The 72,089-nt window shown below is 33.5% G+C and overlaps 3 protein-coding genes across 4 annotated transcripts; all 3 read left to right on the plus strand.

Annotated features, from left to right (window-relative positions):
• The first annotated feature begins 4,558 nt into the window (after positions 1 to 4,558).
• LOC133172668 (protein fantom-like) lies at positions 4,559 to 18,908 on the plus strand. Its single transcript, XM_061307614.1, has 36 exons — positions 4,559 to 4,637; positions 4,957 to 5,085; positions 6,075 to 6,216; positions 6,434 to 6,498; positions 6,582 to 6,679; positions 6,788 to 6,868; positions 6,986 to 7,068; positions 7,169 to 7,258; positions 7,425 to 7,497; positions 7,604 to 7,674; positions 7,973 to 8,078; positions 8,201 to 8,347; positions 8,436 to 8,649; positions 8,818 to 8,924; positions 9,065 to 9,182; positions 9,353 to 9,471; positions 9,837 to 9,938; positions 10,088 to 10,159; positions 10,580 to 10,657; positions 10,911 to 11,096; positions 11,619 to 11,748; positions 11,896 to 11,990; positions 12,109 to 12,268; positions 12,731 to 12,885; positions 13,034 to 13,249; positions 13,382 to 13,582; positions 13,679 to 13,814; positions 13,917 to 13,979; positions 14,557 to 14,679; positions 16,484 to 16,512; positions 16,633 to 16,678; positions 16,967 to 17,151; positions 17,263 to 17,452; positions 17,573 to 17,657; positions 17,898 to 18,031; positions 18,348 to 18,908. The coding sequence occupies exons 2-36, from the start codon at positions 5,031 to 5,033 to the stop codon at positions 18,458 to 18,460; spliced, it is 4,068 nt and encodes a 1,355-aa protein (XP_061163598.1). The 5' UTR covers positions 4,559 to 4,637; positions 4,957 to 5,030; the 3' UTR covers positions 18,461 to 18,908.
• A 630-nt stretch (positions 18,909 to 19,538) lies between these two features.
• LOC133205607 (ceramide kinase-like) lies at positions 19,539 to 36,147 on the plus strand. Of its 2 annotated transcripts, none has more exons than XM_061341446.1 (12): positions 19,539 to 19,623; positions 22,402 to 22,614; positions 22,847 to 22,975; positions 23,133 to 23,196; positions 24,705 to 24,850; positions 25,324 to 25,398; positions 25,584 to 25,733; positions 25,912 to 25,981; positions 27,311 to 27,387; positions 27,467 to 27,657; positions 30,799 to 30,962; positions 31,967 to 36,147. In XM_061341446.1, exons 1-12 carry the CDS (start codon positions 19,545 to 19,547, stop codon positions 32,004 to 32,006), a joined length of 1,398 nt encoding a protein of 465 aa, XP_061197430.1. In that variant the 5' UTR covers positions 19,539 to 19,544; the 3' UTR covers positions 32,007 to 36,147. The 2 variants fall into 2 exon arrangements, with proteins under 2 accessions (XP_061197430.1, XP_061197429.1); XM_061341445.1 differs by lacking the exon at positions 27,467 to 27,657 and adding an exon at positions 30,205 to 30,410.
• A 17,431-nt stretch (positions 36,148 to 53,578) lies between these two features.
• LOC133172634 (uncharacterized) lies at positions 53,579 to 54,995 on the plus strand. Its single transcript, XM_061307566.1, has 2 exons — positions 53,579 to 53,713; positions 53,800 to 54,995. Exon 2 carries the CDS (start codon positions 53,807 to 53,809, stop codon positions 54,668 to 54,670), a length of 864 nt encoding a protein of 287 aa, XP_061163550.1. The 5' UTR covers positions 53,579 to 53,713; positions 53,800 to 53,806; the 3' UTR covers positions 54,671 to 54,995.
• The last annotated feature ends 17,094 nt before the right edge of the window (positions 54,996 to 72,089 follow it).

The following is a 72,089-nucleotide window of genomic DNA, read 5'->3' on the forward strand; positions in this document are numbered from 1 at the left end:
TATTGATAAGTTGATCAAAATTGGAGACGGATAATCTCATTTCAGTTTATCCATGTCTAACATATCTACCACATGTCTGACCAATGATTTACATAAATCAAGTTTATTGTGAATCGATTACATATCACAGTTATACATTTAAATGATTTTAACAACATAAAAACTCTGCAGCTGCAGTTTTTTTTTCTCTAGAATTTTAGTTTAAATATGAAGATTCGTCAGCAACAAAAATATAAAATTCATAAGATAAAAAGAAAATGCAGAAAAAATAATGATATGATAATTTTTTTTTATCGATCCGTGATAGGTATACATGTAGCTTTATGGTCATTCGTATATTGAATTAAGACTTTTTAAAAAGTTACTCTCTCTCTCTCTCTCTCTCTCTCTATTCTAGTATATTGAAATTTATTGAACATACCTTATCCTTAATTATATAAAGAATATCATCTGAGCATTAAATAGGGGTATTTGATGAAGGAAACAAAATCCCAATACATTGTACTCTTTAATTAGTAAAAACTCTACCACTCCATAACCATTATTCAAATCTTTGACCTACCCATGGTAGTTATTTATATGTATAGGTTCAGCCTTTTTAATTTTCTTTTTTAAGGACATACGCAACGTACCTTACCTACTGATAAGTTTTCAAGATATTCTTAATTTAAGATTATAGTGCCATCAGATGTTTGTAGAAAAAAAATCAGCATGCATTACCAGGGGTTTTGAAAAGATATCAATTGATGAAAATTCTTTATAATTCAAAGAATATACAAAGATTACTAGACATATACCGGTATTATAAATGTTTTGTTTATCCAAACTTGTTTTAGAAGAAGTGTACAACAGAATTTATAGACATTTAAATGTATCACACAATTTCTTTAAGTATTGGAACTCTTCAACCCCAGGGAAAAAGACAATAAAGTTCAAACTACATTGCGTATATCCTTAATTAAAGTTTTGTTTTATGCTCATGTAAATTAATAAGTAATGCAAACCTAATCTTATTTAATTAAACAAAAAGAAAAGAAAAAGCTTTTGACTGACTTTTTCGCTTTTGTCAATCTTCACATTGTCAAAGCTTTGTGATATCGTTCCTCTACACAAAATTAGAACGATTTCTTTTTTCTAATCACAATTCAACTCTTGGCTGCCGAATATCTCCAGACAAAGCAAAGGCAAAACTGGCAATGTGGCAGCAAACCGGGTTTTCTTTTGTGTGAACAGTGCTGATATTTCTTACATAAAATTATATATGAAATCTTTCTATTCTGAAAACTGTAGGAGGTCACATCGCAACAATATTTAAGTATCATGCACATCTCTGATACAAGTATAATTGATCTGCAAAGAACTTCCCGTATCTTAAAAACTGTATGAGGGGCATGGCAGTAGGAACCGGGGGGGGGCACGCGTGGGGGGGGGAGGCGTGCCCCCCCCCCCCCAATAATTTTGCCGATATTTTAAACACTATAGAAAATACAGCTACTGTATGCTTGTGCCTCCTCAATAAAAACGTCTCATAACCTTTTTTTTGCTTGTCAAGAAATTTTGGTAATCGATAGTGCCCCTCTCCAAACTGAAATTGTATGGCTCCCCCCCCCCCCCAACTGAAATTGCTTCCTTTATCCGACAAAAACAATATTTTACATAAAAATGACAGAGTTCAACAACTGGTATTTTTCTCATAAATTATTAAGAATCAAAATCCAAGTACATTATACATCTCTGATAAATGTACAATTGATGTACAAAATAATCACAGCTTAGTTTGAAAACATCCGGACAAATGTTTTGTTTTGTTTTAAACATATTTTATTTACTTCATCGAAAGGATTTGAAACATGTTCTTATATTATACTTTCATGCAGATTAGTTGAATCTGATTCGTCGAGAAACATTTAATGTTAATAATGAATAATGAAGCCACGCCCTTCAGTGTAGCAACAGTTAACATTGCTTGACGACGGGTGTTATTCCAAAAATAGTGACTGCGCAGAATTTATGCGCGCAAGGTTCACTATTATATGTATTTGTATAAAACATTCAGTATTATATAAATATTGCATGTAGTTGAGTGTAATATTGAAAATGTTCATCCCTTGAAAACCATTGTTAACCGAGGTGCAGCCGAGGTTGACAATGGTTTTCTTGGGGGGAAAATTGTCAATGTTTCACTCAACTAGATGCAATATTAATCATATTATATTATACTTTCATGTAATTTACTTGAATCTGATTTGTCGAGAAACATTTGTTAAAAAACATATTACCCGCTGAATAATGAAGCCAGGCCCACCAGCGTAGCAACAGTTAAAATTGCTTGACGACGGGTGTTATTCCAAAAATATTGACTGCACAGAATTCATGCGCGCAAGGTTCGCTGTAATGTGTACTTGTATAAAACATTCAGTAATAATTAATAATAGGCTGTTCCTCGGTTGCTAATGGTTTTCTTGGGGTGAAAATTATCAATGTTACACTCATCTACATGCAATATTCATATAATAACTTACTAGTCCCTCTCCTTATTTTATACAATATGTCATATATATGCAAATTCAAGTACGGAAGCCTAATTAGGACCTATCAGAAAATATACCGGGTATTTGATTTCGATATAACAAATCGTCGAATTCGTTAAAACGACTTTTATTCGTTATAACAGAATTCTGATTCTGTTGAATTCTTTATAATGAACTAAATTTGTTACAATTCGTTATAGCGAATTCAGAAATTTGTTATAACACATTAAATTCGATTTAACGAATTCTAAAATCTGTTTTAGCGAATTGAATTCGTTTAGGGCCTATAGAAAAATACTTATGAATTCGATATAAAGAAAATGTCGAATTCGTTCAAAAAATTAAAAAATCTCGGATCTCGTTGGATAAAAGGAAATGAAGTTAATCAAAAAGGAATTTGGCAACAGTTATAATCATTTGGAGACATAACAATGTAAAAGCAAGGAGACACTTTCTACTGAAATAATTTAGGTATATTATGAAAAGTCAAACGTTGCAATATTGGATCTTTTCCATTTTTATTGTATATTTAATACTTTTAATTTTTCATTTAAAGAATTTATGCATTTCACCCATCTGATCTATAGAGCCACAACACCAGTACCCCCTACCCAGGGGCCAGGAATTTAATTCACAATTTTGAAAGAAACACCCTTGCTCATCATAGCCATGCACTTAGTTTATCTGCTTAATACCCCAAAACAGAGAAGATTTTTAAATGAACACATGCATTTTCACGGTATAATCCATAGATCCTTGTCCTAACATCAGAACCCCTGACCTGGGGCTATGAAATTAGAAAATTGCAAAATTTAAGATTAAAATGCAAAAAGCGAATACGCCTTCTTATGAAAAAGTAGTTTTATAAATATTTTGTCATTAATTTATATTTGAAAGTAAATACAGTCTCATTCATGACTTTCGGATAGGATTAACAAACATGAACAAACTGTTCATCATGTTTTCAGGTTTTGAAAACTTAAATTAGATAAGATATAGACATAGATAAAAGTTGTAATACCATAGAAGGTATTCTTTTATATGTATACCATCGACTTCTGGAAGGCCTTTGAAGTAAGAGTTACAGATGCTTTTTATAACTCGTTTTTGATAAATTAATCTTGGGGTAAAACGGGGTGAAAATTTAAGCAGCTCTTTGTTCAAAATCTTCTTAATTTTGTAGCGACTGATGTTTGAAATTTAATATCATATTAGGAAAACAAAAATTACTGTTTTTAACAAGACTAGAAGAAAAAGTAAAGTTTGTTTCAATTTCAAAACAATTATATCGAATGTATACATGTATTTATATTCCAGTGAGTATCTTTCTGCATCTGAAAGTTTTAGTGTATCGCTAAATCTGAACTATTTAAAACAGCTATGAAAGGATTCTATAAATTGAAGACTTTCTCTATAAATTTAGCACCCGGAATTAAAACAAGTACTAGTATTCATCTCTTTCAATGCACAACAAAAGTAATTCTTTAATATAATTCTGAAATTTAGGGTGGACGCAAAAATCAGCTCCATTTGATTCAGACAACCTCTTCAGATCACTTTATCGTGAGAAGCTCCTTCTAATTTTTTTTTTAATTTAGTCGTTTGTGTTTAAAGAAAAACTGTGAATTTAAAATGAAATGTTATATTCTAATTCCCTGACTTAAAAAAGGCGGGATCAGATGCATACATGTCATTAGTTTTCAGATGATAACTTGTTATCCATAAAAGTCATTTAGCTTTTGTAATAAAATTACTGTGACCATATAACGGGGTTTACCCTTGGTTACAAAAGAATCAACAGAAAACGCACTTGCCAATTTCTTGCCATATTTAGAAATTACCTATGACATTAAGAGGTAAAAGGTTCAAGTGTCATCCAATCAAAGGTTAAAAAATTGAATTGATGTCATAAAATATTCATTCTGTCTTGTAAAATTGTTTATATCTCGGATTATTCGAATCGGGATCGTTATTTTAAAAAAAAATGCTGCGCATGCGTGTTTCAGTGTAAATAACATCAATGGCAACAACTGAATAACTTCAATAAGGAGACTTTGCTGATTTTCAATGTAACCTGTAATTTGAGCACCTATAGGACTAAAAATGGTGAATTTGAATGCTTAGAATACTTTTTTATTCCCGTTTTTATACAAAGTACTGCACATCTGCATTACCAAACACCCCTATTCGTCATGTTTTACTAGATACATCAAGTAGAGGTAGTTTGTCGAACCGGGTATGTCAGGACATAATTATAAATAATAGTAATTCAGCAACAACAGAAATTTTATTGATAAATCATATACTGAATATGTGTAAAAGCAAAAACAATTGGTTGCCCAAAATTAGTAACGGAATCTCAATACAGAGTTGACATGACATGTTCAAACTTGTCACTAATATTGTAAAATATTTATGTTCTTAGATGTAAACACTGAATAGGACAAGGAAACAATTGAACAGGTTCTTGGTATTGCCTGATTAGTGAATTCATCAAACATGACAGACATTGATATGGTACCAGTGAAAGACCCAGGAGGTGGAAAAAATGATGGTCAGTAAGACAAATGTAGTATCATCTTCTTCTTCCTTAAATTCGCATTTCACCTTCTGGTGTATTGTCGCAAATGACTATTTACAGAAGCCTTTGGAAACAACTCTCTATCAATCTATTTACAGTTCATAAAAACCTTTTTGGCACTATGTACAATTAATTCTGTCATTCTGTCTTATACATATTTTATTAATAACACTCTTTTGGAATGCTGAATAAGGTAATACAGACTTTGAACAATCTGAAAATTTGTAATAAAGAGCAAATTATAAACATGTATTGCATTCTTGTAGATTTATTACTTTAAAGATACCATTAATGTTTAAGTGTTTTCTGATGTTTGCAATATCTGCCAATATGTTTGTAATGAATCTACAATTTGCTGTTTGCAAATCTGTTTGAACTCCCAAGAATCCCAAAAATTAGACAATAGAGACATCCCACTAATTGATATACTGCACATACATGTGCAATTCAATGTATTGAGTAACCATGTCAGTGTGCTTTTTTCTTAAATCAACCTCATTACATTTATTTATCATGTTACACTGAATCACACCTTAGATTCTTTGGGTAAAGACTTTCAACAAGATGAAATAACTCGGTTCATTGAAATAACTATGTTATTATTGAGTTATGTTTGAAAATATTGTAGATCAGTATGCAAACTCAAATTTCTTTTAGTCAATTACATTAGTCTATATAGATATGAGCTTACCCATACTGAACTTATTGATTTGAAAACCTGCAAACATATAATACCCTGTAAGTCTTACTCTTCTAAATCTTCAACAGAAAAAAGTGTTCAAATCTATTTTCCTTCTTTATTTAAACCTTAGTCCCTTTCACTATTTTGAAAATAAATTTTGATTATATATCTGTATGTGGGCAGTATTACTAATAGATAGCAGAATAAATGAAGCTATATATCCTCTTGTTTGTGACTTTTCTGAGTACTTGGAGCATGATCATATGATTTTGCTTGACAGGGTTTGAACAGAAAGCGGCTCAGCAGAGGCGAATGGTCAGTAAATGGGACAGAGACACTCTTGAGGATAAGTACCTTAGAATGTATGAAGAAAATCTCATTCTAAAGAAACATGCTAGGAAACAGGAGGACAAGATCAAAAGGTGGGTAGACATGCAGTGAGGTAGCTATTTTGTAGCACTTGATAAACTAAGTATTGTTGAACTGCTTCTGTGTGTAAAGCTTATTAAGCATATATGATGTTGTTAATATTTTTTCTAAATTCAGATCAGAAATTCTGTAATGATGGCCATATTGTGAACTTGTTGCATGAAGATTACATTTTTTTTTCACTACAAGTAATATCTGTTCTATTTGTAGAATGGCAACAAAATTACTGAGGCTTGTGAATGACAAAAAGAAAAACTCAGAAATTGATGTTGGAGGTTAGAATATGACCATTTGTCATTCTTATTAAACTTTGATTCATTCAAATGCTGTAGATAAATTTTTGTACAATCATTTACAGTGAAGAAAGGACGGGACATTGAAATGGAAGAAAAGATGGAAGAACTCCATGACCACATTAGGGATTTAGAAAAACAAAATGTTCATTTGAAAGAAAAGGTGGGGTCTTCATTTATTCAAGTGTTTTCATTTGTTGGGAAATTGTAGACATATTTTAAAATTTTGGAGTACCGGGGTATTTTTTTTGAAAGAAAAGTTTTTTTTTAGTTGATGCTGACTAAACAACAGCTAGCAACTACGGGTAAAAGGACAACCCCCTATAACCGTGTAGGCTCCAGGATTGACACGGTAAGAAGATTGGGAAATATATTTCATCTATTAAAAGTAATCTTACCTGTAAAGAATTATGAAGCTATGCAGAATTTTGAAATTTTGCACTTATTACTTTTTTTCTGGCCATTATAGGGCATTGCTAAGACCAGTCATCCATCTGATCCCAGATTAACCAAAAACATGCGAGTAGTAGGACCACAAGATGGCTTACGGGAGTGAGTAAAAAAATATACAGACATTTTATATTTACCAATAATCAGCTTTCAGTGATGAGAAACATGATTCAACATTCTATTTGCATTTGATTTTCTACAGACAACACATTTATCAGACACAAAGCATGCCTTCTCAACAGAGAAGTAATCAAGGATTGATGGAGCACACCAGAGCAGAGCTCAGACATAAGTAAGTCACTGTGAAACATTTTATACAGTGTATTGACTAGAAGTTAGAGAAAAATGTTAGTAATTGCATGAAAAAAAGCAATGAATCTATTGACATTCTACTCTTTAAAAAAAAAAGAAATATTAAAGGAGTATAAAAGTATTCCCTGTTCATGTAAATTTTGCAGGAATGACCAAATAGCTCAGCTCCATGAACAGCTGAATATGTGTGAGATGGAGATAGAAAATCTACGACAACAGGTATACAATTCTACTATGTTATACTATCAACTTTTATATTACTTTGTTAATTTTAAATGTGATCTTGGGAAATATCATATTGACCTTTCATATTTCTCTGGCATAGATAAAAGTTAAAGAGTCTGACTATGAAGAAGACCTCCTGAAAATAAAGCAACAAATTACAGCAGAACAGAGGTAAGCAAATAAGAAGTTACTGTTCATGTTGGCTTAAAAATAAATACTTATGTATATGCTTGTCTCTAAGTCAGGAACTATTAGATTTAAAACTCAGACACTACAGTATATTATAATGGATACCTTAGAAACTGTGTGCCAAGCTTTCACTTTGACTTATTGACGAATATGAATGCTGTCCTGTAAGTCTCATAATACCTGAAATGGAGAAACAAAGCTTAGATGTAACTTTTGCTGTTACCAATGCATATTTATATACTGTAGATTGGGAAATTAATATGAGTGTTTGATTTTACAGAGCAACAGTGCAAGAAAACATAGATCTGATAAAGTTACAAAGGGAGGTGAAAGAAAAATCAACAAAGCTGTCAGCTGTTACAGAGAAATATGCCATTCTGGAAGAGGTTTATATCTACTTTCTGCTAAAATGTTAAAAAACCCTGTTTTGTTGATTAAAGTACATATATGTAAATATAATGACATTTTAAGGTATGATATTTTAAACACTTTTGCTTTTTTTTTGTAGAATCTTCACACAATGAAACGTAGTCATGACAACATGTTAATGGAAATGGAAAACTTAAATATGCAGCTTAAGGAAGAACAGAACAGAGTCTTAACTTTACAGAATGAATTGAAATTTGGCACAACCAACAATAGGAAAATCATTGAGGTAAAGATAATGAAAAAGCTAGTGTTCTCCAAACCTTTATTTATAAATTTGTGTATTTTGTTAATTTGACGTTTTTTTTTTGGCTTAGTTACAAGAGCAAGTATCTTGTTTGGAGAAAGAGAACCAGATTTTGAAGGAGGCCAATGAGAAGTTTGTCAGCAGTGCTTTTGATCTGGAACGTGAACGAGAATGGAGACAGAGAGAGAACCAGTTAAAGGTACAAATAGCACAACTAGAGGCCACACTAAAGGCAGATCTTGGGGAAAAAGGAGGGATCTTGGATAAATACGCAATTGAAAAAGGTACTCTCTCACTGTGTTAATTCTATATTGATTTGAAACTTTATTTTTCATCTGAAAAATTTAATTGTTTGGTATCTTTAATTTGAGGGATTGTTTTATCATGATATATGACACAGATGATGTAAGTAGTATTTAGTGCTTAGTTATACTGAGAATTCTTGTTTACAGAGACCCATGAGCAGCTACAGGCCCAGTTCAGGGAAATGCAGTTAGAACATTATCAGCTGAAAGAGGAGTATGATGATCTCAAAGAAAAGATGAAGTTTTTCACCAAGGTATGACTTAGCTTTCCACACTTTTCTCTCTTAATATCTGTATACATTTAGACAAAGTATTCCAAAATACAGTACAGCTTTTGTTCTATAATGGTTTATATCTGAATACAAAAACACTAACACTGTGACATTATTGGCAGGAGAGTGCTATTGATTTCACGGAGATTGAGGAAGCCCTAGTTCTGGTCAAACAGAAGAAACAGCAGTCCGTGCCTGATCCTGATTTCCTACAGAAAGTGGACAAAGAAATGTCCAAAGGTTAGTTAATGAGATCAATTATTCAAATAAGATTGAGACTTCAAGCTACACATAATGTATACATATCAAATGGATAAAGAAAGGGATAAATGTTTATCATAGCTTCTGATTGTGAAATCTTTATTTGATACTATGTACAACTTTGTGAAAGTTGATGTACATTTTAACAGATGAGCATAAGAAACTTCTAGAATTACAAGCTGAGTATGCTGAATGTATCCATGAACTGGAGAAGACACGTAACATGTTGGTCATACAACACAAGATCAACAAAGACTATCAGCAGGAGGTCAGCAATCTGTATCAGAATTCTAGTATATGTCAGTAATGTCAGCAATCTGTGATCAGAATTCTAGTTTATGTCAGTAATGTCAGAAATCTGTGATCAGAATTCTAGTTTATGTCAGTAATGTCAGCAAACTGTGATCAGAATTCTAGTTTATGTCTGTTATGTCAGCAATCTGTGATCAGAATTCTAATTTATGTATTGTCTGTAATCTGTGATCAGAATTCTAGTTTATGTCAGTAATTTGTGATCAGAATTCTAGTTTATGTCAGTAATGTCAGCAATCTGGGATCAGAATTCTTGTTAATGTCTGTTGTGTACTTTGTAGGTAAATGCACCTCATGTTAAGTTTAAATATCTGTCTTTAGGTTGATATTTCCCAATCCAAGATTGATGAAATTAAGAAGGAGTATGAAACAAAGCTGGATGAGTATGCTCGCTTGTTGGACATCAGGGCAGCCAGAATAAAGGTTTGTATTATTTTGTTGTAGGTCCACACCCTTAAAAATCTTAAATAAAAAGTAAAAGCAGTTTCATTATAAATTGCAAACATGTTTCAATTTCTTTAATATATGAATGATTTATTCCTAATTCTTATAGTACAACACTGTTTTTACAGAAATTAGAAGCCCAGCTGAGAGATGTTGCTTATGGAACAAAACAATACAAAGTGCCCCCTCCTACTGATACGGTAAGGATAAGAAAAAATAAAGGTCCCTTTCCACTGATAATAGAAAGGTAATGACAAATTACTACCCCCATACAAAGGCATTTGAAGTTTCAAATATTACTCTTCATAAATAAAAATTTTCATACTAGAAAAATAAGTATGGAATTTTTGTTATTTATGAAGAGAATTGTTTAAAATGTCAAGTGCCCGTCTCCTCTAATATGATAAGAAAAACAAGATATACTGTTCTCTCCTTCTGTCCGGCTGATTTGGTAAGGGTAATAATACAAAGTTTTTTCCTTTCTGATATTTATATTGTAATGGTAACAATTCAAAATCCACCCTCCCCTTTCATATTAATGATACACTAAGGGGTTTTTACATTGGGATGTATGTAACAATTTTAGGTCTTGATAATTGGTTATGTTTTATTATATTTAGATTGAAGACACCATCGACTTTGATGAAACTATTCATCTTGAAAGAGGACAGAACTTATTTGAAATTCATATACAAAAGGCAAGTTTTCTTCAACTATTGAAAGCAAAATAAATGTACAATGTACATTGATATTTACAAATTTCAATGTTTGCATGTTTTAGTAGGTTGTTGGTCAGTCAATCAGACTATTCATGTACTTTGATTGGTTGGCAATCTTATTATTCAAGCTAGCTTTATGCATTTTGATTGATTGATTGTTGTACAATACACAATATCTCTTCTGTGGATCAAAGATTTTCTATATCTTGATTGGTTGATTTTAATCTTTTAGGTTAGCTTATCACCTGAAGCCATTAAACTCCTTGGAGATGAGGAAGCTTTGATCTTCTGTACCTGGGAATTCTTTGAGTTTGAGATTCAGTCCACTCCGGTGCTCAAAGGTCCTCGTCCAGAGTATGACTTTACTTCTCAGTATGTGGTCAAGGTCGACGACTTCTTCCTACATTACCTTCAGCGGGTAAGTTATTCTTAGGAATTTCTAGATGTCAGACATCTTGTTGTACAATTTCTGACAGTTTATATCATTGATTTATACTTATATACATTTGGAAATGTTTGAAAAGTACTAGTTATTAATTTTCGGTGCATATTTTTAACATTATTTGTCAGGATTACCCCAACTACAGTTTTCAAGATAAGAACTTTATATTGTGCATATCAATTAAACATAAATCATAGAATTGCATGGGACTTGGAATTTGAATTTTAATAATTTATGAGAAAAAAAAATACCAGTTAATGAACTTTAGTCATTTTCATTCAAAATATGTTCCTTGGGTACATTGACATTGTTGGGATGTCACCTCTTACAGTTTTCAGGATAGAAATGTTTTATAATTTACATGTATGTGAGAAATACCAGTACTGTTCAAACAAAAGAAAACCCTGTTTGCTGTCACATTGATATTTTTGCCCTTATTCATTATTATTTACTAGCCATAGAAAAGAACATCTAAAGATAAACATTCTATTCTTTTAGGAAAGTTGTACTTTAGAGCTTCACCAGTCTCTTGGACAAGAATACAAGACTGTGGGGGCTTGTCAATTGGTCTTTAATGACATATTTGACAAACCCCATGGAAGAATTCATGGGACTGCTAACCTTACAGGTGATTCAGTTTTGTCTTTTCTTGGTAATTTTCAAATATTAACTTAGATTGAAAAAGGAGGAATTAAGAAAAACTCTGGTTGCATGCATGAGACCAGATATTTGAACTGGACAATGGTAATTGACTGTGTTGATAACTTACTGATAGGTTTGGATGGTGAAGGGGCAGGAATGGGCTTTGGTATTGTAGAATACTGGATCCGATTACGTGTCCCAATGGAACAAGCACTGAGACTCTATAAGGTCAGTCCTTTAAGTTTTCTTTGTGTTTCACAGACTGTTACAGTAAGAATTAAAAAAAAAAGAATTTTGATTGATAATGGAAGAAATAGTAAAAAGTTTGCCTATGTTTTCTAAATAGGAGCGTACCAAAGCTCTAGGATACGTTATGTCCAATCAGAAGGCAGCTACTGAGGCTCTGCAGGCCCTGGATGAGAATGCGGCAATGAGACCCAAGGATAACATCAATGAACTACATATCAAGATTGTCCGCTGTAGTGGTCTCAAGTCAAGACAGCCTAGTAAGTCATATTGTAGTTTGTAAAGGAACGTTCATTGCCATTCATTTTGAGGGGAAAAAAATAAGCTTCAAAGTTTCTGCATGTACTTGTGCATCATTTATATGAAAGAAATGACTAAGTGGGTTTGCTGGAGGAAATATATTCGTGTGTCTTAGGTGATTATCCTCAAGGAAAGATCCAACATTTTAGAAGTTTTAGGTCCTCAGTAAACTGTAATTATTAGAATTGTACACTGCTGTATTTTCTCTGCAGTTACATTCTGATAGTTTCTTTGAAAGGACAAAAATGCAGTATGAACACTGTACCAAAAATGACTCAGATACTGAAATGAAATTAAAAGGAAGTGAAAAATGTCACTTGTAAATGGACTGAAATTTTTTGTAAAGAAAGCATGAAAATAGTCCATCTTGTACATGTATGCAGCATTTGATTGTACATCTATCTTGTGCATGTATTTTGTAGATATACAGCCCTCTCCTTACTGTGTGTACCAGTTCTATGACAACAGAGACCATGATACAACAATCATTAGAAATTCTAATAATCCCGAGTTTAATGACCATAAAACATATCCTGTACCAATGACAGCAGACTTAGACCAGTTCCTCAAAACTACGGTAATGTTAAAAGTTTAGATACCAGTTTTTATTAGCCTTGATATGGAAGAAGTTTGAAGTGATAAATTTTATTTTAAATTGTAATAAAAGCATTTTGATCCACGGGTCTCTTGTTTAATGCTTTGTGTTACTGATTATTTCTTTTCAGCCATTGAAAGTCTTTGTGTTTGATGACTTGGACCCTGAGCAGGCCTCTTACATCGGCATTGCAGATGTCCCCCTGATTCCCCTGGCCCACAATAAAGCTGTGAAGGGATTGTTTGAGCTGAAGGCTGCTAGTGGGCGTGTCTCAGGGACAATAGAGATGGAGTTGAGGTGGCAGTTTACTTATGTACCTCCTAAAGGCATGCCTATCACTGAAGAGGTAAGGACTATCATCAAATTCTGATTATGAAATAATACATGGAATTTTGATTGTCTCAGGTCCTGTACACATGAGACATGGTACTTACTTATGCACTTAAAAAATGTGTCTTTAATTTCTTGATATAAAAAGCCACCAACACAAGATGTGAAACCTGAGGAACCAACTCCATTAGATGAAACTCTCCCACTTACTCCTGCACATACCAAGACCAGAATGGCTGCCAAGTTCCCAGGACCCTCTGCGACATCCACTCCCATGCCAAAGTCCAGACTAACAGATGATACCATGGAAGGATTTGTCAAGTCTATGGACATAGATACCACACCCAAGGTGAGAGAATGCCATAACAAAATCTGAAAATGTTCATGGTCAACTAAAACATGTGTTAGAGTTATATTAATTTCTTTTGAATTAACAATTTTTAAGGCTGCACCAAAGAAAAAGTTGGAAGTTCAAGAAGAATCTTCAATTCAGCCATCAGAGTCTCTTGTCCATGAGGCTGTATCAGAAGTGGTGTCTGCAAACCTTCCCAGCATGCTTTCCACCGAGTCCATGCCACAAGGCAAGTAACACACACCTGGTGATGTCATAATGTTATCATCATACACATCGTTAAAAATTGAATGGTAGAACCATTTATTTTTTCATGTATGTTGAATTTTAGTTCCCCATGTTGAGAGTCCAGTTTCCTCTAAGAAATCATCTCCCAGAGCTCCGTCAGATCAGGGTATGTGTCAAAAGTGGGAAAAAAATCTATTACATGCTGAAGGTTAAAAAATCTGTAAATCTTATAAGTGACCAATGTAAAACAAAGATGGTATACAAATGTACAGTAACATGTCAGTGTAATTGGTGAAAAGGGTACTTACTTATTAAGAGTTTGTTAACATGGCTAGTTCGGTGCTGGGAAAATTTGTGCTTTTCATTGTAAACAGGCCTTGTGTTTGTTTTGTTTGACAAATCTGGAATATTCAAGAAATTAATCATAATTCTTTTTATCAAGAAAATTTAATGGTTAATGTACAAAAAAAGATTAAAGTTTTTCATAGCAAATTAAGAATTAAAAGAGGATAGGGAATGCAGTGCAATTCCTTTTTGTGAAATCTTGGATGATTGTCCTTATGTACATTAATATTTCAACCTAGATGCATAATTGCCAGCATTATATGCATGAATTGACTATGCTTCATAATAATCTGTGGTATTTCTATATATTATATCCAAATACATTTATATCAACACATACTGGTAGATCCCTCTTGTTTAATGGCATGAAATATTAGAAGACATGCATGTGATTTTAGCTGAACAGCAAGATATACACCAGCCAGAAATAGAGGATGAATCTGATACCCTGAGTGAGGAATCCAGTCCTCAACCTGTTGGGGAGGCACTTGCTTGCCCCTCTCCTCCCCCTGAATCTGATGGTAAGACAGGTAACCCCCTCACTGCTGGTGATGGGCGTGGCTATGTAGTGGTAGATGTAGTAACCCAAACCCTGACCCTAGTCATCACATGTAGTTTTGTTTTCCCTTATCATTTTCTTTAGCTTGAAGAATATTTGAAACAGTTGTCAAAATCTGAAAAGTACCTTTATAAATTTTATTTTTGAAATATGGATAATAACAGTTGTGTAAGAAAAAAATATTTGGAATGGGTAATTTCAGGATTTTTTATGTTTGTACAAGTATTAAGAATTGGCTTAATAATACTTCAATATTGGAACAGTACAAAAATAAGAGAGAATATTTTATACAAGTATCTGTTTTCTTCTTTTGACAGCTGTTTCAGAATGTATAGATGTGTTTTCTTTATAACATAAGAGCAGCCAACTAAACTCTTTTATTATTTGAATGATTTTGAACAGCACAATTGACAACAATTCGAAGGAATTGGCAAACCTAAAAAGTTTATTTCAGGTCTTTCTGTCATGGAAATTTCAGTACAGATCTTGTATAATTTATTTCTTACTCTGTACTTCCTGTCGCAGGTAAACAAAAACCTGTCCCTAAAGCCAGGAAAACGTTGACCTTTCATCTAGGTAAATTAGCATGGTGATATAGCCCTGCATGGTTCCTTTGATGATGGTGTCTTGTCGCTGCTTATAAACACAATTGTAAATTTGTAACTGTTTCTAGTTGGTAAAGTCTTATATATGTGTAATCATTATCTTATACAAGTCATCCATATTATTATAAGTTTTTTCTTAAATACTGTAGGATAAATAAATAGGATACATGTAACATGTATAGATTCACTAACGTACAGCATGGTAATTCCTGCAACATATAGTAATCATTTTAATAAATTGATGTCAGTAAATTTATATACCCTAATGTAATAGCAATCCAGGATTAAACACTGTGACATATCATGTAATACATTATAACATGTACATATACTCTTTGACATATCGGTAATCCATCATTACATGTAAATACTCTTTAAATGTACTCAATCCACCATTACATGTAAATACTTTTTAATTGTCATCAATCCATCATGACATGAAAATACTCTGTAAATGTAATCAATCCACCATTACATGTAAATACTCTTTAAATGTAATTAATCCACCATTACATGTAAATACTTTTTAAATGTCATCAATCCATCATTACATGTAAATACTCTTTAAATGTCATCAATCCATCATTACATGTAAATACTCTTTAAATGTCATCAATCCATCATTACATGTAAATTCTCTTTAAATGTCATCAATCCATTGTTACTTGTAAATACTCTCTGACAAGTCTGAATCCATTGTTACATGTAAATTCTCTTTGACATGTCTGCTGTAGATTTCCATGACCTATTCTATAATCCACTGTTAAATACTTAAGTGACCTATGGTTATCTGTAATTCACTATTATATATTTCTGTTATCTGTCTGCATTCAGCATCCATGTCTTCCCTGTCAGACCTGTCAATATATTTGGGTGGATATTGGAATTTATCCTGTTTATGGGGCTTTCTTTGATGCACAGTATAATTTTAAAATGCATGTTTATCTGTCATGGAATTTGGTGTATAAATTGTATATCATAATGAGTCAAATTATTTTTTCATAAAAATATGTTTATATTCACTACCTAATACACTGTACTTGTAGATGTCAAATGGTATCATTATATGAATTTAATCATATGTTGATGATTTGTGAAATTTTTAGAAAGCTAGATGCATATTCAAAATTGTCAGTTGATGTTTAACCTCTTACATTTCAGATATGAAAGAGGATACTTTAACTCCTAAGGTAATGAATCAATCAGTAACAATCTCAAAGTTCATAGTTTACTGATCATTGGATCATTGAACAGCCAATTATTCACTTTCTTCATTTTTTTGCAATAAAAACAAGTGTTCACTTTTTCAGGCAGGAAGCAAGGCCTCAGACACCATGTTTGGTGATGAAGAAGAAGGTAAGTTACACAGTACAGGACAGCACGGTTATTGTAAACAAAGAATTTACTAAAATAATGGAATGGAATGTTTCTAAAAACAAAAGCACTATGAAATCTACTATATATAATAATAATGTTGATTAAAAAGAATGGTTTGTAATCTTGAGATGAGTATCATTCTAGATCATGATTAATGCATTTTTTGTAAATCTGTAGATTAGAACTCTGATTTTTCAATGAAATGATGTGAGTTTATTATATTTTTTTATTAATAAACACTAGAAACAACATTTTATGACTTTACAGAGGAAATAGAAGAGGAGATACCTGAGGAAGTGGAGGAGCACGGGGAGACATTACCCCAGCCCCAGCCCTCCACAGAAACAGAGGAGGAGGAGGGGTCAGAAAAACTACAGATGGAGACAGACAGCGAGGGCATTGTAGTGATGAATCCTAAACCCAAACGTCGCGGCAAGACAGTCAATAAAGCTGTATGTCAGATTTTAATGATAAGTTATGGTACAATAACAATGAAACTTTCATATTTCTTTAACATGAGTAGTATATTATATATGTACTAATTCTTTTCTTGTCGTTAACAGGCTAACAGTGTGACGGTCGCAATATCTCACCTGTCATTGAATGAAAATGCGACTGTGCTGGACAATGATAATGTTAAACAGCTGTTTGTAGCCTACAATTTTCTGGGCATTGATCCGCAGGAACTTGAGACACCATTCTCTCTACCTAAACCTAAAGCAAATATCCCTATTGCCTACAACTTTACAAAAAGTAAGTCATATACACTGTATGTATAATAATTAAAAATATTTTAAAATATCAGATAACATGTTGCACTGATCTTGAAATGAGAGATATTCTTATTGATTATGGACTCCATTTATTCCACAGCTTTCCAGGTGGACATGCAGAAGAATTATGAGAGGAGACAGTATTTGGCGGGCATGTTGTTACCAGATGATCCAGAACAGGGCAGGTATGGTGGTCTTACTGGTCTGAAGCTCTGGTCTCCTTGTTATGATTCATTCACATATCAGAGCTTAAACTTGCAAAGTCTATCTACTCCTAGCTGTTTGAATTACGAAATGGTTAACATACTTCATTTTAATTAAGTAAAGTGATTAATGACATGAATCCCAGAAAATATCAGCTTCAGTGCATTGTCAAAGAAGACACTTTTGCTTTGGTTGATTATCATTGGTTTTGATGTTTTCAGGATTCGTTTCACTGTGGTGAGTGAACCACCAGATGACGATATGGATGCCGAATGTGAAGACATTGGAGTGGCTTTTGTTGGTGTCAAAGAGATCCTTATGTCTAAAAAAGATGTCGAGGAGCAAAATGTTGATCGTAAGTATAGTCCTGGCAGGTAAAAATAGGCCACTCTTATTTATTTTCCTAATCATGAATAATTAAGTATTGAGAACAAGAGTAGAAATGGGAATAGAAAAGCAAGATTTGATCTAGAGTATACATGACAGTAGGATATGATGCGAATAATTGCTGATATAACCCAAACTTAGCTCTCTCTCTCACAACAACAATTGAAAACAAAACAAGAAGCAAAACCAAAATTTAAATAAACTGATTTATACTGTTGTGCAAATATATGCATCTTTATTTATGTGTAACAAAGTAACTTATGTTTTATTTGTATTTATTGCAGTCCATGATGTTAAAAATGAGAAGGAGGTTATAGGAACATTGAATGTGACAGTCAAATGTCTGGCTGCTTTAGAGGCGGTAGAGAAAGAAATGCAGATTGAAGGGACTTACTGAGCAGGAAAACTGCAAACAATGGAGAAAGATTAATTACTGTGAATGAATTTACATTACTTTGGGGAATTTTTAAATCCACTGCAAATAGTTGTTTTAATAGCTGCAGAAATACAAAAAACAATATTTTACAATAGAAAAAAATCCTCAAATGTAGGAAAGTACAGAGGAGAGAATTTGTTTATGTTTAATCATCAAATTCCTCTCAAAAGCACATTTTTTGTGGCTAGTTATAACAAGTGCTCGTACGTGTGCTTTGATGGGATTATCAGTTCGTACATTAACATCAAGTTTATGGGTCATATGAAATTTTAATTATTGGTAACCTTTTTTTTTAATGTGTAATATGTCATGAATTTTACAATTATTTTCCGTCCACTTTGAGTTGTAGTTCTGCGATAAATATTTTTAAAAAATTTAAAATTACATATTCATAGATTACTTGAAGTTATTTATTTCACTTAAAGATGACAGTACATATGTATTTTGATGTATGAAGAATGTAATGTTTTTTATGCTTGAATGTGTATGAGGTTTTTAACTTAAAAATGACTGAACTGATTTTCATTGGTTTATTTTACTGGACCTCTGACTAGAAGACTGTGATATGAAATATATTGATATTTGTACATGTAGTAAGAGATTTTAGCCAAGAATATTGAGATCTTATTTATAGAATGTTCTTCATACCAGTTCCAATAGAAATAAAATGTGGAAAAACTGAACATAGCACATGTTATGTATGTTTTATCAAACTTACCAATTATTCTGAAACATGGCTTAATCTGCGTCGAACAATAATGTGAATATGTATTCAAAGCAAAAAACAGATTTTGAAATGGATGTGCCAACTACATGTTTCATATTGTCTGTGCAACAGGTGAGGTAATCGGGTGAAGTGATCTTGAATAATCATTTAGACGTTCTATTCTCGATTATGACAGATCACAGAAAAATCATTGCAATTACTAGTATCTTTTTTCCTGTCTTAATTCGCTTTTCACTGGAAAGATTACTATTTTCGTATATTAGTAGCCCCCTATTTATTGGAGATGTAAACATTCGGTCAATAATCATATCAGGAGCCATGGTACTGAAAGTTGACGTAAAGTCGATTGTTTTAGAGGCAGATGAACTAAAAATTAGGAAAGATAAAGGCAAGCCTGGTAAGTTAAAGACTGGGCGTGAGCCCTATGTTTATATCGGCTGGCAGCGAGATAGACTAAATTGCCTTGTTCACCTGTGGCCTAAATCTTTTATTACAGTTAGCAAATTGTAAGCTGCATTTTTTATTGTTTCTTTTTTTAAGTTTTAAACTATTAATTGACATATGGAAGGCACAGATATTTGCAGTCAGGAAAAATTATGCCAAAGTGATAAATTGGGACAAGGGTTGTACTAATAAACGCTAAATCTAAAAATTCAAGAATTCCAAATCACAGCTTAACAAAGATTCTCTTTCACGAGGTTTTTTAAGCCTTGAATAAACCTTTCTTTATTGGAGTTATTGTGTTTTCTGCTAATTCTTAATTTTTTTCTTTCGAACATTTGACCATTTATTTTTTTGTAAAAGATCAAAAAAAAAAAAAAAAAAAAAAAAAAAAAAAAAAAAAAAATCTTTAACATTCTTGCCTAAAGAGAGTGTAGAATATTTATATTCACTCTGGCACTCAGAGTAATTGATACATATTCCATGTATACATTCCTATTTCCACCTTTCCCTGTCCAATGACAAAACATTGGTTTATTAGCTCTTCTGAGCCAAAGGCTCAAAGAGCTAATGCTGTGGCCATTTGTGAGGTGTGTGTAAACTTTTAGAATATGGGCCGTAACTCAAGAACCCCTTGGCCAATTATTGTCAAATTTGTCACAAGGTATCCTTGGCCCAAGGGCTCATTTTATACTAAAACTAGGGTTGTGACCCTTAAACAAGGGGAGATAATTAGGTAAATAAAACCAAAAGTACTGGTTGCTAATAAATCTTCTCAAGAACCACTGGGCAGATTATCACCAAACTTACACAAAAGGAAGAGGATATGTTGTAGATTAAAATTTGCAGGGGGAATCACCCTTGGGCAAAGGGCATGGTCTCAAGGCCACTTCAAAGTTGACCAAAAATTACATTTTATTAAAATGTTGATATTTTGCTCATTATAAGGACTAGGATCATCAAATATTGTCAGTTAATGCATCTAAGGACCTCATATCATGTTGACTCAAAAGTAGATCACACTGACCTACTTTTTAAATTTTGGGGCCATTCTTTTTCAAAATGATTTAGAGGCATATTTTGAACAATTTATGGCCTATGGTCATCAAACTTTGTCATTTGATGTATCTTGGGTCCTAGCTTGGAGTATGTCAACTAAAAAGTAGGTCACCTTGACCTACTTTTAGAATTTTATGACTAATCTTTTTCAAAACATTGAAGGTCATTAATTCGAATACTGGGAGATTTAGAATCATTAAATCTTGTAAGATGATGCATCTTGGGGCCATAAAACATATTTCTTAAAAAGTACCGTACATGTAGGTCACAGTGACCTACTTTTTGAACTTTGCAGGCATTTGATTTCAAAGCGTTTTAGAGGCATATTTTGGACATTTTAAGGGTTATGATCATAAAACTTTGTAAGTTTGTAAGTCTTGGGTCTTCAAAAAACATCAATTGAAAAGTAGGTCACTGTGACCTACTTTTGAAATTTTATGGCTATATTTAAATATTTTGGGTACTATTTGGCTGATAGTCATCAAACTTTGTTAGTTGATGTATCTTGGGTCCTCAGAGTAGGTTGACTGAAAAGTAGGTCACCATGACCTACTTTTCTCAATTTATATGACTATAATTAAATATTTCGGGTACTAATTGGCTTAGAATCAGTGACCTACTTTTGAAAATTTATGGCTTTGATTAAATATTTCAGGTTCTAATTGGCTTAAAATCATCAAACTTTGTCAGTTGATGCATCATGCATCTTGGGTCCTATGGGTACGACAACTGAAAAGTAGGTCACTGTGACCTACTTTTGAAATTTTATGGCTGTGCTTAAATATTTTCGGATACAATTTGCTTAGAATCATCAAAATTTGTCAGTTGATGCACCTTGGGACCTCGGAGTATGTCTACTGAAAAATAGGTCAGTTTTCAATTTATATGGTGATAATGAAATTATTTCGGGTACTAATTGGCTTAGATTCATCAAACTTTGTCAGTTGATGCATCTTGGGTCCTCAGAGGTAGTTGGCTAAAAAGTAGGTCACCATGACCTACTTTTGAGATTTTATTGCGTTATTTAAATAGTGTTAGGTACTAATTGGCTTAGAATCACCAAACTTTGTCAGTTGATGCATCTTGGGTCTGCAGAGTTGGTCGACTGAAAAGTATGTTACTGTGACCTATTTTTGAAATTCTATGGCTTTATTTAAATATATCAGGTACTAATTGGCTTAGAATCATCAAACTTTGTCGGTTGATGCATCTTTGGTCCTAGGAATATGTTGACTTAAGTGTAGGTCACTTTGACCTACTTTTGAAATTTTATGGCTACATTTAAATATTTTCAGGTACCTTTCCAGGTAAGTGCTTACTTTACACAAGTCTTAAATTTTTTTATGACCTAAGAATGTGCCATGACTTGACCAAGGTCATTTCAGCAAGTTTAAGGCCACAGGTAGAAAAAGTGTATAATTTGTGTATAGTACACGGACAACTTTCAAATGGAGAAGCACAGGAAGTTTATACTTGATTGCTAATGACTTAAGAGTGACTTAACCTTGATTCTAGGTTATTTGGTCAAACTCAAGGTCATATTTACAGATAATGTAAAATTTTTGTCTGGTCCATTATGTTGTAAAAGAGAAAATTGAATGCAGTTAAAAGAATTTTTTTTGGGGGGGGGGGGGGGCTCAGTCAGCTTTCTATAATTCTCCTTATGTTTTGACAGTAAACATTAAGATCTGTGATTTGATTGGCTGTCAGAGCTGTGATGAACAATCCAATTCCCTGTCCAGTCTCTTTGTAACACCCCCTAACATTGTCATCAGGTACATCGCTAAAGGTCAGAATTACAAATGGACAGCAGAGACTGTGGAGGTCATGGGGTCAAAGGAAGAGTGTGAGGCACTGAAGAATGAGATCAACAAAAAACTGGGTCAAGGTGAGAGATAGAAGAAAGGATGAATATCTTTCCACAACAAAAAATAAATAGTTAACTGAACATTCAATAAAAAAAAAAAATCAAGCATTCCCTATACATAAATTCTGCTTTTAACTTAGAAATAAGATGGATAAGTCAATCACAATCACCTTGAAATCTCCAGATATGATTTCCATTAAATGCAGATTTGAATGCAGTTTATGAACAACATGCTACTTTAATATTTATTTAGAAAAGGAAAGGCCCAAGAAATTGGCAGTCTTTATCAACCCAATTGGAGGGAGCCAGAATTCTGTGAGTGTTTACAGCAAGGTTATCACCCCTTTATTTAAAGCTGCAAACATCAGCTGTGATGTCATGGGTAAGCATGTCTTCTAATGTGTTTCAACAGCTGTTGAAATCCTTCAGTTTTTCATTTCTAATAGAAATTCCCTGTATACATGTAAATTGATTAAATACTGTACATCACAGATTTAAAAAAAAAAAAATATCATATATCTTATTTCTTCACTCTTCAGTTTCTGAGAGACCAAAGCATATGATTGATCTGGTGAGTGGTTTTGACACAGCTAGTGTAGATGGGTGAGTAATGATGTTTTCTTCTTTACTTTAGAAGGTCTACATCTATGTTTTGTAAAGAGATCCAAAATTACATAATGCTTGTGTACAGGGGAAAATTCTTCTCCAAAACAACAAGGCCATATGTTGTTTGTATTGATATTGAAGTATCTCAATGTTATGTGGATTCAACTTTGATTAAATCATAACTCTCTTAGGGCTAGATTTTTGTCCACAATATGGAGTCAAAGTTTTTATGAAATTAAACAAGGAAAGAAAAAAAAAGCTGATGAAGAAAAGCAGGGTCATAGTTATTCAGGTGAGCAATGTGGCCCATGAGACTCTAGTTTATGTAAATGACACACGTTTATTACTTTGACTCCTAAAAAGAAAACAATATTTATGGCCAGAGGGTCTGACCCCCCTTTCCCTTTTTTTTTTCACAGACAAAATGTCTTCAGGTCTCCCTAAGATGTTACTTACACAAGCATAGGGGGTGTAAATGGGGTTAAGCTGGGTTGTGAAAACTGCCTAAATGATCTTAATATGGTGCCCCCTCACCTTTCTCACAGATTTCCCTATCTGTCTATGGCAATGTGTTTATAGCTAAGATATCTGTACTTGGATGAGTGACCTTTGCATGGAACAACCCTAAAAAAAGCATAATGACTTTAGAGTTGGGTTGCTGGATTTTTTGGAAATTCTTTGTGACTCTGTGGACTTTCTGTCCAGGAGCAACCTTTATATTGGGGAAAGTTACCAAAAATGTACTGGTATATCTTCATGTTGAGATTCTGACAAGAGACAAAAGATTTTTAGAGGAAACCAATTCTTTGAGGTGAAAGGGAGAGAGGGGAGTATTGGGAACAGTAAAGAGGAAGTTCATACTATGTAGTGAGCTGTTCATACTATGTAATGAGCTGTTCATGCTATGTAATTAGCTGTTCATACTATGTAATTAGCTGTTCATGCTGTGTAGTGAGCTGTTCATACTATGTAATGAGCTGTTCATGCTATGTAGTGAGCTGTTCATACTATGTAATTAGCTGTTCATACTATGTAATGAGCTGTTCATGCTATGTAGTGAGCTGTTCATACTATGTAATTAGCTGTTCATGCTATATAGTGAGCTGTTCTTACTATGTAATTAGCTGTTCATGCTATGTAGTAAGCTGTTTATGCTGTGTAGGGAGCTGTTCATACTTTGAATTGAGCTATCTTTTCTGATGATCAGATGTGGTATAATTTACATCAGTTGAAGTTTATTACCAACAAATTTGGTACCAGGTTAGGTGACCATTCCTCATCTCATAAAAAAAAAAGGATCTGTAAGGACAATTATTTAGAGCAGAATCACCACATTCAAATGTTGAAATTCTGGATGAAACAGCTACATATATCTTCGATTGAACTTTTCTTAATTTGAAATATTCCTGCATATGAGTATGTAATGTATTTGTAAGATGGTATTTTGTGTCCTGTTTGTGTTTCTTTGCAATGAGTCATCAAACAGATGGTGGATTTTGTTTTAGATTGGTTGTTGTGGGTGGTGATGGAACACTACTTGAGATTTTAAATTGTCTCCTGACTAGAGTCCAAAAAGAGGCTGGGTTGGATTATGACCAGCCAACCTGTAAACTGAAACCACTGGAGGTGCCAATAGGAATCATCCCAACAGGTAACTATGGGGACTGAAGGAAATTTTTGAAGGTCAGGTATTTTGTTATTAACAGCTTTACACAAATAAAAAAAATGTTTCTTATCTGCATAAAATGATAGTGTATGTGTACTTAAAAAGTAGGCTTCATATTTTAGCGGCTTTATTGTAGACAACGATGCGCTAATTCATGAATACGGCTAAGATCTCATATATAAATACAACATATGGCACAGAAGTGTGTAGCGCTAATTCATGAATACACCAATAACTTTATACCCAGTGAGTGCGCTAAATTTTGAATACACCAATTTAGTACCTTTTGTAAAACCCTAGTAGTAAGTAGTGCTAAAAATAAACACACAATTTCCAGGTAACAGACACATGCAGAAGAGGTTTATCTCTCCTACATACATTGACTGAATTGCATTTTTTTTTTTTTTTACATTTGTTCACACATTATAATTCAATTCCTGGTTAACTTTGTATTACAGGAACTGGTAATGGTGCTGCTTCAGGCCTGTATGGTAATAAAGATGTTGTCACTGCTGTTCTACACATCATCAAAGGTCAGTTATGTAGTTACAAGATGTAAGGGAATATAATGTATATAGATTTTGCCTATATTGTGATTAGGAAAATGAATCATAAATGTAATGAATGCATTGCACAGCTGCTATTCCCACAAACACACATTTCTTTACTCCTTATTAATTTAAATAAAATAAAATGCTGTTTTACTTTTTTGTTTTAGGTCAAACTAATTATAATAATGCCCAGGCAATTTATAGTGGTGGCAAGCTAGTATCTTTCAGTGGTGGAGTTTGTGTAGCATATGGGTTGTTCTCTGACATTATTTACCATACAGACAGGAATAGGTGGCTGAAAAGGGCAAGATATGTTGGTAGGAATTGGCCAAAATTTCAAATGTTTTTAGATTATGAAAATATCAATGGTAGATATGGATTGCTCACTTTTAAAATATACATGTACACATGTATATGTACAGTTGTGGATTCAGGAAAAGAAAATGAAGAATTTCTGGCTGTAGTGTTTTATAATTGCATTATTTCACATTTCAGTTGTTCCTATAAATGTGCTACTCTTCAAAAGACAAAGGCAATTTACTGCAAAAGTTACTCTTTTCCCAATGTAAGTTGAACTTTTTCTGCTAAACAAGCATGTTGTATACTGCATTTGTATACAGGAATTCTTTTTCGACCAACTATGTAATTTTTTTTTTTAATTTAGCTCATCTGAGCTGAAGGTTCAAGTGTTGAGCTTTTCTCAAGAACAGCAGGATCATGTTTATATTTAAGGATCCTCAGGTTGTTCAGCTTCAAGTTTGTTCAAACCATGGCCAGTGTAGAAAGGGTAAAGCCAAAAAAAGGGGACCAATTTTATGTGGAAAAATATAGGAGTGGATCAAAAAATTCTTTTTAAGAGTATAGCAGTGTCACACTTAATCATATTAATATGTAAACTGTAACATTCCCAAATTGTGTGGATTCAAGTTTGTTAACATTTATTACACTGATGTTAGGATTGGGCTAAAATAAATTTAAGGATGAACTTACAGTTACTTAATGCATGTGTAAAGGGACTTTTGTCAAAAAAATCTTTTTCCCAGGAACAGCTAGGCCATATTGAAGCATCCCCATGGGGTAATTGAGACCAATAAATGTGAAAATTTCATGGGAATAAAGATGGAAAAAATCTTAATAAAATCTTTTTCTTCTGAAAAACACCAAAGCCAAGTTAACTAGGGTGAGCAATGTGATCCATAGACCTCTTGTTAGCTCAACTGAGGTGAAAAAATTCAAGTGAGCTTTTCTGATCATAATTTGACTGTTGTTTGTCATTATTGTTCATGTAGTCATTGTTGTCATTATAAACTTTTTACAATTTCATCTTCTTCTCCAGAACCACTGGGCCTATTTCAACCAAACTTGGCACAGGGTATCCTTGGGTAAAGTTTCGGTAAAAAGGATTTTAGTTTGTTCAGATGAAGGGCCACATCCTCTTCCAGGGGGAGATAACTTAGAAAAAAGAAATCGTCTTCTCAAGAACCACTGGGCCAGAAAAGATGAAACTTATATGAAAGTTTCCTGACATAGTGTAGATTCAAGTTTGTCCAAATCATGACACTTGGGTGTAGGGCGGGGCTACTATGGGCAATCAAAATTTTACCTGGGTATAAATAAGAAAAATCTTTAAAAATCTTCTCAAGAATAGAAAAGGCATGATAATCATACTTTTATATGGAAGCATCCTCAGGCATTGTAGATTCAAGTTTGTTCAAATCATGACCCCCTAGGGGGAAGGGTGGGGCTGTAATGGGCCAACAAAGTTTTCCATGGGTATATATAGGAAAAGTCTTATCAAGATCAGCAGAGCCATGAGCAGTATTATATATATGGAAAAATCTAAAGGTAGTATTTAAATCCCCGGGGTGAAGATATTATCCTTTTTCTCCTATAGGGAGCAGAATACAGACTCCAAAGATGGAGATACAGAAGCCGCAGGCAGGGAAGAAGCAGCAGCAACAGAAGGAATAGGTGACGAATTTATCATAGGAAATGTAATTTTCAAACAATCACAAATATCAGATTATTCATATCCAGTCAACATTTTCAGATATTGAAGGGAGATGTATAAGCATTGCCTCTTCTGGAGCAAATCAGAACTATGTTTTTCCCCCATTTGGTGCCTCTATTGTGTCATCAATAAAATACCCCTGTGAATTTATGGTAGTGCTGTATAGAGAATGCCAAAAGCTTGCTTTTCTAAGTCATTTTATGAGTTGTGCACTTGAAAAACCAGATGCAGTGAGTAACTTGCTATTATAAGCTGTCAATGAAGAGCCACATCCAAATAGCTTTCATCTCATTGATTTGTTCTCCACTTTGAACTTTTGCACACAAGCATCTGATTTTATTTATTTTTCCTTAAATAGATAAGATAAACCCCTATCTAATAAAAAGAAAATTAAAAAAGTTCAGGTACCTATGAATTTGTAGTTTTCAGAGGTGACATTTTAGAAGCATGAATACATGTGCTGAAAACCAAGTATTATTCATGACAACTTTTATTTGTGATTTTTCAGTTTAAATCTGTCCACAGGGACTAATTTTCGTGACTGAGGAATTATGCATAAATTCACAATGACATAAACAGTTAGTTGGAAAAAAATTCATGAGTAAGAGAAGGTCTTGAAACTTGCCAAAATGAATAGAAGTTGGTTTACAAGATGCATAATCTTTGATTTTGTGCATATTGTTATTGCACTTATTAAGCAAGATTGTTTTTCACTCCATTTTGAATTCATAGTTGACTGTTGTTATCAAGTTTCTTCAATAAAGTGTTACTTTCTGCACAGAAGCAGCAAAAATAAAAGTACAGTGAAAATATAGCTGCCCCGTATACATACACACTCAAGAGCAATAGTAAGTCAAACAAGTCGAAGGTTAAGCATGACATAATTTGTTGGTGAAATTAGTTGCTGTGTCTAAGTATCTGAAACAGTGTGACTCGGACATAATCAGACTCAATTTCCTAAATTAGCAGATTATGTTTCAAGCTATATTTGTACCCTGCAATTGAAGTTTGGGAGGAGGAGGTATATATGAATCATCTTGTCTGTCTATCCATACAATCTTGCCCAGGCTTTAACTTTGTAATGGAGAATTATTGGAAGGTCATACTTTGGACAAAGACTGTTTATGACCTGTGAGTGTGCCATAACCTTGACCTTGTTCAAGGTTATTCCAACAAAGTCACTGGTCTACAACCTCTTTATGGAGTAAGAATGGAAGTTTCAATTCATTCTTTATACAAAGATTGCTTATGACCTGATAGTATGTCATGACTTTGAATCAATGTCAATTGATTAACTTCAAAGTCACATATAGGAAAATGTTTCATTTCTGTCCTTTCCAGATCTTGTAATGGAGAATATTAGAGACTCATACTTATCACAAATATTGCATGATGTGAGGGTATGTATTGACCAAGCCAATGTCATTCCAGCAAGTTCAAGGCCACTGGCAAACAGTGTTTTATTTGTGTCCTGAATTATAACTTTCATATTGAGAATAATTGGAAGTTGAGACTTGACATAAAGATTGCTTATGACCTAAGGGTGTGACATGATCTAAGCCAAGGTCATTTTGGCAATTTAAGGTCACTGGCAGAAAAAGTGTTCAATTCTTGTCTGGTCTATAACTTTCTAATGGATAAACATTGGGAGTTCATACTTCACCCAAATATTTCTTGTCTTGAAGGTGTGTCATGATCTTGACCCAAGGCAATCTGACAACTTCAAGGTTATTGGCAGAAAAAGTATAAAATTTTTGTTGAAAGTTGAAACTTTATAATTATTCATGAGCTAAAAGTATGTCATAACCAATGTCAAATTTATAATTTTATAATGGAGAAAGATACTGGATTCAAAGATTACTTATGACCACAGGATATATCATTTTTTAATCCAAGGTCATTTTAGCAAGTTCAAGATCACATTTACAAAATTGGCACTTAAGAAAATTGCAGTTTGGGGGTTGGGGGGTTATTAATTTGGGAGCTTGCTCTCAGTACCTCTTGTTATCAATGGTGTTATTTTCACATTACCTTGAAAATATCCAAAATTCATATTAGGGACTTTGTGAACATACTGAATACTAGTATCTCTGAAGTTAATGTACATGTATATGCTAATGTTTGTTTGTTTGTATGTTGTTTAACGTCCCTCTCAAGAATTTTTCACTCATATGGAGACGCCACCACTTGCCGGTGGAGAGCTGCAAATTTTGTCCTATACTGGGCACTTACGGCCATTGAGCAGTGAGGGATCTTTTTTGTGCCAGCACCTACTGCAACACAGGACCTCGGTTTATATGGTCTCATCCGAAGGACCAGTCTCCACGTCCCACAGTGGGATTCGAACCCGGAACGTAAGGATCAACTCCTTACGCTGCAACTCTAGAGCAGACGCTCTAACCACTGCGCCACGCGGGTGACTATATGCTAATGTATATAAGCCAAGAGATCTAAAAAGGGATTCTTATTGTTTTTTAATTGATTAACCTCCAGTTGGCAAGTTATACTGATTATTACTTTACATTCATGTTGAAAATAGATATGTAGTCCTGAAATTCATTCTTTCTGTGTCAGTCAGGCAGGTTCTTTATATAATGGCAGATGATATAATAAGTTCAGTTGGTAGAGCAACTGCGAAGAATACAAGGGTACAAGAATTCTGGTCCATCCTTCACATTTTTCCCCATTCTGTTACACTTCAAATTGGTTTTCTTTAAGGCTTTTCCTATTGTGCTTATGGTATAAACTAATACAGAGTTAGTTAAATTATTTTGCAGAAGCAGAATTTTCAAGTAATTTAATTGGAGTGGCATCTTTTGGGATTGATTTTCTCAGTGCTGCAACTGATTCAAAGCTGGACTTTGTTAAAGCAGCACAGAGCGGCAGACAAAAAGATGGTTTCTGTCTGTTTATCAACAAACACACAAGCCGGACCAAATTCTTAACTCATTTCTTCCAGTTAATGACCTTGTCCAGGTCTGCAGTATGTATTCATTTTTTGTGCAAGTTAGTTTTTGGGATGGAAATATATTTTGATGTTTGGTGAAGCAAATTTTAATCGGTTGTTATATATTTAATTAACTGCTTAAAGTTTAACAGAAATGGGAAAAAGGGTAATTATTTTTTGATCAATCACAAACTCATCCACAACAATCTTATACATATTCTGTGTGACATTTTTTCAAAAGTAAAATTTAAACACAGTGTTTAAACTGAATTTAAAATATTTTATAAAATACTTCAAGATACTGATATGAAATTTATTTTGATGTTGCTCTTCATTGAACTATATTTTAAAAATCATAACTGACAATAGATGATCATTTGCTTACATTACTATCATATTAATTTTGATATTATTTATACTTTAGTTTGAGAAGGACTTTTTGAGTACTCACTCAGTTCATGGTTATAAAGTGAAAGTTCTGAGTCATGACGAGTCCCCACAGGCAAACTCGGAGGAAGCAGAAATCAACAAGATGCTTGATGTAGATGGAGAACTGATAGAAATTGTTGATGAAGAATATGAAGTTTGGTAAGAGTTTCCCATAAAATGTATAGTTAAGTTTTTTTTGTTCCATACTCGATCTAAGTTTTTTTGTCTTCTTGAAGTGCATGATAGAGTTAATATAAGATAGTTTAATTGATACTGTGTCCAGGAGCTACTAGTGAGTGTCTAGTAGCCACTAATTAAGTTTGTTCAGTGTTTACAGTAGGCATTTGTTAAGTATATATATAAGGCATCTGTTGAGTTGGCAGAAGGCCCATTTAAAGTCTATAGTATGCACCTGTTGAGTATAAAGCAGGCACCTGTTAAGTAAATTGGCACCTCGTTGAGTTTATAACAGGCTACTGCTGGGTTTACAGGATGCACCTGTTGCATTTAGAGTTGACCCCTAAAGTAAACAGGCACCTATTGAATCTACAAAAGGCACCTGTTAAGTAAATGGGTACCTACTGAGGCTACAGAAGACACCTATTAAATAAATAGACACTTATTGAGGCTACAGAAGACACCTATTAAATAAACAGGCACCTATTGAGTCTACAGAAGGCACCTGTTAAGTTTTTATGCACCTGCTAAGTTTAAAGTAGTCACCTGTTAAATTCACCTGTTAAATGTATAAGCACCTGTTGAGTAGACAAAAGGCACCTGTTAAGTATAAAGATGCTATCTGTTGAGCTTTCAATAGCCAATATTGTATCCAGAAGAACACATCTGAGTATCCTCATCCACTCAACTACCTGTTTCCAATCTAAATGTAAAGCTAGATAATGTCATCAATATACCTATATGTAGATAACATCACAAACCTCTATCTACTAGTCACCTAAACTGTATGTAGTGGGCAGCTGCTAGGTACCTGTTAGTGAATAAGTATTTTAAATGGACATCAGGTAGGTATCCAGCAGATGAATACGTAGGTGATGCATCATCCAGAAGACCTAAGATTTACTAAACAATCAAGTGATCAGAATTATCTTTTTTATAAGAATCACACAAAATAATGTTGAAATTTTGTCTTTACATTTCTTTAGGAACCACATGAGCATAATAAAATTCTATACATGTTGGTGAGAATGGAAAAGAAGGACTTTTAAAGTTTTGTCATCAAATGGAGCTGCAGATCATCCTCAAAACAGGAGTCAAATTGTTACTATATACAGAGAAATTTTTGTCCTGTTTTATTTTCACCCCTTAGCCCTACTCACAGGTGGGTGAATTTAAAATGGGTGAATTCAAAAAACACAGTATAATTTCTTAAACAGAATTGCAACTGGGCGAATTTAAAATGGGCAAAATTGTTTTCGTGAAAGGGTGAAAATAACATGGGGCGAAAATAACCCTTTATACTGTTATAGTATTACTTCATGTCATTGTGTGCAATGTTTCATAACCATTTTCAGAAAACTATTTTAGTCATTAATAGATAAACCAATATCAGTCCATATACTTATGCATGTATTTTTCTGTGAAGGTAAACACTTCAACCTTATATATGGTGTCATTTGTAGATGTTATTTGTTGTACATGTATCTTTAAGCTCACCTTGATGAAGTCTATGGAGCTTACCGCTATAATTTGGCTTTTTGTGTCAACATCCCAGGTTCAAGTTTCTGGAACAGATGTATTTCAAAGTAACTCTCTGCCCTTTATTGATTAGAGCTGCATGAATGAGGCATTATGTTTTTTATTACATGTGCTGTTCTGGTTTCAGATGCTGCATGTATAGCTAGGGATTTCCAGAAGAATGACCAAGTTATCTTTTTGGCGCAGGTTACAATTTTTGGAGCAGGTCTCATTCCCAAATAACTATATACCCTAAGGTGATTAATCTTGCATAGATGAAGTTTTTGGAGCAGGTCCATTCAGTTTTAAGTAACTCTTAGACTTATATGGACAAAACTTGCATGGATGACGTATCTAGAGATGCACACAACCAGAGATGGACCTTAGTTTTAATCACCTGAATCACTCAGGGACAAAGTGCATATGGAGGATTAACAAGGGTGCTTCTTTCACAGTTGAGAAATTTGTGACCCTAAGGTCAGGGGTTTTGGGTGGGTGGATGTTCTTTTAATTAAACAGTGAAAATGCATTATTTCTTTGAAAATCTTCTTCTGTGCTCCTGGGTATTTAGCAAATAAACTTAAAGCATGGTTATGATCAGCAAGGGTGCTTCTTCCACATTTGTGAAAATGTGGCACTAAGGTTGAGGGTTTTGGCTGGATGGATGTTAATTATATAGTGAAAATGCATTACTTCTTTTGAAAATCTTCTTTTCTCCTGGGTATTAAACAAACAAACTAATTGCAAAGTTATGATGAGCAAGGGTGCCTCTTCAAAAATTGTGAATTCCATGGCCATTGGGCCAGGGGTTCTGGTGATAGGGCAAGGCTTTATTAATTATGTAGTGAAAATGCATTATGTCTTTGAAAGTCTTCTCCACTCCTTTATATTTAGCAGATAAACTAAGTGTGTGATTATGATTAGCAAGGGTGCCTCTTCTAAAATTGTGCATTTCTCGGTCCCTGATCAGGGGCTCTATTGATTATATGGTGAAAATGCATTTATTCTTTGAAAATCTTTTCTGCTTCTGGTTATTTAGCAGATAAACTGACTGCATGATTATGATGAGCAAGGGTGCCTGATCCAGAATTGTTAAATTTGTGTACCTTTGGTCAGGGATTCTGGTGTTAATGATGGACTCACTTAATTATATGTAGTGAAAGTGCATAAAATCTTCTCTGCTTATGGACATCAAAGAGGAAAAAAAAACAGTACAAAGTCATAATGAGCAAGGGTAATAAGCAGATTTATGGCATTCTGGACCACTTGGTCATGTGTTCTGGTGGTGGGTAGGGCTCTGTTGATCTTAAGAAATTTCTATTCTCTTTAGAGAAGTTATTGCCCTTTCTTTTCATTTATGATGATTGATAACTGTACTAGATGATAAATAATGTAATTGTAAGATCAGTTTAATAAAAGAATTATACAAGAATTTTTATTGTATCATACAAAAAGTACTTCATAGCTTTTAATGGTCATATAGACTTATAAATAATATCTAATAGAAAATGGCTAAAAAATTCCTTATCTTTATACACTAAATGTTTTTCAAAGACCAAGAGAGATCAATGTGAGAGAAAGTGAGAGGGGTTTACTACAAATGTTTTGTTTGGTCTGCATGGTGATGGTGACAAGTGGGGGCAGGTACATGTACAGGCAAATAAAAAGGTCTACTTTATGATATGTTACTGAGTACTAGAATTAAAATTGTGTTGGGCCCCTGATCATCCTATTTCTGTTGTTTTGGGGCAACATATCTTCATCTATCAGTTTATTTTGCTTTATTGTATGGATCCTGATTAGGGCCTCGCAAGGATTTGCGGGTGCCCTATAGTAATCACTCTGTCTGTCTGTCTGTCTGTCATTCTTCTGTCCACAAATTTTCTGTTTTTTTTTCTAATAACTTTTTTTAGGGTTGACCAATTAAGTTCAAATTTGGTATGTTGGTTGAATAGGCAGTAAGACATATTTTGATGCTAAGTTTGGTTCTCTATGTCATCCGGTTTGGAGCTGGGGTGGTGGGGTAGATTCCTTAACTTTATATAAGAGTGAATAGGCAAAGAGAGATAACTGCTGAGAATGTTCCTATTGTAATCTATGAGAGGTTGCAGTGAGTCTCTTGGGATTAATTAACTTTCCTCTTGAAGAAAATCCAAAGCATTTATCTTTATCTGCCACATTGAGATTAATTAACACCTCTGTCTGCAAATGAAGTTTGTTTTGAAGTTAAGGTCAATTCTGAATGATGTTTACATTCTCTGAAATGTGGATTTAAATAATGTTCATACTTTATTTTGGTAAAATACACAATGAGTTATGATTTTATTGAATTCTAAAAACAAGATATAGATAAAGATATCGTTTTTATTATTATTTTCTTTTTTTTCTTTTTTTCTGCCATATGTAAATTCAAGAATACTAATTATTTTAACAGGTATTCAGATAATAACCTCATTCTATCATTGCTGAAAAAGTTAGAAGAAAAGGTTGAGAGAGCAGTATAATTAATCCCGTGGGTTTGATTATCTTGCTGGTTTGCAGAATATTTTAGAGGGTTATCTTTCTGTCACTTTAAGATTAATTAACACCTTTGTCTGCAACTGATATTTGTTTTGAAGTTAAGGTCAAGCCTGGGTGATATTTGCATTCACTGAGGGCTGGCATTTTAGAAAACACATGCTTCATTCATTTTTAAATATACATTTAATTGAGTTATTATAGATATGATGTTTTTTACTGCCTTATGTAAATACAAGGATACTATTTACAAATTGTTGGATAATTAGCAGTTGCTGTTGCTTATTCTTTATATATTTTGAATTTTTTTGGAATCAAGTAAAATTCTCATCCCCTAATCTGCACCCTTATATTTCTAACCCTCGGCGGGGCCCTTGCTGACTGGTCAGATTTCTAGTTTAATTACAGTGTTGTATAATACTCAGGTGACTGTTAAGGCCCTTGACCTCTTGTTATACATGTAATATAAAATACAAAAGTACTTTCATGATTTTTAATGGTGAGGTAGACTTGTATATAATAGATAAATAAAAATTAGATAAAAATACTTTTCCTTTGAACATTAAATTTTCATCAAAGACAAAGAGAGGCCAATGTCAGAGGGAATAAGATGGGTTTACTAATAGTACTGTCAAGTACTATTGTTTTGTTTGGTCAGAATGGTGAAAGTGACAAATGGGGACAAGTGAATAGATCCACTTTAAGATGCACATTAGTGGACATTTGTTTGGTTTGAGACTTTGCCCTACTTAACATTCATCAAGGTGAGCTTTTAATCTTTGATTATCTGTGTTTTAATGGAAATTAGGCCAAGATCACCCACACTTAATTCAAGTTTATAAAGTGTTACTCAAATTATTTGCTATGATGGTGCTAATAAATGATTATACAGTTGAACTTTGGTATCTTGAACACTGATATCTCAAATACCATGGATATGTTGAAGTGAAATGGAAGTTCCAACCACTTATTTTTTTAAGTATTCAACCCTTGATATCTTGAATGCTTGGATATCTCAAAGTTTTTTCTCGGTTCCATCGAGTTCAAGATAACGAGGCTTGACTGTACATAAATTCATATTTATATAAATTTTATTTGGAGATCTTTGTATAAAATAAAAATAGTTGATCTTTATTGTGATTTTTCTTGCTTTTTGTTAAAAATGTGTGAATTGAAAGCTATTGGTTGGGTATTTGAATTTAGATTTTTTTTTTTCTGTAAAGGGTATCAAAAATTGGGTATATAAATAAACTTATTAATAAGAAGATTGCTCAGCTCGGACAGTGTTTGTCTTCAATGAGTGTTCACAATTTTTAGGTCACATGAATCACTCAGTTGACCTATTGCTGTTTTTGTCCTTTTTTTGTCTCTGCTCCTGGGTACTAAGCAGACAGAACTTAGTGCATGGTTATAATGAGCAATTCTAAAATTCATGCTGATATTAGGGTGGGGCTTTATTGATCACCTAGTGAAGATTCTTTAATTCTTTGAAAATCTCCTCTACTCTTTCCAGACAAGCAGACAAACTTGGTGAATAGTTATGATGAACAAGGGTGCCTCTACCTAAAGTGTGAAATTTATGGCCCCTGGGTTAGGAGCTCTGGTGTTAAGAGTTGCACTCAATTGATCATATTACGTCACGGTAGCTCAGTCGGTAGAGCGCTCGCTCCGTGATTGGAAGGTCGTGAGTTCGAATCTCGGCCGCGACTGACCTAAGTCGATAAAAATAGGTAGCAATTTAACTGTTCCTTCGCCATGCGCTCGGCACATTGAAGTGAAAGTTGCGGGTCCTTTGGATGAGACCTTAAAAACCGAGGCCCCGTGTCACGGCAGGCGTTGGCACGATAAAGATCCTTCACTACTCAATGGCCATGAGTGCCGAGTAAAGGTCAAAATTTGAAGCCCTTCACCGGTATATGGTGACGTCTCTATATGAGTGAAAAATTCTCGAATGGGACTTAAAACAATATACAATCAGTCAATTGATCATATAGTGAAATTGCATCAATTCTTTGAAAATATTCTCTGCTTCTGGGTATTAAGCAGGCATGCTAAGTACATAGTTATGATGAGGAAAGGTGCTTCTATAAATTCATGGCCCCTGAGTAAGGGATCCTGGCCCGGGGGCCATAAAACTTAGATTAGCTTACCTGTGAGCTCATTCTCACTTTTGTGCCATAAATTCCTTTCGTAAAAGTGAGATTGAGATCAAAATTAAGTGAGCTCGTCGAAGTTTTATGGCACCGGTGCCTGGTGTTAGGGTGGGGCTATATTGATCATATAGTGAAATATATTAATTCTTTGAATTTTTATTAAACCCTTTTTCTCCTACTGAACTGAACTCATCACAATTTTACAATTGTATACAGAGATATACATAAACAATTGTGAGAAATTAAAAAAGGTTAATAGAGCAATTTTGTTTTAAGGGGGATGCACATGATTTGGTTAGTCAAATTGAAGAAAAACCGGGGTTCCTTCTTTGCTCGAATTCAGTAAAATTTGGTACACGGTTAGACTTCATAGAAATATATAATCTATTTTTCGTTTTTTTTTTTTATTATTTCATCGCTGTTGCCATAGTTACACAAAATAGAAATTTATGTGAAATTCTTTCAAAACGCTTCTCCTTGTGTTTCGGTCCGAGTTCAGTAAAACTTGATACATAAGTAAAAGTACACTTGAATACATGCACATTTTTTATCATATAGCTAACAAGTAGCATCTTATGAGACTGTAGCTCTACTGGTTTGTACCTGTAACAAAGGAAGAGAAAAGAAATACTTGCACTTGAAACTGCAACAGCAATAAATAGAATATTGGTCCTTGGTTTAGTTTAGTTTTTTGGCAACATTTCATTGCAATCAGACTGAAACTGTTGGAGGAGTAGCCTTTTGAAAGAATTTCACGGAAATTTCTATATTTAGTCATCATGGCAACATCGTTAATCAAAATAAAAAACCGATTCACAGAATTATGTATTTTAATGTAGTCTACTTGTGTGAAAAGTTAAATTGAAATCAGACGAAAACTGTAGAAGGAGTAACATTTTGAAAGAATTTCACAGAATTTCTATTTTAAGTAACCATTATAATACCATTATTCAATAACAAAAGAAAAACCCATACACAGAATTACGTATAATTATCACAGTGAAAAATTCACTGTTCAAGAAAGAACTTTATTTTGGACTTTACTTTTCAATTTTTAAGTTGCGTCATATTTTATTTCTCACGATATGTTTTGCGAATCTAATTGTTTAATTGACCAGTGACACTTTTCGGACTCTTGATCTGTTGTTACAAAGAGACAGAGTGCTATGTCTCAAGAACTAATAATCTCTAAAAACAACACTGTGTAATTATCTGTTTTTTTTTTATGTCCAAACATCAAAGCGTCATTGAGTTTATTTAATTAATCCATACCTGTGAATCTTTCACTTATTTTATTAAATGTCAACACCTGTCATTTATTTACTCATTATGTACATTCTTATAAATAGTCATGTATAATTTCAATCATTAGTCTGGAATACGAAGGCCAGTCTCGGCCACGTCCGACTCGTCAGGACTCTGAGTCCGGGGCCACTTCGGCCAGATCCGACTCGATCATTTTTAACTGTTTAATAGGTCTGTTTGTTGATTCATGTAAATTGTTGCCATCGTTGAGACTCATCTAATAAATACGGAATCCTTCATCATTTGTTTTAACTCTGGAATTGCATATTGGTGGACCTTCGGGAATACGGCACACCTATACTTTGTTTTTACCTCACGGCCACACAGCGCCTCTACCAATACCTCGTACCCTCTACGCCAACATTCCCTCACCCCGTTCGTTAATTCTGCAGACAACGGATGCAGTTCCAGACGAATTCCTAAGTGCCGTCTAAATCTACACGGTCACATATTTATCCGAGTTTGAAATCTCCTTGTGTGCCAAGGTATATTGAAATCAGACTGAAACTTTAGACGGAGTAGCGTTTTGAAAGTATTTCACAGAAATTTCTACTTTTAGTAACCATGGCAACAACACCAAAATAAAAAAAAAAACTATAAACAGAATTATGTATCTAAGAGTAGTCTACTTGTGTACCAAGTTATACGGAAATACGGCTATAACTGTAGGGAAAGTAGCATTTTGGGACTATTTCACAGAAATTTCTGTTTTTAGTTGCCATGGCAACTCAGCAAAATAAAAAAAGGCAAAAAATTATGTATCTCATTGTAGTAATTTTGTGTGCCAAGTAATATTGAAACCTGACTAAAACTGTGAGAGGAGTAGCGTTTTGAAAGTATTTCACAGAAATTTCCATTTTTAGTAACCATCGCAACACCGTTTATCAAAAACCGATGCCCAGAATTATGTATCTTAGTGTAGTCTACTTGTATTTCAAGATATATTGTAATCAGATAAAAAAAAAAACTGTAGGGTAGCATTTTGAACTTTTTTTTTACAGACAGCTAGACGGACGGACGACGGACACATTACCATCACATAAGCTCTTCTGTTTTCTGACCAACAGAGCTAAAATCTACAAAAAAGTCTAGTTAAAGAATTTTAACGTTCAATATCTTGACGTTTCATTGAACGCTGAGTTTGCAATAGCCATGTCCCGAAACAAGAGTTCAATATCGACGCCCCGTTGTAAACAAAAAAGGTCTACCGCTCAACGGCAATATTTACTATGGGTAATGACAGCCATGTAAGATGTGTCTATTTTCACACAAAATTGAAAGTAATAAATAATTTAGTACCTATAAGCCGCAATAAAAACCCCAATAAACAAATTATAACGCTTTGTAGGGTATTTGTAATGATGTGATATTGAACACTTCCAGGATAGACGCTGTTTTAATTTAAATAAAAAATTTAAATGAAAAATTCTCATTAATATTGAGTTATTTAATCATTTCAAATTATTAATATTATCAATGGTAATTTTTTTTTTAGCTATGTAATAAAGGACTTATATATTGAACTTAAATAAGTGAATACCAGTGTAAAGACGAATAATGACCCCCAGCAGAATAATGACCGGGGGTCATTTTTCAATGTCGAAAAATGACTCCCGGTCATTAGAAATCTAGTTTTTCATTTGTTAATTACTAGATGAAATCCTGCGCAAGCGCGGGTAATTGAATTTATACCACTACTGAAAGAAAATATATTGTAGTTTATACTGACAGCCTACAGGCTTATAGCAGGAAGAAATACTTTGTTCAAAATCCCGCATACATGTACGTCTCCAACCCCCCCCCCCCTTTGTAAAAACTTGAAAAAATAACAATTTCATTAAATGATGTTTATTGTGAAACCTGTTATACTATGTTATGGATATTGTACTTCAGATGCCCTTATTTCATTTCCGTCAAGGATAATTTTAAGCAGGAATATGCACATTTTACTGATAAATTGCTTGTTTTTTTTGGGGGGGTGGTGGTAAAAATTCACAGGTACTTGGGGCTTGGTTTATAAATATGTATGTACCTTATTGATATGTAAAAAATGTACTTTACCTTTTTTTTTTTTTACATATCAATAAGGTACATACATATATATATAAACCAAGACGCATGTACCTGTGTAAAAATTAGCTTTTAACGCCCTATGAATAGGTCGGATATTTGATACAAAAGGATGTATTCAGAAAAAACCCTGAAATGTATTGATTAAAGCACAATATTTTACAGCTTTAATTGTATTTGAGCAATATCTTATTCATTAATTTTCTCTTTTCATGTAAACAATTTTATTACGAAGTAGAAATTGTTCTTCGGGTTCGTTGCCACGATGCTCTCAGTGAGGAATATAAACACATTTTACCGATAAATTTATCTACATATATGTAATAGTCTTTCGATATATAAATATATTCACAACTTATAGTGTTATCAATGATTTACCATTATCTCAATGACCATTCACACATAAGCATTTTTTTTTTATTTTCCTGCAGCTATAATCGTCTCGTTTTTCTTTTTAACATCGGGCTCGATGCTATATGATGTTCTAGAAGCTTCCGTCAATATTAAGATCGGTGAATGACAAAAATAATTTGCACATTTCCCTTTTTAATCGGTTATCACAACTTATTTCTTTTATGTCATTTAAATCAAGTTTTGATAAAATAATTCAGTGATGATGTTTTATGAAATAAATAAACGATTGATCAGTTTCAATGAAAAATTGCCAGAAACTTAGATCCGCCAACCGGAAACGCCACCGTACTCACGTTTTTGCTATTTCAAGGCTGTTTATAGAAAATAAACGTAGACTTTTAATTTAATATATGATACGTACAATGCGAGTGAAATCTAAATATAGTTTACGGACATCATATTGTATCCAGTGTATTCTTAGAGGAGTAAGTAAAAACTCTGGTGCATCAGTTTCGGAGTTTATTTGCAAAATTTATTAATTTATAAGTATAGATAATAATTAGGTTGTTTTATGGTCTTTTTTGTGTACATATACATTGTAACTTAAAAGCAGTGCCACTTTCCCTCTTTGTGCCAAAAAAAAAAAAAAGATCTTACAGCGAATCTACAGTTGATTTGATCAATGCGCATGCAATGCCGTTCAATAGTAAGGGTTATGGCTCAAATTAAGTACAAAAAGTCCATAGACACTTTATTATCTTTTTTTAAAAAGTTTGTGCAAGAGTAATGAAATCAATGTCATCAATTTTAAATCACTGCTAAAGAAATAAAATTGCTTATTGAAAGCCTTTTGAAATTTCATCCTTTAATTTGCATTTGAGTTGGATTATCTTAAGGATTGGAGCATTCATTATTTACTGTTGCAAGAAATGCAAATATGTGATATCACTAATTCAAATTGGAAATATCACCAATTCAAACGAAAAGGTGAAATCATCAATTCGAAAAGGTGAAATCACCTATTCGAAAAGGTAATATCACCTATTCAACTCAAATAGGTTATATCATTATTTTTTTCCAATAGGTGATATCACCAAATCGAAATTGGGGCATCACCAATTAGAAAATGTGATATCACCTATTCGAATATGTGATATCACCTTTTCAGTTTGAATGAGTTATATCACCTTTTCGAACAGGTGATATCACCTATATTCGAATAGGTGATATCACTAAATTGCAATAAATGCCTCATGTACAATAGACATACACACTGATCCATACATAATGATCACGTAACGGCAGTTTTGTACCTGTGCACATTAGTTCCTTGTGATAAAAAGTTTGTCTAATTGTTTCCGCTGCAATGGAAGTTTCACAAAGATTTTACAAGCCAACCGTTGACAATTGTACAAAAAATCAAAATATTTAATGAACATCTTGAGTTGCTGATCGTCATTTCTAAAATATTTCATTAAAGTTTATCCATATCCTGTCCGGGCAAAATAACAGGTCTAGCTATAACAATATGTCGTTCTTACTTGTGTTCTGTATAATCACTACTCGATAAGACCGCGGAACATTAACTGGCAAAATTGGAAATAGGCAGCTTACGTCATTTCCATCTGTTACATTCAAAACATTTAATGATAGACATTTTCTGGCGGCCGCCAGATAATTATTTGGCGGCCGCCAGAAACTTATCTGGCGGCCGCCAGATAAAATATTTTTCTACCTAGCACCTACCGGCTTCCGTATTATCTTCACCTTTTTCAGTCTTATAAAAAGAAACACATGTAATGTTATTTAACCAATTTTATTTGCGTGTTCGTCTAGTGTTAATCAGAAAACCGCAAGAGAATTGCCCATTGAGAACCACAGGCCTTTGGATCGCTTAAATCCGACTTTAAAAAATCGGGGTGTATAAAAAAGATATTTTTTTAACACCTTAATTTTTTTAAAGCGATCTAAGGGCCTTGTTGAGAACCAATCATCTCTTTTCAACTTTGTATCCCTCTGTTGGGATGGAGGTCATTTTTCAACGGAGGTCACTTTTTCATAGGTTGCATGTGTAGAAAACTTACCCCTAGGGTTCTACAAAAATTCACTTTTTTCTACGGCTATATAGGGTCATTTTTCTATTCCCCCCCCCCCCCGTCATTTTTCTGCTGGGGTCATTATTCGTCTTTACACCGGCACTCGTTGGCTGTAAAAATGCACTCGCGAGCTCGTAGCATTTGAAAGCCAAGTTTTGAGGTTCTCATTGTTTTATGATTAAGTGCTTCTATGCAATTCTCTTCCCTTATTATGAGAACAATTAAACCAGTAGAACTGCATGGATATTGCAGGCAAAACCTTCCAAGCTTATGCCAGTAATATTTGCAAGGCATGTTGAAATATACATAAATTGTTAGATGACAGCATTTTATTTCCGATTAATATTGCGAAATGTGCATAAATTGAAGTTCATGAAATGTCGACCAGTATCACATGAACTTGACATTTAAATAGTTTCTCTTTATAAAATTCATTACTAAAATTACTGTATGGATTAAGTGACATGTTGTTACCCTTTGTTTAATCAATAATGTGATTTCTATTTCCATGTACGTGTAAAGCTGAAAATATGCAAGACATTTGATTGAAAACTGCGTGAAAAATATTTTTTCGCTCCAAGTTTTCCATTTTTTTTTTATTTACGCACATACGCGGATCTAGAGGGGGTGGGGGTGTTCCAGATCCCCCTGGAATTTGCTGAGTTATTAGAAGTACATACTGAAGCAAATAAAAAAAATGACTTTGGAACCCCCCCCCCCCCCTAGAAAACGTGGAACCCACCATCACCACCATGAAATAGTAAATCAGTAATGTACGAAAGTCAAGAAGGGTCCAGTTAGGCAAATGAAAAAAAATATATATAAAAGTCGTAATTCGATATAACGAATTGTCGAATTTGTTTTAACGAATTCAATTCGTTATGTCAATTTCTTTGAATTCGTTATAAGTACTTATAACGAATTTAATCTGTTATATATCTGTTAAATTATTGTTATTGTTATATTATTATTTGTTATATTATTATTATGTTATTGTTATATATTGTTATTATATATCTGTTGAATTGGTAATAAGGAAATCAAAAATTTGTTATAACGAATTAAATTCGTTTAAACGAATTCTTAAATTTCTTATAACAAATTAAATTCGTTTACACAAATTCTAAAATTTATTATAACAATTTAAGCTCATTTAATCAAATTCAACAATCAGGCTTATAGAAATCAATATTACGGAAGTACGGAAGCCCATTTAGGACCTATCAAAAATATTTTTGAATTCGATACAACGAATTGTCAAATTTGTTATAACGAATTTAATTCGTTATAACAGTTTCTTTGAATTCGTTATAACGAATTTAATCTGTTATAACAAATTTGTTGAATTCGTTATAACGAATTGAAAAATTTGTTATAACGAATTAAATTCGTTGTAACGAATTCTTAAACTTGTTATAACAAATTAAATTCGTTAAAATGAATTCTTTAATTTGTTGTAACAAATTAAATTTGTTAGAACGAATTCGACAAATCGTTATATCGAATTCATATATATTTTTCTACAGGCCTTGATTGTTGAATTTGAATAAACGAATTTAATTCGTTGTAACAAATTTGAGAATTCGTTCAAACGAATTTAATTTGTTATAACAACTTTTAGAATTCGTTTAAACGAATTTAATTTGTTATAGCAAATTTTAGAATTTGTTTAAACGAATTTAAATCGTTATAACCGATTTTTGAATTCGTTATAATGAATTCAACAAAGGACAAGGTGCGTTTGGTACAAAATTTGGCCCCGTGTCAAAATTAAATAATATTCCTTAAAACTCTTTGAGAGAGTGTATATTTTCATGAAATTATCAATATATGCATGTACAAAGCTTTATTTATGTTTTATATAAACGTAAAAGTAGCATAGTTCACGATAACATTGTGATATTTTGACGTTGCTTTTTGCGACGTCATGAACAAAAATGAGACGTCATGTTTTAAAATAAATCCAGCTTACATGTATATTTTACTATGTACGTGTATTAAATCTCATTTTCATATAAACGTACATTTCGGTGTATTGGTATACATGTGATAACATACTAGTTCCATGCTTACTAAACTATTTTTCATAATTAAAGACAAATCTTTAAATCAATCGGTATGGTTGGCTTTGAAAGATTTTGAATCATAAGGAAAAAAGGGGTGTACATGTACAGTACATTCTAAGCGGATTTCTGACTTTCCGAGCCCCGCATTGGCACAAGCAAAGTATTAGTTTTATTTTTTTAACTTGACGATCCGTAATTGCCAAGATTTGTAAAAAAAAAAAAAAAAAAAAAAAAAAAAAAAAGACTTAAAGGACCGTTAAACTTTTTCTGGGATTTTGATTGCATGTATTCAAGGAAATGATTTTGTGTGTAATAATATATCAGTAAGGCTCGCAAGGTTTCGGTCTTCCTGCTTATCTGCATTATATTTATATTAAAAAAAAACAGTTTCCGCTCCCTACTTGACACTGCTTTTCCGTGGTTTGATTTACATAAGTTTACCTGTGTCTACCTATTATAATATTTTATTTGCGCTGTCCAGAGGTAAAGCCCATCCTTAAAAAAAGGAAAGGATGTGAACCTTCGTTTATTCTTTTCTTTCAGCAGTTCGGAAATATTCCAACATCGAAGTTATCAGCAATTAATTTACTTTCTTTTTCTTCAAAATTGCAGCTTGTTCCGACACATGAATATATTAGGATCTATGGGTTATTGAACAGACAGCATGTTTCAACGACATTTTATACGTATTAACATCTTCACATTGTCAAGGTTTTGTGATATTGTTTCTCTTCACTACCTTTTTTAAATAGGAACGATTTCACAAAACCTTGACATTGTGAAGATGTATAGGTTATTGCGTAGATGACCTACAATCTACAAGGTCTATTAAGGATGTTTTAGAGACTTTTACAAAAATTCATCCCCGTGGTAGACAAGGAGCAAAATGTACTACCTGGTTAATAGAAAATTTTCGCGGAAAAGAAAAAAAAAATACTAGTACTTCACGGTAAAGAAGGATTTCTCGCGGAAAAGCGATGTGGACTCGTGGAAAAATGTAACAGCGCAATTGAGGAATTTTACTGTAATTTTTCCCAGGAAAAGGTGTTCCACACCAACTAAAAAAAACAAACCAAAAAACAGCTAGATCGACCCAAAGGAAAAAACCTTATTTTAAAAAAAGATAACTAACCTAAACCTGAAAAACCTATTTTGAAAGGGGGGATGTCACTTTACCTTCCTACAAGTCTTACCAACTTTACAAAGTTTACTTGACCCTTCCCCCTCCATATTTTTGGTATTTTGCTATATGAATTTTATACAAGTGGTGGGTATTGATCGGGGTGGGGTCCGGATACCCCCCCCCCCCCCCTGCAGATCCCTTACTGCTTCCTCTAAGTAATCGATATACCTTTGTAACGACAACCTATGCAAGCGTGTGTTTTAAGGAAGCTCTAAACACCAAGGGAAAACATTTTTTAGACTCTGAGAACATTTTATCATATTAAGGTGTACATTATAAGCTAATCTAGTTCATTTCCAGGATAAAGTGCCTGCCTTATTTCCCCAGGAAAATTGTTCAAAGACAATCGAGTGTTAGTGAACAGAAATCACTGTTGTTTACTTAAATTGGTAATCAATATGAAAATACTGTATTCAATTACTTTATCTTGGTTTATTATACCTCTACTGATTTTTTTCCTATATAACATTATATCGTTAGATGTGACTAATTCCCTAGAAATCGTTAAGAATGGACTAATCCCCGCGTGTTAGTCAAGGAAGCTAATCCTTGCTTCGAAAGTTAATTCACGCTTATCCGTTATCCTCTAGATTTTACTTTTACATTGGTATGATATGTGAATGGATTAATGTCCATGTGTTAGTTCAGTGAGCTAATCCCTGCTTTGAAATCAGGCTATCTGAATCCTCTACATTTTACGTTTGTATCGGTATGAAAAACAGTTAAAGGTATATCATCTGGACCAGGACTAAAAGTATATCATTTCGACCAGGACTATTTCCCGAGGTGAAGCCGAGGGAAATAGTCCTGGCCTTGGGGAACTGGAACTTGCTAACTCCGTCAATGATTATTATACTTTAACTGTATACTAATATAATATTAAGAATACGTCAATTTAATATTGTGAACCTGAACTCTTGAAAATAGATGGCCCTTTGTTCATAACAAACAGAAACCAATATTAATTTTATTTTGTAATTCGGTGGAAAGGAAGCAGGCAGTACAGTTGATACTTTTTACATGTTCGGGGGGGGGGGGGCTATTCAAAGAGAACTGATTACATGAAATATTTATAGTTCCTATATCACGTATAGTAGGCGTAGAAATTAAAGCATAAGTAATTAGTAATTACTTAGTAAATAATTATTGATAATTAACTGTATATTTTCAAGATGACAAAAAATAAAAAAGGAAAAAAAAAGGTTGACGTGGATAAAGTATCATGTTCATCGTGGTAATGAAATTTCAAGTAAAACTTTACCATTTATCCATGTAGGGGGCAGGTTCACTTTTTTTTTTCGACATGAAACATTTTTCGAATCGGAATCAGCACTGAAACTACGTGCCTGAACTTTGCGTATGGATAAATTGAGAGTATAAACAGGTTAAACAAAGAAAATGCACTCAAACAAACAAACAAAAACAACAACCAAAACAAAACAAAAAACAAAAAAAAAAAAACTCGAATGAGAGGGGGGAGGGGGGCTGGACCCGCCTTTGAATACGTACTAGATTGTTGATATTGATATCCAGGAAGTCATTATTTCAATAAGCTACATGTATGAGAACGACATTTTCTACAAAATCCAGCACCGAGGAATCCATTTCACAATAAACCCGATGCTTATACATTGTATGTGCATTCATTAATCTTTTTCTATGTTCTATGACACCCTATTTATATTTTATTTCAAATTTACCATTCAGTTGAAACAATTAACAAGAATAAAATCAGCTATATTTTCTACGATCACTGCATTACAGTTCGAGAATATTTCACTTATCCACAGAGATCTGTGGATATATACTTATCATTTCTTAGCAAAGATTAATATTTGTTTTAGTAAACAAATCAGAATTTCAGTTTTGCATGTGCGCGCAAAAAGGTAAGACTTTTTTGGATATTAATACAGAAGGAGCACAAGTAAACTATGTGATTCTTGACAATCAAAAGAAAACATTCTTTTATCCTCTGCCATTCGTTATAATTACTGCTACATTATGTTTTCATGCTATATACAGTTTCCATAGGTCTGTCAATCTATATATAGTAATGTTAAGAATATAAGAGAAGCAATTGGACCTGACCCCCTTTCATCCGATATCATCACTCATGTCGTATTTTATAAACCCCCCCCCCTCAAGCTAATTGTTTACTTCTTTTTTACATTACTATTATTTTACATTACACCTAACCTTTATTTAACGTGATTTATGTGATGTATATGGCTTTACGGGTAATTTTTATGGAACTCTTCCAAAAAGGTAACTGAAGTCATTGATTTATGACCATCTAGATTATGTTCGGAACTATCTACATTTCACATATTTTACACTGAGAGGCGCATTGTTAAATCTATTGTGATATTTTGCCAAGTTGTCTTCTATCTTAGAAAGTTAGCCTCTAATTTTCACTATAATACCTCAAAATATTCATGTCCATGTCCATATACATTTTCCGAACAGGCCAAATAGATCGGCGAAACCATTGTGACGTCAATTTCCAAAAATGACGTATAAATTGTTTTAATGTTCAGCTTGACATGATTATGGACACAGGCACTGGGGTATAAACTGAATGTAAAATAATATTTATAAATACGACAAGTGTAAATACTGCATTTTTTTCTGAACTACTACTTTCTTTAACCACCTAACGTTAAGATTATAGTCTAACTCGGACCACTGTCGCTTACTTAGGGGGTGCGGACGTAAGATGCTATAGATAGACTAATATAGGCCCAATGTATGTGAATTCGAACATGTAAAGAATTAATACATACCAGGCTTCGGGGCCACCAACATATAAAAAACTCAGCTCAAATCTCAACCTCAAATCTTAGATTTCTGCCTCACCTGAGATTTTCCTAAAACACCGTGCCACCAACATTTCTGAGATTCGTCTCACGTAAGCAGAGATTTGAGAAAAATCTTAGACTTATTCTCGTTGTTATATGCGACCTTTTATTCTGATAATGCACAAATTTGTTGAATTAATGATTGAATTTACCTTTTAGTCAGTTGTTAATGCAATATTTTGGTGTTTAATCGCGAAAATACACCCCCCCCCCCACTTCCTACGTCTTTTATTTGCTGTTTCGAGTCACTCAACGGAAAGGATTCCATTACGATCTTTGCGACAATAAATATTCACCGAGTCCCCGTAAAATAATCCGTACAGAAGAATAACACAAAACATATCCAAACTTTATAGTCTTGGTTCGTCTGTCTACATAAACACACAAATATATACACCGAGGCGTCACTTCCGCCATTGTGACGTTACGTGTCGAAAGATTACAAAGAGTAGATAGGCGGATCAAGACTATATATTTACAGGCCGATTACACAATTTTTTTTCTTTTATTTTGTTTTGTACAAAGTCAGAAATATCTATTACATTTTACTCTCCATAGCAAAAATGTTTTAAATATAGGGAGTTTTTGTCCCTATTTAGAATAATTTTTTAAAAAAATCATCGTTTCAAGCGATCAGAGAAAATAGATTTTACCGCTGCGAAATGATGATTTTAATACTGCAAACTCGGCATTAACAATGATAAAGAAAACACCGAGTAATTTTTTTTCTACCTGATTAAATCCTTATTTTCTCACATGATAATTTTCTTGAGTGTTCCGTAAAATTCGTGCATAAGTTGCGACAGAAAAAATGTCCAAGGCGAGTAACATAATTACAATTCAATTCAATATATACATGTATGCTTGGTTTTACTTGAACCCAATTTATCAAGAAAATTTCGATCCAAATTGTTTAATGTGATTATGTCAGTTATTTCAGGTATATGTATACACACCCCTTCCCCCGAAGAAACAAAAAAAAAAACAAACAAACAAACAAAACAAAACAAAACAAAACAAAACAAAACAAAAAAAAACAAAAAAAAAAAAAAAAAAAACAACCTGAAATTGAACTATACGGACATGTATGTAGGGAGGAGGCTAAATAACACATCGCATTTTCCACGATCCCGTGATAAAATGTCACAGGAAAAATATTCTTCTTTTCAGATATAATATATATAATAATAATTAATTTCAGATATAATAACAAAGAATATAGTGAGCAATATTCGTTGTTACACTGGTTACCTAAATCAATCTAACAATCACTTATCAAGTGACGATTAACTGATTATAATTCCTATGAAAAGTTTCACGGCGTAATCATGTACTATTTGAAACTTAGGACCATACTTGTCTAATCTCAAAATGTAACTGGTCGTATTAAAAAAAAGTCTGGTTTATTCTTTCAAATAATATAAACGGTCAGGGATTTTTGTGTGCGATGCATAGTGTGTATAAAGCAGATGCCCATACGCGGATCTAGAGGGGGGAGGTGGTCGCCCCCCCCCCCCCCCCCGGAATTTGCATGCAGAGTTATTGAAAGTATATACTGAATCAAATAAAAATTGATTTTGGACCCCCCCCCCCTTGAAAACGTGGACCCCACCACTACCACAACGAAATAGGTTTTTCACGTTTGTGAAACGGATTTTTTTTTTCTTTTCAAGATACTTTTGGGAAAGCAGTTTTGCTTGTCAAGAAATTTCTGGTTTGGATTTTTTTTCATGTATTCATGGATTAACCTGTGCACTGTCATAATATTTGCAAACATTTTACCATAAAATAATTCTGTGAGATTTTATTTGAGACTACTATGTACCAATCTCAAGATTTTCTGAGAAATCTCAGATTTTTTTCTCAGCTGAGTCGGAAAAAACGTTGGTGGCACACACGTTTCAGAGAAATCTCAGATTTGAGAAAAATCTCAGATTTAAGAAAAAACTCAAGAAATAAGTCCGAGTTTGAGAAAATATTTCATTGGTGGCACAGTTCGGTGAGAAAAACTCAAATTTTCTAAGAAATCTCAGATTTGAGAAAATCTCAGCGTTGGTGGCCCCGAAGCCAGATCTTCATAATATTGATGTTATGATTTTATGCTTGATATTAAAGGATTTTTTAGCGATGGTGGCGAGGTATATTATCAATATTATTTATATCTAGCAAATGACCGTCTACTGGGATGTGTATTGCATGCTGTAAAATGAACACATATTTTGAAAATAAACATGGTCCGCACAATATCACCATCGTAATTTTTTACATATAAATTGCTTTCATATCGATGTTTCATTTGTGAAAATTTCAAAGTGGTGATATGATGCGGACCTATCGAAAAATGCTTTTAAGTCCCTGATTTTTAACGATTTTTCCGGAAATACGCATTCCGTGCATGATTTGACCACGAATAAACAGTATACAGGGGACACATTCTCAAAGTTTGGGTTTATTTTTTTAACAAGCATATATACAAACTTTATTTTCAATGTAAAGTTTTGATTCAGCATAAACTTTAATTTTTAGAAATTCTCAGGGCCAAATATTATATCAAATGAACCTTGTCCTTTGTTATAACAGATTAAATTCGTTATAACGAATTCAAATAAACTGTTATAACGAATTAAATCCGTTATAACAAATTCAACAATTCGTTATATCGAATTCAAAAATAATTTTGATAGGTCCTAAATGGACTTCCGTACAATATAACAATTTGTCGAATCCGTTTTGACGAATTAAATTCGTTATAACAAGTGTTAGAATTCGTCATAACGAATTTAATTCGTAAATGTATAGTACGTAGTTTTTTTGTTTGTTTTTGTTTTGTTTTTGTTTTTGTTTTTTTGCGAATTATCCGAGTATCCAAAGCTATTTCTTTAAACAATTCTTCACAGAATTTCCTTCTTTTTGAACTCATACTTTTGACATGATTTACTTTTTAATTACGCCTTGGATCTATTAAAGGTAAATTATGTGCATCCACAAACATGTGAAATATCAACATACTGGGTAAATTTGCGTAAATAACCCCCCTCCCCCCAGTGGAGATCAATTTAATCACCCCACCCCTTTCGCCCCATGAGAGGACTACATAATTGAAGCTCGCTGACGGGATTTGCAGACGTGTCATACTAGTATTGCATGGAGCAATGGTTATGAAGTACGATTTTAAAGTGCTTATTGATTTTTGACGAATTCCCGTCACGTACATTTACGAATGTACAGGAGCGGGCACCTGGAAAAGTAAGCAAAAAATTAGAATTCTTTTTAAAATAAGACTTTTTTTTCAAGGTAGGTTAAAGGTAAGTTAAAGCTTGTATGACATTTGCTTGTAACTTTCCCAATGCTTTGCTACGGATGCCTTTACATCAAAAAATATTTTTGAATTGTCTTTGTTTAAACGAATTTAATTCAGCAGTGACATCACAGGCACTTGTTTCGTATCTGGGTGACCCCTTCTTTTTCTTTCCACAAGGTACGGAACTCAATTTCAGGCACTCCCGCTTCGAGCTCGTATTTTGTTAATATATCAATCATTAACGTACTTTGAAATGATATCGTTCGAGAGATTCGAGAGACTTTTTTCTTGTCAAATAAATCGTCTCAGAAGTCTCTGATCGAGCCTTTCTATAGTCACTTACATTTATTTTTAAATATTCTCACAATAGGATACAGCGGTCAGCAGACTAAATTAAATGTAATCGGTCACTTTAAAAAATGGATAATGATAAATATTATGAATTGTAGATAATATTGTAGATGAATTGTAGATAATGTAGATAAATTTAACAAAAGAATTGCCTAATTAGATGAAGCTTGTAGGGAATGAGGCACCTCTGGGAAGTGGGGGAGCCGTTTGGGGGAACATCTGTAACGGTTTCCACTATAAGTAACACTAGGGTTATATATATATATATATATATATATATATATATATATATATATATATATATATATATATATATATATATATATATATATATATATATAACTTTTAATACAGCTATTACTCAGAATAGCGCAGTTTTGGATCGAATGAATGACTTAATTACTATATCTTTGAAGTTTTGAAGTTTTTTGTACTCGTATTCTGTGAATTTGACACAATCATACAAAATCTAAATTGCACATGTTATTGTACAGTTTAAGTATGTTCAGTTGACCTATATATATAATTATAGACCCTCTCACTCCGACATCATTTTTTATTACTTTTTTTTTTTTGAACTTGTTTATACAACTGTTCGAGTATTTTAGTAATTAAGTATATTTTTAATCTTGAAAATAGTCTCAAACAAATTGAATGAAATTGTTGACGACTTAGTAGTCTTTTTTAAAGCTAATTTGTAATGCAGTAATTTAAAATGACCCATTTTGTGGCTCTGAAGCGGAACGATCAGTGGCTCGGTTTGCCACGGTCAACAACTCAACACCCAATGTCCTGACTGCGCCTCCATATGTGCAAATATGTTTACTGTACATGTATATCTTTAGTGCACCTACCAAGATTGTATTGTTCTTTGTCAGCATGTTGTGATAAAATATTTCAAAATGCGCAGTTCTGCTTAAAAAGGTGGTTGTAAACAGTTTTGAGTGTTTCCCTTGTCAAGGTAAGCAGAAAAACCGGTGACCCAGATATATTTATTCTGCATATCAAACGTGTCTGGCTAATTTATTTTTTTTCTATTAATTGCAGATTAAATATGGATTCGAGCAGGTTCATAAACCCACCTTTCGATGAAATGGATGCGGAGGCAAAATCAAAATATATTGGAGATGAAATAATGAACTATTTTCGGCCGTCACGAGAAAACGGCCCTGAAGGAGCTCTAGTTGTTATTGTTTTGACAATTCTAGCCAACATCTTTTTGTTTGTTGCTATTTTAGCAACGGGAAATATAAAAAAATCTTCAAGTTTGTTGGAATTTGCAAGAGGATTGTCAGAAGTACTACTGTTAGTATCTGTTGCCTTGCAAAGTACAAGAAATATATACAACACCACGGAGACGTCGAAGGCTGTGTCTGGATTCGTTGCCTTCTGGCTTTTCTCTATGGGGTCAGTTTGCTTTGGACTGATGAAAGCTTTTACTGGATTTTTGCATTTTACCGGGAAATCATCATTCTCAAATCTTATTTGGCTGATAATTTTGGTCGTTTTCGCCATCTCTACTTTTCTAGCATTTATTGTTCTATGCGTGATGTATGTCGCCAATGTTTTGGCTTTCGTTGTTTTGGCATGCATGTTTTACTATCTACCGTTCATGGGAATGTGGGTACTGGACGGAGTAAGAATCCTTCATCTTAGAAACCATTCCACCAAAAACGTGGTCGAAATGGAGACGTTAACAAGAGATAAACCCGGGACATCTGAGTTAAAGCAGTCGGAAGGAGAAGTGCAATTCTTGAAGCCGATGACAAACTTTGAAATGTTCATTGTCATATTGTATGGACTTTGTCATACAGTTGCGTTTGCCATGGTTACTATGATTATCACACGAATTGCCTGGGTGTTCTTTCGACCCGTTTCAACAGAAATTCGTTTGGAGTCCGTGCCTGGTATCCTCTGAATGAAGATTAACTCATTCTTAGAACACGACAGTCCTCTTTATGGCCGCAAAACATGCAGAACGTGGCTTACACTTGTGGCGTGTGTTGTGTTATACGGTATATGTGAACTCTGGAAAACGAAGTAGTGGTGCTTGGCTTCACTATACGAGAAAAATATTACAAAGTCTTAACAAGATCGATCATAATGGCGGTGGAATTCAACTATTACAAAGATTATATACAAATATACAAGTGTTGTACATGATATTTATAATACATGTATTTGTACACTGTGCACTAGGCCTATAGTCCTTTATTATTTTTAAAATAAATTTTCCAAGCAAAGACAGGACTATACTTGGCAACTAATTTTGTCGTTATGGTGGCTAAAATTTTTAATTGGGCTTAAAATTTCTCTGTAAGTAGCCAACTTGGCAACCATTTTTAAATGAACTATAAGTATTAACAGTGACGATTTTTTCCCTGAACTGGCAAAAAGAAATTTGAAACTTGGAGAAAATCATTTTTAGCAACTGACATGTTTGCTTTTTCAGTAGGCGAACGTAGTGTCACGTTACTTAAGAGCACACAGAGCTTCATAGCTGTTAGAAGCTAAAAAAAAGTCATAAAGTTAGATCATAGCTGCTCTGGGTAATTTTTTTTGCTTCAGAAAATCGATAATTGCAAAATGCAGTAAATTAGAGGGTGTTGTGGTCAATTATTTGCCATCAAATTCTCACTCATTAAAGATAGTTGCCTACACATTAGTTAAGGTTGTAATTAAGCGTAAAATGTTAATCATGTAAACAATCCTCGATATACTGTATTAAGATTTTTGAATAAGAATACAGATACTCCAATTTAATTTACTCTAAAAGAATATTCCATTTTGTTCAGTCGTCCGTTAGAGCATAAAAATGACAGCCTTTAGTAAATGCAAACATCACTCAGGCATGATCTTAACTTCAAAACAAACATTACTTGCAAATGTGGCAGATAAAGATTAGGTACTGGATTTTCTACAGCGGGCAAGATCATAATTAATTCCAGGGGATTAAGTAAACTGATGTATCATCCTTTATTCTAACTTTACAATAAGAAGTGAAAAAAAGAATTAGATTACATGATCAGTACGTACTGGTCCCTGCTGACAAGGCAGGTAACAACATTGTCTTTGTTTGTAAGGCTCGTTATATTAAATGTATTTTAGAGGAACTTGGATTTTATTCTACAAGTGGTAATCCAACTTATACTCATAGTTCCCTTTCTAAGGAAGAAATTCTTCAAAATCAAATGTCAGTTTTGAATATTTTTAATATTCCAAACAACCAAAATGAATTTGAATTACCATATCTATATTGGATTCCGAAACTTTATAAAAATCCTTACAAACAAAGATACGTAGCAGGTTCTTTAGATATTAACAGTAGTGAAGGAGAAACTTCAAGAGTACTATGCAACAATATATTCGAGAAGTGGTGTAAATCAGATGTGGATATTTAAAAATTCCAAGGAACTTTTGGAAAATTTGAAATCAAGATTTTACCAAAATCAACAGCTTAAATACTTTTGACTTTTTAACTTTATACACAACCATTTCCCACGATAAATGAAAGTCCAGTCTTTGTGATATCATTGACAGCTGCTTTTTCAATAAAATGGAACTCGTAAATTTACTTACCTTGTCATTGGTCATTTGCAAAATTATTTTGTTAAAAAACATTCTGATTGTACAAACAAGTACTCTGAAGTTGACATTAAAAAGATGCTTGAGCTTCTAATTGACAATATCTATGTGGTTTTTGGAGACCAGGTCTTCCAACAATCTATTGGAATTCCTAAGGGTACCAATTGCGCCCCGTTATTAGCAGACCTTTTTTGCATTCGTATGAAGCAGAATTTGTTCAAAATCTTATACGTGAAAAGAAGAAAACACTTGCTGTTGCCTTCAACTCGACATTTAGATATGTCAAAGACGTATTGTCAATTAACAATGGTTATTTCCATCCCTATGTCGATGTCGATACGATATATCCTGGTGAGCTTGAAATAAAAGATACCACAGAGTCTGACACATCTGTTTCATATTTGGATATTTTACTTGAAAAAGACGTTAATGGTAATCTAACAACTAAGCTTTATAATAAACATGATGACTTTAACTTTTCAATCGTCAACTTCCCTTATGTATGGAGCAATATACCTTCGTCACCTGCATGCGGGGTTTATATCGTAATTCGTAATTTCTATGGTCGATACAATGACCTTGTCAGCAAATACAATTTATCATTGAGTCAAGTGCTGACTGACGTTTTTCATACTAATTGTTAGGTCATTATTCACACACTGAATTGTCGACGGATTTTTCCGTTGTTTCCCGATCATGACAGGAAGCACAGGGCGGGTGTGATCGGTCGGCAGGGGATGCTCACTCCTCCATGGCACCTGATCCCACCTCTGATGTTTTGAAGGTCCGTGTTTGCTCTGCTCCTATTTTGTATTGTTTAGTGGACTTTTGAGCTTGAATACTGTTCGTTCTCTCTATATATTTCACTTTACACATTCATTCCTATATATTTACATTTCCAAAGGTTTTTCCTTATGATTCTTTGCAAATTAGAAGACTGTTCATTTTCTCATGAACTACCATGGACGAGCATGAATATCTCCATTGTTACGTCATAATACCGTACTTGACGTCAAAACTATAGTGCAAACTGTTTTGCTTAAAAAATGACAGTTGAATGGTGTAATTTGATGTAATTCATCAGAAAATAATGTAAATATAAAAAATGAACTTATTTTTTTAAGATTCATGAGGTACATGAACTACAACGCTTCACGCCGGCATATTTATCATGAAGCGCTAACGCGCTTCATGAAATATGCCGGCGTGAAGCGTCGTAGTTCATGTCCTCATGAATCTTCAAAAATTAAATTCATTTCTTAAATAAAGTCAGGAATCTACACCAGCTCCAAACCAAACGTTAATGACAATCAACATTAGTATCAAAATAAGTCTTACTGACTATTCAACCAACATACCAAGTTGACAACTATAAAAAAAAATAAAAAGGAAAATTGCGGATTGGAGAGAAAATTGCGGATGGAAGAATGACAGAAAGACATAGTGAATACAAAACGGCATCCGCAAATCCTTGCGGAGCCGTAATGTTTTTTTAAACATATAATTGTATATCCAGAGTAGTCGTTCTCGCCACGCTCCAACATGCATCTCTGTCAACGCTTGGAAAGTTTGTAAATGGTGAAAAAAATTATATTAGAAATAGTTATTCATCATATTATTTATCAGAATTTTTTTTCTCTTTCATCCCCTTTAAGGATTTTTTCTCAAAGTTTTTATTTTTTAATCTGCAAAATAGGCCTAACTGAAAAGAAATGATAGTTTTAAAATAAATGATAAAATATCTTTATTGATTATTACATTTAGTACGATTTGAACTTTAAAATTTCTCCCTTTAAATCTTGTACAATGAGCATTGACAGATGTGTTGGGAGCTTAGCGGAAGCCAGAAAGACTCTTTCGAAGAAACGTGAAACTATACATACTATTCATACTCAAACTTAACTTTGGGGAGATAAATCCTTAGGCAATGTTAAAAATGAATACCCTTTTTCAATTGTACAAAGATTTATTAAACGCGGGTCGTTTTTGGTTGTTGCAATAATTACTTTTTGCGAATTCTATCCAATGTGTATTTTATATAATGTATATCTGATCCTCTGATTATTATGTTTCATTTGACCCATATGTGGGAAAGGGCTTATCAAGTTTTTAGAACTTTTGCGTCAAAACTCTTCTCGTCGACTGGAAAATTCGTCTCACGCATGAAGTGGTAATTAATAATCTATGGCGGAATATGTTCTTGGATTTTGATTGGCTAAAAATCTGTTTCTAAAATACATCGGAAAAATCTAAGGGTAATTAACGTTTTTATGGGAAATAGGACATAAACAAATTTTATTTATTCAATGCAATATTTAAACATTTTAATTGAATTTTTAAACCCACTATAATTTTTAAATTTTGCTCTAAGATTAGTGCTTCAAATTGCCTTCAAATTTAACTATTACTTACAGACAAGTACAGTAAAAGCAATATAAAAGTGAAACGTAGATGTACATTCATTCGTTATATTGTTAGGAGGTTAATTTATTTATTACAGCAGTGAAAGCAGATGGACTGATTCAGGGAAAATACGTACAACAACAGGTGAAACACTACTGTATTCTATAGTCAAGAAGATGGACAACATCATGAAGGTGTTGCAGTTATTCCCAAAAAGGGGGTTGAGAAGTCTTTAATGGAGTGGAAGCCAATCATCAGTAGATTGTTAACAGTACGGCATAGAGGAAAGCAAGTCAACATGACACTATTCCAATGCTATGCACCCACTAACGATGCAGATGAAGAACATAGAATGCTTTCTATGAATAACTACAGCAAGAACTAGACAACACACCAGACCATGATATTAAAATCATCATGGGTGATATGACTGCAAAAGTTGGAGCAGATAATGAACTATACAACAAGGCAATGGGAGAACATGGTTGTGGAATCATAAATGAAAATGGAGAGGGACTTGCAGAGTTTTGTACCACCAACAACTATGTAATTGGAGGAACACTATTCCCCCACCAAAACATTCATAAGTGAACCTGGCACTCTCCAAACATGAAAGACAAAAATAAAATTGACCACATCATGATAAATGGAAAATGGAGACGATCATTAATGGATGTGAGGGTGAAGAGAGGTGCCGATGTTGATAGCGATCACCACCTGGTAACAGCAACTATCAAACTACAAATGCGTAGCACAGAGGGAAAGAACATGGCCAGAAATAAATTTGATGTTGATAAACTTTAAAACATCAAGATAAGGCATCAATTCAACATCATGCTCAGGAATAAGTTTGATATATTACAAAATTTGGAACTAGAGGACAACATACTTGTAACATCAATCGACAAAAAGTGGGGGAAAATTAGCATCTACACTGAAACTAGTGAGAAATGTATTCGTTATAGGCAAAACATAGGAGTAAAGACTAGATAATGCCTAGAACATGGATAATGATTGGCTCAAGAAGAGATGCCAAAAAGAAAGTGAATGAGGCCAAATCTTTGAGACTCAAAGAGAGACATCAAAGGGAATACAGTGAAATAGAGAAGGAAGTGAAAAAGGCTCTACGCGCAGACAAGAGAGCACACATAGATGACCTAGCAACAAAAGCAGAAGAGGCAGCCAACAGAGGAGAGCAAGGAAACCTTTACAAAATAACAAGGGCACTGAGTGGCAGGAATAGACCATCTCCAAATCTTCCTGTCAAGGACTAAACAGGAAAGTTGCTGTCAACAGAAAAAGAGATGGAGGAACGATGGACAGAGCATTTTAAGGAAATCTTAAACAGACCACCTCCAACTCATGAACCTGACATCAGTAATCCAGCAGCTGACCTAAACATTGAACCACCACAAATTCCAGAAGTTGTCTTTGCAATACAAACTCTAAAAAAAAAGGAAAATCCCCTGAATATGACAACTTAAATGCAGAATTGTTCAAAACAAATCCATTTCTTACAGCCACAATTTTACAGCCAATTTTCCATGACATCTGGGAAAGAAACACCATACCAGATGAAGGGAACCAACGGAGTCCTCATCAAAATACCAAAGAAAGCCAACCTGAATGACTGCAACAATTGGCGAGGAATAACACTTCTTTCCATCCCAAAAAATATCATGGCTAAAATCATCATCAGAAGAATATCCATAGCTGTAGATGTCAAACTGATTAAAGAACATGCAGGATTCAGACCGGGGTGAGGATGTATTGATATTTACACTAAGAAATATCATTGAACAGTGTACAGAATGACAACGACAATTATATATTAATTTTATTGATTTTGAAAAAGCCTTCGACAGCATTCATAGAGACAATCTCTAGAAAATTCTGTGGTCATATTGCATCCCACAACATCTAATAGATGTCATCAAGAGTTTTTATGTCAGCTTCAGATGCAGAGTTGGAAATACCAGCATCGAGTTTGATGTTAAAACAGGAGTCCGTCAAGGCTGTATAATGTCATCTACACTCTTCATCATAGCCATTGACTGGGTCATGAAGAATACAACATCTGACATTCCAAGAGGCATCATATGGGGTACATTCACAACACTAGAAGACCTGGACTTTGCTGATGATATAGCCTTATTCTCCCACTCCCATCGGCACATTCAAGACAAAAACCAACAGGCTCCACAAATACACAGGAAGCATTGGACTGAAGATAAGCACCAAAAAAAAAAAAAAAAAAAAAAGCCAGAGGTCATGACCGTAAATGTAAACAACCCACAAGCGGCCAAAGTGGGAAAATCATGTCCTTCCATGTACCAACACCTTTATATACTTGGGTAGCAAAGTAACAACAGATTGTGGAGTAGAGACCAACATCAAAGAGAGACTATCCAAGGTAAGAGCAACATTTAACAACCCACAAACTGTCTGGAGATCAAGTCAGTACACAACAAGAATAAAGCTGAAACTATACAAAAGCTGCATTATATCTATTCTTTTGTATGGATCAGAGTGTTGGAGAATGACAGAGGGCGACCTTCTCAACAGGTGGCAGCAAGAGAACATGGCCACAATCATCATCATCAGACGCTGGAACTGGCTTGGCCGTGTACTTAGAAGGGACTCGGACAGCATCATAAAGACAGCTCTTTAATGGACATCAGAGAGAAAACGGAAGAGAGGAATGCCCAAAGTCACTTAGCGGCGGACAGTGGAAGCCGAACTTGAAAAACAGAAGAGGAGCTGGGCACACTCCAAAAGCTAGCCAGTGATAGACGGGGATGGAGAACCCTCGTTACTGTCCCATACGCGAGCAGTAAGTAAGCAAGTCATTTATAACAAGTTTATTTTCTCATCTTGATAATGAGAAATACTTTTTATTCCTTCATTTATGCTCATAATTTCATTTGCTGTTGTTTTTTATGTACAGTATGGGTTATTTCCATCTTGGAATGAGGTATTTGAATGTAGCAGTATACACGTCACTCCGATGACTGGATTGACAGGTTTATAGAAATCGAGAAAAAGCGGCAATTTTAAAATATACCTGTACAACAAAATCAAGTATTTTGCAAATTGGCATCAGTGGGCAATTATAGTATAGTCTCAGTATTTTTGGATTACAATGGTACAATATTTAACTATTTTCACAGCGAGAGACACCATCAATGGACAATACTATATGCTTCAGAATCGCACAAGTGAAGGAGCCTATCAAGGAAAAACGAAGGGAGAAATTACAAGCAGGTGCTCGTCTACTCCGGAAGAATGCCCCTGTCCATATTACATGACAAATAACAGTAGCTCTCATAAATTAGCAATTGAATTAGACAGATATAGAAGTATTCCTGTTGAAAATAAAAATGTAGAAAATGCAACTCAAACTCGAGAAGACTAAACTCTTTTACATTTGAATGTCCTAGAAAAAAAAGAACTTGTAGAATACATTTATGGCGTGTAAAACGTAGCTTTATTCGATAATCTTGTGATAAATTTTCAAAATCAAAATAAAAATTTCTCTATCAAATAAGAATACATGGAGCTAATGACAAATGACAATTGTGAAACAGTATAATTCATTTTGCAAAATATATATTTTAATGTATTCATACAAGAAACAAAATTATCACAGGATGAATACCATGTATAACCATTACATACAGTAATAATCTTAATTATTGGGAGATGTGTAGCTACCTTTATGTGATTGCTGTCTCAAACTTTGTTGCCTATCTTTTGGATTTCTTGCTCTCTCTCTGTTGTTTGTTTGTTTGTTCTGTTATCTAGTGTGATGTTGTTCTTATAAGCCCAAAATTGGAAATAAATTATTTATTCGCACAGCCTGAACAAGTTTATTGAAGTTAAGGGGGATTCTATTGTAAAATAACGCTTAAATGTTTTTGATTTTATAATATCAGTATTAGGCTGTGTACTTTTTGATTTACCCTCTTAAGTGCTATAGCCACCTTTCCGGAACCTTTTCATATCCGACCAGGTGTCACGTGATTTATGTTGCAGATTTTTGTATAGCTTTTCCATAATGTCCAAGTGTTATAAAGAGCTAAAAAGAAGACAGATCATCGACAGAAGTCAGGTAGGTTAAGTTCTTGGTTTTACAGAACTGAGATGGTTCTGATGTTGCTTTGGACTATTGTCACACTTTTTGTATCCGTAAATTCGGTCAAGGGAGCTTGTGCAAAACATGGTAAGAAGCTGGAACTCGCATAAATTTGTTTTTTTAGCCGTGAATATTATTCAGAGTGTAAATCTTGAGGCTATTTTAAAGTTTTGACAGGTATCTCTTTAAAAAATGGTATTCAAAGATTTTAAAGATTATATATTGACTTGTGTAAGTTAGTAGTATTATTATTTTAAGGCCGTATACTGTTACGTACAGTTTGTTTCTGTTTTTCGTCGGATCAAAGTTTGAAAACCCAGTACCCAAAGAGAAAAACGTCAAATAAATAATAAAAAAAAAGAATCACGATCAGTTTTTTTTATTGTTTTCATGAATTAAGAATGAATTAAAAGTACACCAAAACATGATCAATAGACAATTGCAACATATTCATGAAAATAGTATTTGATTATTATAGAGGTATACAACCCAAACTTGTATTTGTGTGAACATCTTCATTATTTTCACATAAATTAATTCTTGTATCATTTCCTTCTTCCAGGCCATGTGGTGAATTAAGAGCTATTGCTTCTGATGTTAAAAATTAAATTCTCTTTCGATGTTTCAATATAAAAACTTTCATTGATCTGAGATCATGAATTTTTAAGGTGGGGTGTATTTGCATTTTTCTATTCATACTCACACTTAATATCTAATTGTAATGCAAATACAATATTTTTTTCCTGATCATTATTAATATCAAAATATATATTATAGAATATATCGCTTAAATCATTATTATTCGTATAGAAATCATCAATTTCGAATTATATAAAATCTATCAATTTTGGGTTGTTTGCATCCTGCATATTTAAATATTTGAAAATGAAAAAAATGCCATCCCCTAATTAATAAAATTCGGCAATGATTTAAATCATTCTCTGAAAATTCGAAAGTTGACTAAATTTTGATAACCTTGATTTTCAAACAGTCGATCGAATATTGATTCCTGAAGTCAGGATTACTTTTTGCTATTCACTGACGTAAAATTTGTTAATTTTTCTGCCATACTCTGATATGCAGTATGTCGAGATAACATTACAGTCACTGGTTTGCAATACGTCCAGATTATTTTCATGTATATCTCTCATTTTCAGAATGTCGGGATGATTTAAATCAATGCCTGGCCGTCAACAAGACAAATAATGTCTGCCGGGATACTGACGGTTCGTGTAGGGCAGATGGTGAACGCTGGGAATTCATTAAATGTTTGACCCTGGAGTGTCGCAGTCACAGGATATCGGTCGTCAATGATAGTAAGTCTGGATATTTTACTTACTGTGTCCGAAAAAAAAAATCAGAGTTGAAAAAGATTACTACTAGAATAAGAACACCATGCAATGAATATAATCGGTTGATCTTTTTCATTAGAGTGTCTGAATACCGTTAAAGAATGTTTGACATTAACCACTGAAAATCAAATGTGTCGGGACCAGCATGGGAGGTGTAGGGAGAACGGAAGTCGCTGGAAACATAGATGCTTTGAGATGATGTGTCAACAAAACAAAGTGTCAATCATAAATGTCAGTGAGTATGACTTCATGGCGGGAAATTCAAAACGAGACGCAAAAAGCTATATGTGGTCTTACTGGAATTTCATCAAAATAAGAAAACCCAAATACATTCTATTTCTGAGTATTACAAGACTAGTTCAACTTGCACATATTATATGACTATCTTTTTTTAACGATACCATTTGATCATTTGACAAAGATGATGATGTTCATCCTAATATAAAGATAGGAACTGTAACTTTGTCTTACATGATGGCGAAATGGACTATTACTACATTCTCCATCAACGAGAATTAAAACCAGTAACAATTTTATCTATTTATGATTTCCTAAATTAATTTCAAATTAATTTTCACTTAGAATTAAAAATTTAGAAAATAAGACATGCGCATTTTACAAGTTGTCTCTCTCCTGTCGGGTACTATTAAAATTGAATGCAAGCACATGCATGCAAGTGTGCTGAAATCTAATTGGCTAATACTTAATGCTGTATCTCTTTTACTATTCAATATAACTCTTTGAAATTTAAGACATTGGTATATATTATAAGGCACTATAAGAATATATATTTATATATGAAAAATCTAGAAAATACGCACAAGCACGTGTGCTGAATTCTGATTGGCTATAAGGTTGTTACGATGAATAATCTTTCTTAGTTTTTAACGAAAGATGAAATTCAGAGTATATGCTCCTACATAATTCCATTATCAAAAATGAATACGAGGACAAGCATGCACGTATGCTGATTTCTGATTGGTCAATATTAATGTTGCTGTAACTTTCTACATTTTCAGTGAATTTCTTTGAAATCTAAAAAGGAGCTCTTTATTATGGCATACATGAGATGATGTTCATGCATATGGTTATTTTCGAAATCATGTTCATGATGTACGTGTACTTAAATCTGATTTGCTTATCCTCATTGTGCTACATATATATCTCCTTTGTTACATATATTACCCCCAAATACTTTGGAAAATACGTTGTAAAAGTCTGTAATACAAAGATTTTGCTTAATTTACTTATAGGCAATGGGCCCAAAAGGAAGCAGGGGAGCGTTTTGGGAACATCTGTAACAGTCTCCGTTACAGTTAGAACTAGTTTTTTTTTCCGTTTCATGTTGTACAAACATTTTGAACTTAATGTTTCGTGAACTTGAGGAGCTTGGTAATAGAGAGAGAGAGAGAGAGAGAGAGAGAGAGAGGACCTACAAATTATTGTGATGGAAAAGACCTCAACTTTTAGAATTATTCTTTAGAAACCAATAGTTAATCGGAACACTGAATGTGTAAAAACTTTTTATTTCAGAATGCTGCATCCGAAATAAAAATGGTAATCTTTCTTCCTCGTATTCTTTGGTTATCTTCCTTGAAAAGTTATATTTTCCATTGTTATAAAATTTGATGTGTTACTATAACTGTTTTTATACTTTGTTTAAATGTGCACCTTTCCATGCGTGTTACAGGTCGATGTGTGACACCGTTTGCTTGTCGTTCGCCAGGGGAGATATGGACAATTCCAGGAATGGAGACGCTCCAGACCTGCAAAGTGAGAAAGAATAGAATGGGGCGTTACACATTCCATTATTTCATCCCAAAAATATGAAATATTAGTACGAAGACATTCGTGCAATGGAAGTAGAGATTAAAATAAGCATCGTAAATGGGCGTTGCGTTTAATTTAATTTCAAACGAATAACTGCAATAAAGAAATTACTTCAAGCCAGAGGTATATATAATTTGCTCCTTACCCTCTCCCCTATACTCACTGTTAGTAATTATGCATCATTTGACAAGTTTGAAAAGAAATATTTCATATTTTATTGTCAATTAACATGTATGTATGGTTGATGTTTTGAACTGTATGTCGTTCGAGGGAGGAGATATTCCCTTGGAGGAAGTTCTAAATAGAAATCCTTTCAAGATATATATGTAAGTAGATTTTACAGAGTCCTTTCATAAAAGTTTTATTGATTCAAAGCAACATCACTTTAAGATAAGTAATATTTACTTTTTTTTTTTTTTTAAAATTCCATGCATATGCGCACCTTAAGAATGAACATACAAAATGGTTAAAATAAAACCTAACCTCGACAATTTATATATATACATGAATCCGATCCGTTCAATTGTACCGGTTAGTATATTAGAATGAAGTTTTTTTTCTGACAAGTGACCAGATTTTGTAAGATTTTAGGAGATTGATCGATATTGGAAAATTGAATATATGGTCTTCCCTCTTCGTTTTATTTTAAATCAGTGTAATTAAAATTAGATGTTCCGAATACGCTACCGCTTCTCAAACAAGCAGTAGCGGATTCGGAACGTCTAATTTTAATTCGATTGACTTTAATTAAACCCATTACCTGCAGACAAGTACCAACTTTTGACTTTTGGACGAATTTCATGAAACTTCAGTCCCTATAATTAAGACACATTAGGGGAGTAAGGATATATTTTCACATTTTAAAATAATTCCACAAAATTTGTTACACTCCGTGCTGTTGAAAATTAAAGTATTTATCAATTCTTCCTTTTTGTAAACGCAAATTTAAAGGATTGATCATGTTTATTCATGAAACACACAGGTGCCAAAGATCTGTAAAAATTAATCTGGTTTTGATCTTTTATTTAATTAAGAACGACTTTTGGAAACTAGAAATTCTGTTAAGTTTCTAAAATATAAATTTATTTTATAAAGTGATCGCCACTTAAACCTTTTTAATTTTTGAAGTTAAGCCATAAAATATAAATAACATTTAGTTACAATTATATTTACAAATTATATAATTATAACAAACGACTTACAGAAATTATGGAATTTATGCTATCCGTTATCTTCAGAAATTTTATAAGTGTTGTGCTCCTCTAACAGAATTAATTACTGGTTATACTATAAATACTAAAATTTCATTCTAAAATAATACTTAAACTACCAAATTAAATACCAAACAAAAGATATAACATATCATGACTGAAAAAATCCGAAAAAATCTTAACCACATCCTGCTGGTATAACAGCACGGGTTATAAATGGCTAAAACCCAAACGTGTCCTACAGTCACCAGTTATGTGATAGGTCTGCAACAATCGCTTATCATTTTCAGTTTTGGCGGGAAAATAATTATAATTAAGTAAAATTGTAAAATAATTTAGACGGATACTGTGAATAATTTTTTAATATATTTTATTTTTTTTTTAGTTACCAATCTTTATTTCACTATTATAAATGCATAAAAATGAAAACATATGGCGTCGTGAATTTTATATATCCCTCTCTTCTTTAAAAAAAAAAAAGTAATTATTTTTTGACGTTCTCTGAGTAACATATTGCATTTCGCAGTTAAAATCTAGGTTAGTATTTCCCCAGTTTTGGTAATTTACATATTAAAATGCGTAATTCGATTAAGGAAGTAAATATAAACAGTTTAGTCTGTGCGTGTTTCTCTTTTCTCCATAGACATGTAAAGGTGAGTGTAAAGATTAGGGTTCCAAAATGAGTGGAATTCATTAATCGATAATTCGGTACATTGCATTAATTGATATAATGTCTTTCATTAATTAACTTTAAAAAAAATGCCAATTAGTAGATGCCTAACAGATGTAGGCAGTAGATGCCTATATATATATATATATATATATATATATATATATATATATATTTATATATATACTGTGAAATCATTAAAATTCGTGGGGGCCAATTTTCTTGGATTGGTTTAATTTTACAGGTTCGCGGGGACGTAATTTCGTGTATTCTCCTATACCTACTGAAGGAAATATGACTTTGTAACAATAGATTATTAATTCGTGGAGGATGTTTATTCGTGGATGAGAGGTACCCACGAAAATTGACCCACGACGAAATCCAATGATTCCACAGTATATATATATATATATATATATATATATATATATATATATATATATATATATATATATATATATATATATATATGACTAATTTTCAAACGCAGATTCAGATTCGGCATGTATTCGAGCAGGTTCATACATCCAGTGTTCGATGAATTGAACGCAGAGGACAAATCAAGATTTATCGCAAGAGAAATAATGAACTATTTTCAACCATCACGAGAACACGGCCCCGAGGGAGCTCTTCTTGTTATTTTAATAACAATTCTAGCCAACATCTATTTGTTAGTTGCTATTTTAGCCACGGGAAAAATGAAAAAAATCTTCTAATATATTGGAATTAGCAAGAGGATTATCCGAAATTCTACTTTTGATATCAATTACCTTGCAAAGTACAAGAAATACGCTCAATACTACGGAAACACCGATTGCAGTGTCCGGATTCGTTGTCTTCTGGCTATTCTCTTTGTGGTCTGTGTGCTTTGGACTGATAAAGGCTTTTACGGGATTTCTACAGTTTACAGGGAAATCATCATTCTCACGTTCTTTTTGGTTGAAAATCTCGGTCGTTTTCGTAATCTCGACTTTTCTAGCACTGGTTGTTCTATGCGTTGTGTATATTGTCGATGCTATGGCTTTTGTTGTTATGGTATGCATATTTTATTATCTACCATTCATGGGTATGTGGACACTTGACGGGTTAAGAATCTTGCATCTTAGATACCATGAAACCCAAAACGCAATAGAAATGGATACGATAAACAGAGATAATCCCGATGCCCCTGAGTTGAGGCCGTCGATTCCAGAAGTACAGTTTAATAGACCGATGTTTAATTTTGACGTGTTCATTGTAATGTTGTATGGTCTTTGTCATACAGTTGCGTTTGCTGTAGTGTCCTTGATCATTGCACGAATTGCCAGCCAGTGGATGTTCTACAGACCTTTTTCTATATACTAGTATTTTTGTTAACCTAACAGTCCTGGTGTTCTCTAAATAAATTATGCAAGTTCCTTGTTATTTAGAACGAGTTTTATGATTGCTTTAAATGAACTGAACAGGACAAACTCAACAAACGGTCCTTCTTCCAATAAAGATACTCCTTTTTGGTATCTGAGTAGCCTATCCTGAAGCTTATATGAAAGAATATAAAAGTTATAATTATATGGATTTCGATACAAAGTTCCACTTGTCTTTTTATTAAGTTTTTGGGCGTTGGTCTTGTAAAAACCTATTGTAATTCAGAGACATGGATGCTTTCAACTTACACTGACGTTTAATAATTTCGTTTTACAAGTACACGTGGAATCAACCATTTGACAGCAAATTCAAACGTCGGGACCGCTTTATTTATGAGTGTCCTGTTCTTGAAGTAAGGGATATTTCTGGACTTGAGATATGTTAAGCGCGAAACACAAGGAAGATAAAACATTAGAACTTAGCACACATGGATTTTCCAATGACTGTTAGTTTAGAAGCATGAAAAATAAAATAGCAATGTGAAATAGAGATGGTGCTTTGAATATAAACATATAGGATGAATAATGATGCATACATTGAAAACAAAGGTTGAAATAACGTAAATTTTTGTTTGTTATATATATAGAAATGACATAGTCAGATTGACATTCATGCATTTTAAAAACTGTTTAGCCTGTGCTTTCAATGATTAATGTGTTTGTATAAATGGTTATTTACATATATTAAAGTGTATATTCAATAAACATTTAGAACATTACTAAGCCTTTTCGTGATCAATCTTAGAAAACAGGTATCATCCTCGATTATCACACAAATTGAACACATACTAGTAAAATTTTTAAAATGACGGCATAATTAAGATCCATTTTCAAATTCTATTTTACGTCTTATTTCTACAGGGACCTATATAAATATAACCACTATGCTTCAAACCTGCTCAGTACTAGTAAAAACACATAAACCATCAGCACTTAGATTATCCATGGAACCATAGTCATAATGCTCCATTGGCGGATCCAGAGAGGGGGTCGGGGGTTGGAACCCCTCCTTTATTTTTGCAGAGAGAGAGAGAGAGAGAGAGAGAGAGAGAACACGTTTTCACAGGAAGATTCCGTCGAACGTAGGCTGTATCATTTCGGAACATCTTCTAATGGAATAAACTTTAATAAGTAATGAAAGTCATGCGTGGATCTAGAGGGGTTCAGGGTCCGGACCCCCCCCCCCGGGATCTAACTCGAGTTATTAAATTTCTATGTAAATATAACGAAAAAATGTTCTTGGACCCCCTCCCCCTGGAAAGATTGACCCCTTAAAATGGAAAGAAGAGTATGTATCTAAAGAAAATTGATTAAGAAAAGTGTCTACATTCCCCGTCCTGTGAAATAGGTTTTTTTTCATGTTTGGCAAGTTGTATTTTTTTGGGGGGGTGTCCAAAAAAATTCGAGTCTGACATTTATCAAAGTTAATGTGGACCCCCCCCCCCCTTGAAAAAAATTCCTGGATCCACCCCTGTGAAAGGGAGTATAAATGGTTTCTTTTTTTCTCTCTCTCTCTGTGATTCTATGTTTGAGTGTTGGGGGGCACCACCCTGGAATCCCTCTTTCTAAAATTGCAGGATCTGCCCCTGATGCTCGCCTGAATCATATTCCTCTAAAGACGAACATGTCATATAAATCTAAACTTAAAATGTACATGATTTTACAATGAATTCTAGTAAAGTATGATTAGTGTTATTGAGTCAACTTAAGGTGGAATGCTTGAAATGTTATCTTGCAGTACAGAAGAAAATTTATATTAATTATACTTTTACTATATTTATTCCCTTTAAGAAATATTTTGACTCCCTGATGCAGTCCAATCCCAGCCCGGAGATCAGCATTTTAACTTGACATTTTGCTCATTGGTTCTTGAAAGAATTTAAGATTTTATGATTGCTCCTTCATTTTTCTATTTATTATTTCTCTCCTGGACTGGACGCCGATCCAAAATTACGATTATATGCACTTTTGAAAAATAGCGCCTAATCATAGTTTAACAGCTTTGGGCTCAAATTTCTTTGTTGGAAATCTACCCTAGGTCTAATCTGAGACTAAAAATTTTGGTCTGGTACTATGGTTCATTTCTATAGAAAATAGTAGTAGAACGAAGTATTTGAAGCAGACTATTGCTGCTGGAACTCTTCAGCATCAGAAGTTTAAACGAATAGCTTATTGCTATGAAAAATGAACAACTTTATATATTTTGATGGATTTAAACCTTTCAGAGGTAAGAAACGAAAGTTTTATGGTGATAGGGAATCAAAAGGATGTCCAAAGCAAAAGGTTGAAGCGGACAGCTAATTCATTTCAGCCTGTATTAATCGAAACAAACGGTCGAAGTCCGGGCACGAAACCCCGAATGAAATTATGTGACACTGGTCTGAGATCCGTAGAGACACCAGACCAAAACTTTTAGTCTCTACGGATCTCGCTGAGATTACCCTAGGTCACCTCCCGGTGTCTGATTAAAATTTTGTTACATTGTCATTGCTGGTTGAAATTGAGCCACTAGTTAAAAGAAATATTAAAAATGTGAGTAAAAAATATACATCACACAAACTTTAAATATTTTCCCTAATACTACACAATGTAACATAAAATTTAACAGTAAGCTAAGAGATAACTTGATAACAGACATCTGACTGAAAAAGCTTAACGTTATCACGTAACTTGTGACAGATTATAGTCCAACCCCCTTTCCCAATTCAATAGCGATTTTAAAGTGTCCAACATGTAAACAGTTGCAGC

This window comes from Saccostrea echinata, unplaced genomic scaffold (genome assembly GCF_033153115.1).
Source record: "Saccostrea echinata isolate AGI-Se365-2 ecotype Australia unplaced genomic scaffold, CSIRO_AGI_Sech_v1 ptg000054l, whole genome shotgun sequence".
Taxonomy (NCBI): Eukaryota; Metazoa; Mollusca; class Bivalvia; order Ostreida; family Ostreidae; genus Saccostrea; species Saccostrea echinata.

Excerpts from the sequence above, each read along its gene's own strand:
- LOC133172668 (XM_061307614.1), top strand. The coding sequence starts at position 5,031 with ATGACAGACATTGATATGGTACCAGTGAAAGACCCAGGAGGTGGAAAA. Across the intron at positions 8,348-8,435 it reads ACAATAGGAAAATCATTGAG|TTACAAGAGCAAGTATCTTG; the intron begins GTAAAGATAATG and ends TTTTTGGCTTAG. Across the intron at positions 18,032-18,347 it reads CGAGGAGCAAAATGTTGATC|TCCATGATGTTAAAAATGAG; the intron begins GTAAGTATAGTC and ends TATTTATTGCAG.
- LOC133205607 (XM_061341445.1), top strand. The coding sequence starts at position 19,545 with ATGGTACTGAAAGTTGACGTAAAGTCGATTGTTTTAGAGGCAGATGAA. Across the intron at positions 19,624-22,401 it reads GAAAGATAAAGGCAAGCCTG|TAAACATTAAGATCTGTGAT; the intron begins GTAAGTTAAAGA and ends ATGTTTTGACAG. Across the intron at positions 25,734-25,911 it reads GAAAAGGGCAAGATATGTTG|TTGTTCCTATAAATGTGCTA; the intron begins GTAGGAATTGGC and ends TTCACATTTCAG.
- LOC133172634 (XM_061307566.1), top strand. The coding sequence starts at position 53,807 with ATGGATTCGAGCAGGTTCATAAACCCACCTTTCGATGAAATGGATGCG.